The sequence below is a fragment of the Apus apus genome, chromosome 15, assembly GCF_020740795.1.
Source record: "Apus apus isolate bApuApu2 chromosome 15, bApuApu2.pri.cur, whole genome shotgun sequence".
In the NCBI taxonomy this organism is placed as follows: Eukaryota; Metazoa; Chordata; class Aves; order Apodiformes; family Apodidae; genus Apus; species Apus apus.
This window is the reverse complement of record NC_067296.1, coordinates 9,223,727-9,295,815: the sequence shown is the minus strand read 5'-3', so window position 1 is coordinate 9,295,815 and position 72,089 is coordinate 9,223,727. Positions and strand designations below refer to the sequence as shown.

The 72,089-nt window shown below is 41.1% G+C and overlaps 1 protein-coding gene across 4 annotated transcripts; it reads right to left on the bottom strand.

Annotated features, from left to right (window-relative positions):
* Window positions 1-14,359: 14,359 nt before the first annotated feature.
* On the bottom strand, window positions 14,360-55,871 carry DOK5 (docking protein 5). Of its 4 annotated transcripts, none has more exons than XM_051633157.1 (9): window positions 55,304-55,871; window positions 35,150-35,257; window positions 25,986-26,100; window positions 25,766-25,906; window positions 24,835-25,024; window positions 23,417-23,552; window positions 17,942-18,004; window positions 17,607-17,727; window positions 14,360-15,022 (listed from the first exon to the last, which is right to left on the bottom strand). In XM_051633157.1, exons 1-9 carry the CDS (start codon window positions 55,367-55,369, stop codon window positions 14,955-14,957), a joined length of 1,008 nt encoding a protein of 335 aa, XP_051489117.1. In that variant the 5' UTR covers window positions 55,370-55,871; the 3' UTR covers window positions 14,360-14,954. The 4 variants fall into 4 exon arrangements, with proteins under 4 accessions (XP_051489117.1, XP_051489118.1, XP_051489119.1 ...); XM_051633158.1 differs by having other exon boundaries at window positions 25,766-25,885; window positions 55,304-55,868; XM_051633159.1 differs by lacking the exon at window positions 17,942-18,004 and having other exon boundaries at window positions 55,304-55,870.
* Between the last annotated feature and the right edge of the window lie 16,218 nt (window positions 55,872-72,089).

The following is a 72,089-nucleotide window of genomic DNA, read 5'->3' as shown; positions in this document are numbered from 1 at the left end:
AATGGGGCTCTTGTTTGGCTCTGTTCTTGCTGCAGTCCTCTGGGTCGCATGTGGTTCTCTGCGTGTAATGAGAGAGTCAGCACCTCCTTTCTTGTTCTCAGATGATACAGTAAATTTAACCATCTGCTACATTTTGTTGCAGCTCGGAGGAAAGGGAACAGCAACAGGAAGAATATCTGGGCAATCAGTTGTGCATCTTTTATGACAAGTAGAAGTCTGCATGGGTTAGCAGAGCAGTTTGATTTATTTTTTTTTCTTCTGATCAATGTTGATGATATTGTTCTCCAAACTTTGCAGTTCTGGTTGGTGTTTTTTGGTTGGTTGTTTGGGTTTTGTTGTGGTTTTTTTGTTTGTTTGGGGTTTTTTGGGTGTTTTTTCTTTTTTCTGTGAGTTAGATCAAAACAACCTGAAAATGAGAAATCAAAATGGTCAAAGGCATTGAACATGTTTTGCACTCGTCCTGGAGGAATATCTGCTGCTATATGTGCATTTATACTAGCAACAGAGGCAAAAACTAGAGGAGAAAATACCAGAAAATCTTCCATCAACAGGAAAATAAAAATGCTTTCACTCCAACCATCTCTTCACTGGAGATTGCAATCCCCTGGGTTAGCTGCCAGGCAGATCTGGTTCTCCCTCCAAGGTGAGGGGTATGTCGGTGTTGATGTCACAAGACTTGCTTCTGCACAGTCAGTGAGACAAGAGCTCCAGGTCATGCAAGCTGTGGGTCACCCTGTGCAGGGTGGGATGGAACCAGGCTCTGCCCTCTCCATGGGTGTTCCTCAGCTCAGCAGAAGGGTCATTAGCCCAAGCTGCAGGGATTGCTGCAGCACTTGGACTGGCCAGGGGACCAGAGGGCAACCACACAGGGTAGAGGTCCCTGAGACACACAATTATACCCTGTACAAAGAGGTCCAGCCTTCCCCAGGCAGGAGAGATGGAGGTCTGATGGAGGGAAGCAAGAGAAAGAAATTGTATCTGGTTTTGATATCCATCTGCAGCTCAAACAAACACCAGGATACCCACATCTGTATTTCTCATGGTTTCTACACCTTCTCCTGGACTGCTTTTCCATGGCAATTGCCCTTGGAAGAGCTGACTGGAGGCTGAATGAGGAGCTGGGCTGTGCTGCAGCCCTGGAACCTGACCATGTCCATCACTGTGGAGGAAGAACTTGGGACCTTCCACTGCTTTGAAGCTCTTAGCCATCACATACCTAAGCTGAATATCTCTCTCCCCCAGTTTAGTCAATAAAAACAAAAGAAGTATTAAAACTTTCCATATGCATTTTAATATACATTTTCAGCATACATGAACCATAATGGGAATTTAGATTTGCAAGTGCTCATTCTGCAGCCAATACACATAAATAGTGGGGCAAACATAATTGGGAAAGTGTCAGCATCCCATCCTGACACATTGCACCACTTACTCCCTGTGTGAGGCACACTGCTGATGTACAACATCCATATATATTTGTTCTGCTTCTGCCAGTTATCTCCAATCAGCTCTCCTGCCAGCCTCAACATTGCCACCAGCAAGAACAATTATTTGTATTATCCTTCCATTTTACATTTTAAAACTCAGTCTCACAGTTGTAAACAGTTGTCTCACATTAGTCAGAAATCACGTGGTTTTATTTTTCTGTTCCACTATGGATTTTTTAAAAATTCTCATTTCCTGTTTACAGTCACAACCTTAACATCTATTTAAACACAGATACATCCTGCCACCAAGAATAATTGGAGTAGCTGATGATTTTAGGTACTCAGCAATTTACTGACTCAGAGAGCACAGTATCTCAGCATACCTTCTGCTTGGATCTCACAGTTTTGCTGCAGAGCAAAGAGAGTTAGCAGTATTTGATCTAGCAAGCACATGTTTTATTAAATTACTGGCATTCTGCAGGTTTCTATGGGGTAGCAATGGCTTACACTGCTTTTCATTTCCTTTGGCTAAATTGCCTCATCCATGTTTGACCGTGTGCAAAAACAAAGTGCATATTATGTTTACAGTAGCATTTTAATTAAAAGATATTAAATTTCCTGTGTGGTATTTACACAAACTTATATTCCATATTTTTTTAGTTAATAAATTAATTCAGCATTAATTTAAGTATTAATACTGCCTGGGACGTTTGCACTGCTATAATGACAGAAGGAAATGTCTTTCATACTCAAAAGACAATCTCAAGTGTTCAAATTTTTTTGTTGTTTTTCTGGAAGCCAGTGCTACCCCAGGGAAATAAGCACACCATTACATGTTTCAGCTGCCCTGATGCTGGAGGAGTGGGACACCCGTAAGGGCATTTATTGTTGCACACAATGGGCTTGTGGTGCAGGAGCCAAATAGGACAGCTGAACCTTTTCCTAATGGGGTTAATTACTGATTATCCCAAGTATTGCTACACTTGGATGTCCCTGCACCAGGTGCTTCATCTCTTTGCACAAGCAGGGGAAAGAGGAAGGTTGCAGAGGATTTTTTTCCTCCCAGTTACAGCTGCCAGAGACTGATGAGAAATTGCTTCTCCTTCCCCACTTCTACTGTCAACCCCCAAGCACCCTGATTTTAACCTTCTTTCAATTCTGTGATCCTGGGCAATTTCCAGAGGGGTTGTAACTATAAACACAGTGACCACATGCTCACTTTCTTAATGTCCTTTGATGAGCCCTGGAGGGGCAGCTGAGGGCAGCTTGGAGCCTGTAACCTGGGCTGAAAGCCTCTGCCAGCATCAGGCTGTTCTCAGCATCAGCAGTTTCCAGGCTTCACCTCTGCTTTACATCCCTGGAGGCATTTGGATTTGTGCCTCCTGGGGCCCTGGAGAACACCACGGAGCTTCAGCCCAGCTGTGAGAGAGATGGATGGATCAAGATGCTCAGGCCTTCAGTGCTTGCTCCTTCTCTTTCCACCGAGGAGCATCACTTCCAACAGCAAAGACCAGGCGTTGAGATGTTGTTGCCAGGTCACTCACTGCTTGGGGCAGCTGTGCAGGACAGACCAGCAAGTCCACCGGTTCACCCTCTGGCACAGCCAAGTCCCCTGCAGCCCTCGAGGCTTTCAGACCAGGTGGTACCTGGGTGGGATGTGGCAGCCCTTGGGAAGCACTGGCTCTGAAGCAGCCCTTTCTCCAGGGCTGGATTCTGTGCCGAGTAATAACAGCTTGTAAAACCTACTTGAAATCTGCTGTATGAGATTTGCTCAGTGCCAGTTTTATTTAGTTAAAATACTAAACAGAAATGTAAATAGTAGATGTCTTCAGAGTCCATTCAGGAAGAAAATAACAGTTTCTTCCTGTCTCCCCTGAATCAGATGGAGATGATTAGACACTCTCATCAGCAATGGCACAAATACTAATAAAGCCAGAGATGCTTTGTATATAAGCACTGCTTCAGCTGACAGCTCAGAATTTCCTTAGGGTGCTTCTTGATGGAAGGAATTCTATCTTCGATCTATACTGTGAGGGGAGGAAATGGATAAGTTATCAGGGTGTTGCTGTGGACTTTTATAGTTGATACTAGTAAAACAAGAAGAGGAACTCGATGCTCCAGTTCCAGTGGCTTTCAGAACAGTGTGAGGGCAGCACAGGCAAGCCCCTGCAAGTCAGCCCTGCAACCTGCATTACAGTGCCCGGTGCTGCCACAGGGCCAGGGACTTCTCAGTGCCCCTGAGCAAACCTGAAGCAGAGACATTTATTTGTGATGGACTTGTGCAAAGTCACGATTGAGCAAGCACATTGGAGAAGCCTCTGGCAGCAATCCTGACCACCAAGAGTTTGTGCTGCATTTTAAATTATTAGTCTGTGCAAACTGCATGTGTGTTGGGGAAGAGGGGATAAAAGGCACCCATTAAATCGCAGCCTTTCAAAATATGATGTCACAAGGAGTCACATCCTATTAGAGGAATCAGAAGATAAATGTTTGCTGTGGGCTGGTGAAAGAAGCCAGGAAGAATATAAAGCTTTTTACCCTGTGTGTAAATTGTAAAGGATGACTTCTTGTGTTGCCTTGCTTCAGCCAAAGAAAAAAGTCTTTGCTAACTAAAAGAAATACAGCAGAAGAAAAAATAGCACAAAGATGGTGACAGCAACTAAGGTTTTCCACCAGAGAGTGTCAGTTATTTCCAAATGCAATTGTATTTTGCTTGGGTTTCATGCTATACAGTCTGCAGACCAGGGCTTTACTTCAGTCCAAGCAAGTTCATCCAAGCCTAGGGCAAAAGGTTCCTATCTCAGGCTCTGGTTCCAACCATCAGAGGTAAGAATCTGTTGTTTAAGACAAGAGGAATTTGGGCTCTGAGATAAAATTAATGAAGTCTCCTTGTTTACACCACTGTGTGTGTAAACGTTCAGACTTCACTCAAAATCCTCCAGAAGACAGGAAGCAGCAGGAGTGCTGCCCAAGCACGACACCTGCATCCACCTCCTGGGAAATGCACTTTTTTTGATATTGTGAACTTTTGCACATTTCCATATAAAAGACGTATGTGGTGAAACTGATGTGCTATGACAGAGCTCTCTTTTTCCTTCTTACATATCAGATTAAAAGCTGCATTGCAGGAATCCCACATTTCTGTCATGTCATCTGCTTTCCACAGGTTTGTGTTGCTCAGAGAAGAGTGGCAGCTGTAATCCTGCCCGCCTGACAGCCGTTGACAAAGACAATGAAAGCACTCAGGGCTCAAAAGAAAATGGTTATTTAATTAAAGTGACAGGAAAACTCCCTGTCTTGTGATAGCCAGCAGCCAGATGGGCTCCAGCACTGTATCTCTCTTCATTCCTTAAATCACCTTCTGAAGAGGGGATAAGAAAAGTAGAACAAATAACTGTCAGGGACCAGCTTCCAAGGGACCTGGGGGTGAATTACCAGGCAGGAGCTCTGCAGCATCTACTTTTGCCTACATGGATCCCTTGGGTGTCCAGTAAAAGGTGAATTCAAATCTCAGCCTTCCCTTCTGTAGAAAACCTCTGTTTTTCATGGAATTTGTAGGAAGTTAATGATTTCTGAAACCATGACCACAGTGTAAACTGAAATGCAAATTACAGTCTGTGTGTTTGAACAGCAAGGCTCTCTGTTCTGAATTGTCTTTTATTTTGGTATAAAAGAGTTGTGAGATCTTTTCAACATATCTCTTCTAAGCTGAGAGTCAATCAGATGTGTCCTTAGAAGCTGGTTCCTAGAACCTTTGCTGCATAACCTAATATGAGGGTTTGCTGGACACATATATACCCTGTCAGGTACCAACAGGAGGCAAAGAAAATAAAATCCAGCTAGAACTTCTGATTTTTTAATATAATCTGATTTGTGGTAATTGACAGCACATGGTGGGAAAAGAAGTGATATTGCAATAATGCAGCTGGAAAAGTTTGCTAAGTATCATCAGGGTAAGAAAAACACTCTTCTTGCTTTCATTCACTGAGAGGTAACTGATTCATTCTCTATTTTAAGGAAATCAGCTTGAGTTGCCAGTCTAGTGCCTGTTTTTGACAGATGTGTGGCACTGCTTTTAGGCCAGCTGCCCAGCTCTGAAACCAACTTCTTCTCTGGGAAGTTCTCACTTTGCTAGAGAGGGGTAGAAACTCAATTCTGACAGGTTATTATAAAATAAAACAAAACAATTCTTACTGCTCTTGGATGTGGTGTTCTTCAGAACGCATGGAGAGTCATCTTTCTGCTAGTTTTGACAGGAAAAAATGGGTTGTTATGTTCCATCTGAAGGGAGAGCATGAGAGATAGGAAGTTCTCTTCCACCGCTGCCAGAGCCATGGTGGGTCGCTGAGATGCCTCTTGCTGGGTCCCAGCTCCCATTCCCATCCTTACCTGTCTCAGGGCAATGACTTTCCTCTGGAAGTGAGCTAGTCAAGAGTTGGGAATCAGAAGGCAAAGGAAAACCTTTTTCAGGGTCTGATCTGCTAGGATTCAGACTTTGCTTTGGAAACCAGGATGACCATGCTCCCTCTTGATGGCAGATGCTGAAAGTGAGAGTTCACCAAAACATCCTGAAGCTCAGAAACTGCCACTGCTGGCACACCTCGTTATTGAGATGGTCATTTAAATGTTAATACTATGGGGCTCACCTACTTTTATCTCATTTTTCTTTAATCAGATTTTGGCACTTAGACAATAAAGTACTTCCAGCTCCAGCTGATTATTCCCTTTTAGAGGGCATCAGGAGAGTCATAAAAGAAATGTTCCCTCAGACAAAGAACCAAAACGAGTTCAAATGTGTTGCTATGTCAAAAAGTATGTGTTGCTTCATTCAGCAGCAAGAGACCTCACACTTGCCTGTTCTGGAAAGTCAGAATAATTATGTTTGAGTAACTCTTCAACTTCTTTGACCCAGGCTTTTTACAAAGGAAAAATAAAGGCATGCAAATCTGTTAACAAACAGATACATCTGAAAGCAAAGAGGCTCTTTCATTCCTATCAAGTTATTTTTACTAAACCACTGTGAAAATACACCAAGGAGACTGTGTCAGAGACGTTATTTGGGATCTTTGATGAGAAGCTGCTCATTGGCTTGTTCACAAGCTGCAAAACTGATGAAAAATAAAATGTAAGAAAATAAATTGTAAACCAATGATGATCCGGGTCTTCTTGCGGTTAAAACAAACTCCATCTTGCTAAATCATTCTTTCCTAATGACATTCATTAGAAAGTGCTTTGGGTCAGATTATTCTCTATAGTGAGGGAGAAATCAAAGAGATGTCACAGTTGAGGAAGACGGCAAAGGAACGGTGCAAACTGCAGAAAACTGCGTGGACAACAGGGACAGGGTCACATACCACCTGTGCATTGCAGGTGCAGGCTTTCTCTCCCAGCAATTGTCTGATGGTTTGCATTGTATTTCTCTGCCCTCAGAAGCAGCAGCCTGGTTTCCTACCTCATACATATTTGTTCAGCAAAACACTGCTTGATCCAATCTAGAGCAAGCCAAAAGTTGATTTAACCTGCAGCTGCTTCTAGTAACTCCAAGCAGTCAATGAGCAGAGGTCACACAGAGGTTGTAGGTACTGACAGATGCATCCAAAGGATCCATGTGGCTTCTTTGCTGGAGAGCCACCACAGTAGTAGCTACCAAAAAAACCCCTCACCTCATTTATATTTTCCTATAATAATACAAGTTGTGTTCAGCTTCTCACGTTGCTTTAAATACAAGTTTCAGTCCTTGATTACATCCAGCTTTCTTAGATGTGTTTTGAATTATTTCTGGCCAGTCTATTTTTGTTTTCTTTCTCATTTGCAGAATGCCTGGATGAGGTATTTCCTCCTGGGAACAGAAGCAGCATCCCAGCTCAACTAAAGAAATCAATACAATTAGAAGATGCTATAAATCTAGTTTTCCCTGAAAAGCAGGAATTGTATTTTGATTCCTAAATCAACAAAACATTCCCACATTTTGTAAATCAGGTGAAACCTGATTTACCTTCTGGAGTACCAGGGTTTGTATTCCTGGTTCATGTGGTAGATAAATGAACGTGCGTCAAAAGCAGGAGAAGCATTTCCAGCCTTTCACGAATAATGATGCATCAGGCTTGATTCTTCTAATAAAACAAAAAAAGCTAGCATTAGTCTTCAGAATCCCCTAATCATAATCAAACAAATTGGGTAGAACAGAAACCTAATCAAAGTATATACAAAGATTTGTTACCAGCTTATTAGTAGATTCAAATACATTAAAAATAGCACTGTGAGCCTTCCTCTCCTAGATTTTCCTTCTTTACTTCTACTGGGCTTAGATTTCTTGACTCATTGTATGTGTTACAGAACAAATGTTCACATTGATATTACCAGTGACAGCTGGTAATAATGCCATTGTCATCCAATGTTGAATTCTTGCAATTCCAAGAGTGCTAATAAATCGTTGCCTGATCCAAGCCCAGCAATATCAATGGAAAGGATTCCTTCCACCTTCCATGGCTCAGTTGTTCACTTTCCCAGTCTGGGACTGAATTAAGAGGTGACTATTGCAAACAACACAAACATCACCTGGGCTTGCTCAAATGTCAGCTTTTATTTGGGGCTGTATAGCTCAAGGAGGGAGCCTGGAGGAACCCTGACACTGAAGCCAATCTTTTCTTACATGATCTGCTACATGTTATTATTTAAATACTGGCTCCTCAGGAAAACAACATGCTGCCACAGGAAGTTCCCCAGGGAAAAGACAACACAAAAAAGACAGAAACATTCTGCTGTAAATGCATCTACCTAAGGGATTCTTAATTCCAGCTTTCTTACAGTTAACAAGTTTTTCCAGCCAAACTCTCCCCATCTGACATGAAGTCCTTAGCAACAATCAAACAGCACAACCCTAACTGGTTAGGAGTTAATGAACCATCTGATTTGGCAAAAATAAAGTGAAACTTTTCTTAAAAACTCCAAAACTTGAGTAAAACTCAAATCCAAAATTGCTCTTGGTGTAAAGATTTTCAGCATCAAAATCTGCCCATGAATTTTCCAGCCTGCCCTCCCTGTGCTGAATTCCTGATCCAAGAAGGGCTTCACACCACAGCTCAGTGATCTTCATGAGCTAGCACAGCTTGGCACTGATGCCAAAATTCTGCCCTCTGCTTTGCCCCTCTCTGTGCCAGCAGCCCCAGAGCGAAGACAACTGGGAATTAATTCAAGTTAAATAGACCTAAAAAAAAAGCTCTATCCAACCAAAGCCTTTCCCAAACCCAAGTGCCATTTTAAGCAGATCAGTTTCTGCTGGCAGAGAGCTAACACTTGTTGTTCCAGAACAAAGATCTAAAGACAAAGATCTAAATCAAATCACAGCCCTTTTTTCCTCTTTTCCACCAACCAAATTGGCTTGGAAATTATAAATTCTTAATATCCAGCACCATATCAGCACCTTAGGAGACCTGAGCTTCAGGTACCTAGGCTGCCTAACGGGAAAAGCTTTCATCCAGTTCAATGCCAGATCAGGCACTGGTGGGCTTTCAACATCAAAAATCACAGTTCTACAGTAAACCCGATTTCTGGCCTTAAAAACATAACATCTATGTCAGTAGAAAGTCTGGCCTGGTCTTCATTTTGGCATGAAAACCTGAAGAAAAGGACAAGTTACTCAAGGGTACAAGGGGACACCAGAGCAGAGCTCCCAAGCAGCTCTAGCTGTGCTAGGTCCCTCCAGCTCCCTGTCCTTCACAGCTGACAGAGGAGCTGTAAGTCAAATTTTGCTACCTTTTCCCTTCCTACACTGCAAAACATTTATGTGTTTCATTTATGCTAAGTATAGGTACACTTTCATCACTTTCATTCTACTAAACACACCAAAAATAGAGATCGTACATCATTAATACTGCTGGGCTTTCAGCTGAGCCATGACAAGTTTATGGAGAATAAGTATTTATGAACTATTTACTTCAGTTTTATGGTTAATATCTTCCAAAAGAATGCACTGCATTCAGCACAAAGGATTTTCTATTTCATTTGGTCTATATACAGTTTCTCTCATTCTGTAAAGTTAAGCACTCTTTGTTCAGTCAAACAGATACAATAAATTATATTAGCAAGTGAATTCAACTTATTCATTTCACTTAGTTACTTAGTAACATCTTCTATCCAGTGATCTCAAAATACAGAAAATACCTGATTAGAAGGCAGAATCTCACACACACATAATTTGATACACTACATACAAAAAGTGTGTCCACCTCTGTGGTAGAGTACACAGGATTTTTTTCAAGTTCACTGCAGAATATAAAAGTATAGGACAGGAGGTTAGGAAAAGTCAACCTAGAAAACTGAGAGACAAAATTCAGGCAGTTGCTAAAGTTTAAGTGCAGCTGGGGTGCAATTCTCTTAAAAAAAAAAAATACCAAGAGCGTCTTAATGAGCACAGGTAATTAAAAGCCTCTTTTTAATGTGTCCTTTAAAACATAATTTGTCCGATAGGACCAGAGGTCTTCTTCACACTATTTTATGTGGTCCTTCCCCTATTGTTTCTGAAAATGGCACATCTCTTCCTATGGGCTTATGCTGGAGACTATTGCCTGCAGAGATGTTATTCCCATTTTTAAGGCACGAAAAATCAAGTTGGAATCCCAGATTGAGCTGGAAATGGAGCCTGAGCCAAAAATGAGCCCAACTAGACATCATTTGTTTCCTCACCTGAGGACATAAAGCTCTTCACTCAGGTGTGACCTGTAGCAGAGATGCAAAGGCAGGATAAATTACCTGCATCCCCATCTTCTCTGCTCAGCTGCAATGAGTTGGCTCAGAAGTTCCCTGGCTTTCTGGAAGCTTAAAGACAACGTGGTGCATTTGGGTGACTGTCATGTAATGTTTGGAAGCTGGGATAATTTAATTTAAAAAAAAAAAAAGCAGCAAACAACTGCAGCACCTTTCCTCAGGAGAGGCTCAGAGCCTGTCTGGCTCCATCACCAGGACAGAGACACTGCACGGCTCCAGCACCACTGCTGAGATGCAGAGGAAGCTGAAGGCAAAGGGGCAGGGCTCAGTCACAGGCTTTGCTTTCTCACATTAACGTCAGAGACAAGAGCAATCTGTGCAAATCCAGCTGTTCACCACCTACATCTACCATCCCTCCTTTCCTTGTGCACTACCCACCAAGCCAGCAGCAGGCTGCACCTGGTGGGCTCACACTGCTGCCCCTTCGAGCCACTTTATACAGTTAAAAATGCCCCCGGCAATGCACAGGAAAGCAATTCTTACTGCATATTTAGAGACCCCTTTCAGAATAACCCAAAGGTTTCACTTTGCCTCCGTTGAGATGAGAGAGCAAGGGAAGAGACCGGGCATATGGGTGTGACAGGAAGGAAGCAGTGCAAGGTGCCACAAGACAAAGGAAGAAAAGGTATGAGCTATTTTGGTGTTCTTCCCTAAACCCCAGTTAGCAGGGGCTGGCAGCCCAGCAGCAGCCACCAGGAAACCGAGCCTTGTCACTCCCTTTCCCAGGGCAAGGCTGGCACCCGCTGGCAGAGGCAGAGAAGGCTCCTCATGCCCGGAGACGGGCCCTGAGCAGAGCTGAACAGGCTAAGCTGTTTCTGTCATTCCTTTCTATATTTTCTCCCATTTGTACAGCTGCAAGACCAGGAATTGATTTCACCAGAGAGACTGCACCTTTTTTTTTTTCTTTTTTTTTTCATGGGTTAGAGTAAGATGAACAATTCACACCTTTCATTTCTAAGATTTCCAGAGTACATAAGAGACAGTGGGGAAAGTACTCATATGCAAACCAAACCATCCTGACTGTCTGTCTCAGCATCTAATTCCTTTTTTTTTATTATTTTTTGGCTTGTCAAGAAACAGAACAATGCAGAGGCTAAATACTAAAGAGAAAGCCATTACAATAAACTTTCTCCTGGCAAGTTGATTTGCTGGCATTTGCAAATCCACTGAGAAAGCAAACTGCAATCAATACAGCTGAGGCCCAAGTTCTAATTAGAGTCTTCTGTTTGAAAACAGCTTTTCTTTAAACACTACGTGGCTACTGATAGTGATAGAATATTCCCTAAAAATAAGAAAATGGTTCATTAGTGTTCATGGAAACATAAGATCAATCTGCTCTTGTGAAAGTTAATGAATACATAGAAATATCACATCGTGACCCCTGATCTCAATGCCTGAGGCAGCAGTATTATTATGCACTTGCCAGAATTGCTCAGCAACAGGACTCAGATGCAACTCTTATTGCATTAATTTTATCTCTGTGATTATTTAAATTAATTACATTCTGGCTGCAAGTCACAAACTTCAAGAGATGTTAATCTGCTTAAATATTAATGATGCTTTTCTGCTGTAAGGTGCAAGAAGGGAAAGTAGAACTAAATACTAACCATTTTAAGAATAAATAAGCATGAAAAATAAGGCTGTTTCACTCAGAGAAATGCTGAAGCAACCCACTTAAACCACCTCCCCTCCCTCCCTCAAGGAAGCAAAAACTGTTTTGTTAAATTTTGGTCCAGCAAAAAGTGTAAAATCTCCTTTCTTTAAAAATGAACAAAAGTTTTGAAGTATGATGAAAATACCTTGAGGTCTTGAGCAACTTCTGGTGAGTCCTCGTGTGACTCCATCTCCCTCTATATGATGGAAATGGAGATGTCAGGCATCCCATTTCTCTCAGCAGCACAACAGTTTACAGTGTTCATGTTGCCCTCTATGCTATTTTAGATACCAGCAGTTGCATTCTGTTACCTGTAATAAGAAAATCTAAGAAAAGGAAATGTAATTTGAAGTCCTGAAAAGCTTGGTTTTGAAAAGTGGGGGAAGCAGCTCTACACTTTCTGATTCTTTCTTCTTTCACCCCTAAAAGATATTTTCCAGTCTCCACAATTCTGACTTGCAGGTTGGCGACTGGTCTGTTGTGGGATGAAAGACAAGCAGAGGGTATGGCATTTCTGTCCAGTCTTTGAGGAGCAGCTGCCTGAGAAATCACACAGTGCTACTTAGAGCTGTATGAATGGGAAAGGTGACACAGAGCCAGACCTGAGCAATTGGATGACTTTGCAGAACACTTTTGCACCTTTGAAAAAGTTATCAAGGAGAATCTGTGGACATTTGAGAAAGAACAAGGTTGAAGGACATAAAAGGCTGTGCTGGAATTTGGTGGAGCAATTGAAGCCAGTCTGTAAAATTGTTATTATCCTTTTCACACACAGGAGAAGCTCAAAAAAAACCTTGTGAAGTCCTCCTAATCTGGAGGGCCTGTGTATAGGGCAGAGACTGGAAAAAATAGTTCTTAAGGATTTATCACATGCTGATCCTTGATTCCTGTGGCAACCCTGAGCCCCACAGCTCAACAAATGGATTCGCAGCACAGTTTCTGAAGTCCATCTCTTCTGACAGAATGTAGCTCAGGATTTCCACTCCATTTCTGCACCTGTTTTCACCAGTGTATCAGGTACCACTGGCACCCAAATGGCAGACAGGATGGCATTGTCAGATTGGTGTTGTACACACATGGTTGGCTGAACAGTCTGAACATCCCAGCTCCAAAAAGCCAGTCACTATACACATAGCAAACCCTGTCACTTCCTTCAGCTAATGACCTCACTGAGTCAGCAATGATGCAAAGGTTAAGTGACTTAATCTGCTGGTACTACCATTTAAAACAAAGAAAATTCTTAATATTGTGTCATAGACAGTGATTCCACATAAAGTTACTTCTAGGCCTTTTTTCTATCCTTTGCACACAGTTTCACTAGAAACAGTAATACCAGAGCTAGATTTAATGACCCTTCATTTAAAGGCCAAGGTTAGAGTGGGGTTTTTTGTCTTCTCTGTAATCGGATTGTTCAACCACAGATAGTCCTACTGTATCAATCATTGCATGAGTGAAAGGTGAATAAAAGCATTTACTGAACTGTCATATCCATGATAAAGCAACAGATGCTGTCAGCTCTAAAGGGAATATATTAGCAGAAGTAAACCTAAAAGATAAAGACCTATTAGTCATAACATGCCTTTCAATCATTTATTTATGTTAGCAGTTCAGCTTTGAAATTAAGTGAACATAACCCTTATTTACAATAAATTAAACTTATCTTTGCACTACAGTGTATCTTAACCAATGATGGCACAGATTTTTTTTTTTCTTTCAGAAACTCATTTACCTTACACTTCTTACGCTTCCCTAGTTTTTTCCTTCACAATTGATAATGTGTTTATTAAACTGATATACCTGTAACCTGCTGTAACTCTCACATCCCTTTCCAAAGGGCTCTTCCTGTTAGGTGTTCGTGTAGTCAATTAGCCTTGCCTAAAAGTACTTACTCCTACTGGATTTCTTCAATTTGTCCAGATCATTTTGTAGTCTAATATTTTATTCCCATGTCCTTCCTTCCCATTTGATAGATCTGCAGTTTTAATGAGCACACTCCCTACTGCTCCATCCATCATGTCTTCCCAGTTTGCTTTGAAACTTCATATTTAGAACTAAAAGCCAAGCTTAAGATAATTGCTGCTTTTACTTTAAACCAAAAGACCATCACCTTTGTCATATGAAAAAAATTACCCTGTGCTCTTTCTCTACAAACATGGACAAATGCAGCTCATTTTGTTACAAACCTACTCTGGCCATTGCACTCTGTTACTTTTCTTTCAGGATATCCGCTGAAAAAGTAGTTGCTAACACTATACTATGCTGTCTCACCACAGAAAATCACCTTTCTGCCACAAAGTGGTTTGTGGTATTGTGAGATTCCTGTTGAATCTACTACTCTACTTAACTAGGACACCTGATGAGGGGTTGTGTGCCTTTAGATGTGGTGGGGGAACTCAGAGCAAGCCACTGTCCTACTCCATCCTCCCCTTTAGTGCTCTCATGGCTCCACAGCAGCTCAGTTTGTGATGCTGATAGTGATGACAAAAATGCTGCACCACAAATTAGGTGGGATTTTTAGGTTTTTTTTTTTATTTTAAACATTTACAGAGATGGAAATAAATACAGGAAACAGGAGATAGAGAGGGTGCTTTCAAAATAAATCAGTCAAGTCTTCATCAGGCTTCAAACAGGAAAAAATGTATCCAATAGCTGCTTAAAACTGGCCACCATTTCAACAGTCAAGGATTAGGCTGAACAATAATGTAAATAACTAAAGATAAGCATTGCAACAAAGAAGGATGACACAGATGACATCAGTGAACACACAGCTGTAAGAGACAAAATGAAACCACGCTACAACAGCAAAGTCTGATATTTACAACATACCTATAATACAAAAAACATTTGGAAATATCTAGGGAGTGGTTTCTTCTCTGTCCAGCTGTAATATAGAAAAGAAACACTGGAGGGTTTGTTGGTTTTGTTCCCCTCCCCAATATCTACAGAGTAGTTTTCACTTTTGGCAAAGTTTAAAAAAAAACTTTGTATTGCAAGAATATTTCATCCAACCTGAACTCCTCTGTGTTTCCATTCTTGCTCATCATCAAAATCATCCACGGGAGAAATTTGTCAGAAGAGGAGGAGTTTCTAAAGTTTTTTACAGTCCTTTATCGATGGTCTGACCTGTAGGCTGGAAAAGTGTCCGTGCGATGAAGCTTCACAGGACTGGAAACATCTTCACCCAAAAGCAAAAAAAAAGAACAACACTCAGTAAGACACAGGTACCTTATTCAGCATTTTATAAAGGACTATGTGAACTACAGCCTTTTCATTATACCTATCCCTCCTTAATCTGCTGCTCCATCTCACAACCTCCACTCAGATTTTTCTTTCCCAGTTCCTTAAGAACAGAAAATTGTACAAAGCAATTTAATGTTTTAAAAGGTCTGACTTTGCATTTAAAATGAAAATGCACTTCAGCTCAGAATACTAGCATCAGTTCTTTTCTGTGCATGAGAAAAGGCTAAAACAATCATTTCAGAAACCATAAATTCCAACTATGGTGGAGGAAAGGTTTCAGGTGCCTCTACCACTGAGTGAAATGCCGCTTCATACACATGGAACTCTAGAACTCAGTATCACAATTATTTAAGATTTCTTTCTCCAATAATAATTTTAGCATTCAAGATTTTGGCAACCTAATCTAATTAGAGGTATTTGGGGTACCACTGAAGTAGCATTTCTAACTGATGATCAGGACAAGGACTCAGGTGTCCTTCCTAAGTACAATGCTGGCTGCATGGCTGGCTTATTTTGCAAAGATTTTACTCCACTCTCATGACAACCACCTCCTAGGATCCATTTTTTCATATTTTTTTTCCAGTTTAGCAAGCAGGCTATTTTTGTAAAGACACAACAAGTAGTTTGTACCCATACCATCCATGTATCTTGTGTCAACTCAATACTGAATTATTGTTTTAATAAAGGACACCAGGACAAGGCACAGTAAGCCCAAGCCACTGGTTGTGCGAGTGCTGCGAGCAGCCTTGTTCTCATGTGCCACAGGCTGCCACCAGCAGGACATCTTCCCGTGCCCTGATTTACTGAACAAATTCGAACAGGCATGTAAGTGCTGCTTTCATTATTCATCCCTCCCCTGAAACATTTGCCAGGTTTAGCCGGGACTTTCTATGGGCTGCCTGCTCCCTCTAGTGTTGAAAAAAAGGAAAAAGGAAAAACACTAGCTTTTATCATTTGCTGAAAAATTTGCTGAGAAGCAGAAGAGAATATAGCTACATGTGTCACGACTGCCAGAGCTTGTCATTTGCAACCACAGCTTGTGACAGTCCATGTTCTGGAGGTGTCAACCTCCACAACATCCAGCTTTATAAATCTATATATCTATATATCTATATATCTACATATATCTGTCATTCATTATTCTTCAAGAAACTCCTAGTACCTGAGAGAGGAAAAAAACATAAATCAAAAAAAGAGATTAAAAGTTTTCCAAACCAGGATGTTTTAAAATATGTCTAGTTATTTCTGAATGCTTGATGTTGGTAAATGGAATCTCCACATTAGTACTAGAAAGCCCTGCCAGCTCCTGAGGTTTCCTGCCACACTCAGGTTTACCTGTGGGTTTTTCTGCAGCAGGATGAGGCAGCAAGAGCAGGGCTGCCCTTTGGTGCAGCACCCACCAGCCCTGACCTTCAGAGATGACACAAAAACCACCCATAAGCTGATGGCCAAACTGAGCTTCACTTTCTAACCCACCTGTGGAGAAGGGAAACTGCTTCAGAACATACACTGACTCAGCCAATCCACGTAGCTTAGAGTAGAAGAGTGCGTTTTGAAACAGACAGGTTGGGTTTTTTTCTGCTTTTTTAACTCTAAAACTATGCCTGACTACAAGATGCTGACTTTGGACCAGCTCCTCAGGGGTGCAGCTCCTGCTCCAGAGGTGCCTCTGGGGAAACCAGCACAAGGGCACACCAGTGCCGCAGGTTTTGCTGTCTCAGAAGACTGAAGTTCAGTTGTGAAGCACACTCTGAAGCACCCAGGCAGAGATGGCTGCTGCTCCTCCTCCCCATCCCTGTGCTCAGTAACCACTAGATGTCCCTTGGTGACCACAGAGGGACAACTGGGATCAGGGGGCCCTCTCCAGGAAGTGATTCCACCATCTCTGCATCTTAGGGAGGTTTCCAGGCAGGAGGGGCCTTAGCTGTGCTGCCCCTTGGGCTGACGACAGGGAGGGGATTTGGAGAAGACATCTGCCCATCTTCAGGCCCCCCTGCTATGAGAGTGGCAGCTCTGCAGCTGTTCAAGCAACAGTTTTCTAGAACTACTTATCATGGCCATTTCCTTTTGCATTCACTAATTCAGCTTTGTTCAAGGAGGCAGTCGTTTTGGTTGAATGTTAGCAAGCACACAAAATTATTAATGACAACTGCATCCCTCTTGGCATGGGCAGGCAATCAAGGGAGAGGGGAGCTGAATGTTACAAGTCTGGCAAAAAAATCTGGTGCCAGTTTGGTAGCAGGAAGGATTGGGCAATCTTGGTAACTGGTCATCCTGTAACAGTAACTTCTTGTTTACCTAAAAACAGTCAGAAGGCTTGTCAAATCAAGGACCCCCCTCCAATGGGAAGAGTACTCTTGATGACAGCCCCTCCCAGATTGTCCATCTTAAAGTGCAATGTGTCCTTCTCGTCATGAACCAGACAACAGCAGCCACTGGCTTAAACCAAACTCCAGCTTTCGGTGAGATGGACAGATACTGAAAAGCTTCAACCCCATCTCTCCCACCCAGCCCCTCACCTTGCAGCCCATAGAGCTGGCCAGTGCTGTGCTGTCGTGTGATGTGCTGCCAGTAGGCACTGCGGGGCAGGGGCACCATGGCGCTGAGGGACACGGCTCGCTCGCTCATCTTCATCTGGAGCTGCAAAGCAGTAAACTCATGTGAAGGAGACAGTCATGGTCATGGCAAACCCTTCCAAGAACAGCAGACCACTGGCTGCAAGGACTGGTAACGATCTTGCCAGCACAGCCTCCCCGTTCCCTCCCTCTGCCCACCCTACACAAGCAGGGTCAGTCTCCACGGGCACACAGCACTCAGGTTAGGAGGCCACGCTGCTGTGGCACACCAGACTCACCTTGCTGCTCCCCTGGTCCTGGCCTAGTGCTGCTTCCCCTGAGGGGAGCTTTAACTCAAGCAGCTGGAACAGAAACGGGGGATCAGTGGAAGACAGGAAAGTACTCGGATGCTCCTGCATTAGCAGCAAAGCCACCAAGGGTCCTTCCAGCTATACAAGTAGTTTTCCAATGCTAAATATACAGCTTCAGCACATCGAGAACCTGACTGGAGATGTTTCACATGGGAGAGGACAAGCTGTTCTTGCTAGTTTTGAAGCATTTTCTCTTAATCTCCCATCACCACAAGAGACAACTGCATCCTTCAGCTAAATTTGAATGAACAGCACATCCAGGTGTGTTGAGAGGAGAGCACGTGGGCTGCAGTGCACTGCTGGAAGCCGCATCTCACACCTCCTCTCCATACAGGGCCTTCAGCCACGTTTTCTTAACACAACAATGTATGAGAACTGAGCATTTTTCCCCATTAATTTAATCAGATGTATGTGCAAGCTGATAAAAATAATTTGTTTTTATCCTAAGCTTCACATTGCAGCTAAAATTCTCCCCCCAAAGCTCAGGAAAACATCAGTTTAAACATACCAAGATTGCACTTGACTTTGCTAATTTATAAAGACAGATTTTTACCAAAGAGTAAGCATCTACATTTTAGTTTCACAAAACTTGGGGTGAAAGAACCTTTTTCAAGAAGATCAGCATATTTTGGAGCAAAAACAAAGAGATGAAGCCAGTACAGCAAAGAGGAGAGGGCTGGCTGCCTCTGAGGAGAGCCATTTCCAAGTTATTTAGAGGTGTGATCTACCTTCAGCCTTCTCTCTGTACAGCAGACACTGTGCCTGCAATGTGAAGGTGAAGCAAACCAAAACACAGATCAACTCCTGCTCTTAAAACACCCACCTCCACATCAGCTGGATGTGAATCACTGCACCATGCAAGGTTCCACCTACATCGTATTTATTACAGCTCCCTCACTAAAGCCCTTTGCAGTGTCACCACACACACCTCAGTACCATGGAAACCATCGATGATGGGTGTTCTACTGGGATTAAAAAATCAGCAGAGCATTGTTAAGGTGGCATTTCCTGGCTGTAGATACTTCTTTTTGGTGGTCCCATTCATTGGTGAGCCAAACAGGAAGCTATGGCAGTTTAAGCAACAGTTCAGCCATCGGGATTGCAAATGAAAATAAAAATAAAAAACAACACACAGGCTAACAACAAAAAAAACAAGAGATAAAGCTTGAAAAAAATTAGATACACAGAAAAGGGCTAGAAGGGGTGTCCCTCCTGAACTCAATCAGCAAGGGAAAAAATTAAAAACCCCACAGCTGGAGATAAGAATTAATATGTTATGCCCTCAATACACAGAGCTTTACCAAAACACCTCAGACTGTGAGCAAAATTTAATGATAATTTATTTCATTCTTACAATTAATCTACTGTAACAGAAAGAGTAGGGATAACTTGATAATGACCTGGCTCTGTGCTGCAGGAGCACCCAGCTCTGCAGGCAGGTTGAAAACAGCCAGAATTGCTGTGTTGGAACACGTGTGTGCAAAGGCTGCGGGTGTGCAAAGGCTGTGGGCACTGAGCCAGGTGGGACACCCACCCTACAAATCATTAACACAACAAATAATTTGTACCTAATCTGTAGCCTCTTGCCCTCTTCTGCCCAGAGGAGAAGGAGAATGCTGAAACCTGAAAGGAGATGAGGATCCCCAGACTCAGCTCCCTGTGTGCATGGCAGGGATCAGGTTATGTTAAGTCACGCTTAAACCACAGGAGCAGAAAAGATGAGAAAAGTGGGGAGGGACAACACAAAGCTGCTCCAGTGGCTATGGGAGATACTCAGAGGAACGGGATGGAGAAGAAGCACTTGCAGCCATCAGCAGGCAGTGCTGAGAGCAGCTGTGGAGCCATTGGCCATCTCTTGTCACTTCTTGTCACCCAGCTAAGAGATGTATAGAGCTATGCTAAGGCAGTTTGCTGGGCTCTGGGTCAAATGCAGGGTGCAGTTGGTCCCAGAAATCCTTGGGGTCCACAGAGGAAAGATCAAGTATTTTCTTTCTTGGATCCACCTTAACAATCAGCATAACTTGCAACAGAGCAAAACCACTGCCTGCTAAAAAAACAACAAACAAACAAACCCAACAATAAAAGACCCACTCAAACTACACAAACAAAAAACCCACCCCAAAACCACAGCATCCACACACCAACAAACTCCCTGGTAAGTTCTGAACATGGCACCAGCAGGAAAAGAGAGATTATTTAAGATTTGTTAGGTTTGGTTGTATTCCTCAGGCAGGATAACCCAATTTTCAAAGATTTTGCAGAACATTAGGTAAACCTTCACCTTGGGATCCCCTGTTGGAGAAGATTGCACTCCCTGTGGTTTTGAGGGGATTTTCTTCCCAGTGAAGCAAATTGATATAATAAATAAAAATCAATTAGAATGATACTTGCTTAAAAACATTTGCTGAATTCACTACAGCAAAACTGCAGAATGGCAAACTAATAAAAACTGCTTCAGAAATCAAAGGCACTGACATACTGCTGTTGGTTTCACTTCTACCCATCTTGCACTGACACTCAGTATTCTACTCTTATTTCACAAGTTAGTGAGCACCATTCCCACTTCTAATTATGAATCTCTGTGGAAATGGCCAGAGATAATAGCCTGGACAGAGGCACATCAGAGAGATCTAGTGCAAAGTGCACACTTGAGTTGCTGATAGGGGAAGAAGGGCCAGGGAAGGCTGCTGGTAAACTGGCTGATATTATCTCTCTACAAAGCACTGAGCTTTAACTGCCAAAGCTGCAAAGTTCACTGTTATCACTTTAGTGAGATGTCAGGTTCTAATGTCTTTTTTTAAAGCAGCCAGAACTGAGAGCAGGCACAGATGACAGCAGTCAAGTCCCAGCACTGCTCCCATCAGTTTTCATGGCAACCAAATACTCATGAAAATATAACTTGAATAGATATTTTCTTTCCATTGTCTGGCAATGAAAAAGTGAAAGGAAAGAAACAGTTGGGTGAGATGAGTTACCAAATGACCCAAATGGCTTCAGCCATCATTAAGAAAAGCCAGCTCATTCTTCCCTTTAAAAGAGAAAAGGGAGAGATCTCTGAATGCACTGAAAAGGAAAATAATGAAACCCACTTGTGAAACCATCATGGGCTCTGGTCAGCATATGCTCAGACCTCACCAGAAAGCAGCAGCACATTAGCAGAAAGTGTCAGGGTGAGGTTCCCAGCCGAGGAACCACTAAGGCAGCAATTTTCCACATGCATTTCAAGAGCCAGAGTCAGTAATAATCACAAACTGAACCAACATACTGTAATATAAAGACTGACTGCTAGGGAGGTGACAGACACATTATAGCCCACGTTCTCAACACTGCTTGGCAGCTTTATTTCAATCTATCAGCATGTGACATTCAATTCTCTTTTTCTTTTCTTGCACAGGCTCCAGGAGCCATCGGGTAGCTTAATATCATCTTAACCTTGGTCTTGGATAATCACATCCCTGATGTAGCAGTGGTCAGGATTACAGGAGCAAACAGAAGACACTTGGTGCAGACTTAATTTCTCACCACTATATCTCCTACTTTCTACTTTTATTTACTCCTTGTGTAAATAATAGTTCAAGCTTCACTAATATGAAAAAGTCACACAGGGTAAATAATTCTTGGAGACAGAAACAACATAGTCAGCTGAGCATGAAGAGAAAGCATCTGAAATTAACTCCTTGTTGAAGCATTCAGAAGCATAAGAAAAATTCAGGGGAAATCAATCAACCTGAACAAAGATGTACTTTACAAATATTTTGTAATCAGCAAAATAAGCCCCCTGATTTCTACACTCACCATGACCCTCTGCCTCAACTTCTAAATCTGAGATTCCTTGAACTCCAGAGAAGCCATAAAGTGTTACTGACTGTTTCAGAACCAAACAACATTTCTGACAGACTTGGGAACTTGTTATTCAGGGGCAAATGGACTCGTCTGAAACAATTATATTACGCTACTAAATTACAAGACTTAAATTTTCTTCACTTTCCCTTTTCAGTTATCCCATCTGCTCTAAAAATGACAGAATTACCCATTCACCTGCATGCATGCTCAGCTGAAGCAATCAGTTATCTAGTCCAGAAGACTGGTTGGGACACTTGGAAAGAGTTTCCTATTGCTCCTACTCTTATTTGCTCCTCCTCATTGGACTGTTATTAAGATAAATAACTTCCCTTCTAAATAACTTCCATTCTTTCTCAAGTCCAGGAAAGTGGAAGAACAAAATAAATACAAGTACTCCAGATAATTTCTTCCCCTCCCCATTCCCTCAACATACACTCTCGTATTTTCTTAAGTTTCCACAAGTAGTAAAGACATTTTCTGTTTCATCCCAGTGAGGCCATCCAGTTAATAATGGGATAATTCATCACTACAGCTTGTCCCTGAAACCAAGGTGTTAGTAGAATTAACAGAAATTATTATCATGGATGGGCATAACAGCAGTTCTTATGTTTACAGTAAGAGAAAGACATAAGTCTTGTAGCAGATTATGCAAATCAATTACTACTGCTTGGAACAGAAATGGTTTTTATAGCCAGGCTCTTTCACAGTTGTCCACTCTGGGCATTTTATACATTCCAGAAAGCCTAGGATCCTAATTTTGCTGTCAAAGTCAGCCTGCAAGTCTTGGAGTAGAGAGACCAACAGTAATGTGGGAGAAACAGAACATTCCTATTCCTGCCACAGGTTTTATGATGAAAAAAAACCTGAAGTTAATAAGACCCTGAAACACATTAGGTGTAAGTGCCATAAAAGTGACTTCCTTAGATGCAATGCTTTGGAAGATGCCACGCTGTTTTCAATCTGTATGCTAGTTTTGCATCTTACACTCATATTTCCTATCAGTCATGTGCATCATAAAACAAGTTTTAGACACAAAAAAGACTCATGAAAAACAGACATCCACCAAGAGATCAGACAAATATCTAATCCTCCCCCATAGTTTAATCTAAACCACATGACTCTTTCCAAATCATCCTTGGCGTGCAGACATCAATTAGCAAATGGAAAACTGAGCATGAGGCCAAACATTTTTCAAATAGATTGATGAGAAATGCTTCCAAACAAACTCGTGATGCTGATTAATCTAAGGAATCTAATGAGAACATGTGCTGACAGGAGCTTATCATCTCTGTTGTAATTCAAATTTATCAATAGCTTTGCAAGCACAAAAACAAGGACTGTAAGTTTCCCTGTTGTTTTGATTCTTGAAAAGGAACCTTTTCAACAAGACTTTCTAGAGCAAACAATTATTTGCCCTAAATATTAAAATCAAGCAGAATGTAATAAGAGCAATAATCAGACTGTTTACTATCTGTGAATGAAAAGTTAGAAATCACATGGAAGAAACATACTGCTCATTGTCACCCAGTGCAAAACAACAACCATAACAAGCAGCCGTACCATTGAATTTTTCACACTCTGCAACAAGCGCTCGTGTTGTTCTGCTATGGCCAAAGCAGCCGAGTGAACCTTCTGATAGATTGCTTCCCCATCTCTGGTCTGAAAGATGAATAGTCCTTCTCCTGTGTCACACATCCTGCCACAGCAAGAACAGACGGGTTGCAAGTGTGAGATTGAAGTTTACAGATCATCACGAACAAGCAAATCTTGACCAGGCTGCTCTAGAAGCGCCACGGCACAAGGAGCGAGAAAACAAAGGTTGCTGAAATATGGAACAAAGTTATATAAAAGTCATTACGTATGAGTACTACCTGCCCTGGTCCAACCCTACTGTTTTAGTTCATATTTGTATCACTCTCACCAAACAAGGACTCAGCTAAGTACCACTGATCTATTATAAGTGCTTAAGCCCTTGAGAGCTCATGCTCAAGACCTACATTTTTAATATTTAGACCCATCTAGAATCTGTGCCAAGTAGGATTAATTTATCTTCCCCTTTCAAACTTCTAATGCTACCTGTAATTAGTTGTGCAGTTTTGTCTTCCACTTGAAACAATAGATATAGACCTTCAGCATCCCAACTGCATTGTCCTATCATGTCTAATGCATGATCAGCTAAGTAAAAACGTATCTTTTCCTTCCCACAAAAGGACTAAATTCTGCAGTAATAAGGAGGATGAACATTTAAATTCCTCTTCCCATTCCAGATAAGTTAATTCTATGATCTGTTTCTCTTTTACTATTATAATTCTTTAATGTGCTTATCTAAAATAATGCATTCACCACCCTTAGAAAGAATTTAATAGTTTACTTCAATAAACAAATGCTTTAACTTCAGCCAGACAAAGACTTCAGCTCACTAAGACTGAGCTGCCAGAAACAATACAGAACAACATCCCTAAACAAGGATTTATATCCAATTTTCTTATAAATACATTTGTCAAATAGATGAAAAACAGGAATATAATAATGGAAAACAGGAGTCCCTTCTCCATTACTTTAGCATTTTCTTTTGGGAAACAACCTGGCACTTGCTGCTCTCAACTTTGAACTCCACTTCTCCTAGTACAGAACCTGTAACTCTGTGCCCAAATGTCCACATTGTACAAATTCTGGAATTACATTCACCTCTCCTTCCCAGATCTGTCCATCCAGTGCTCTGACTCATATAATAATGCTTTATTTCAGAACAACCCCATACAGTAATATATAATGCTGCCAGCCTCCATCCCCCAGTCCCCTGGGATGCCACAGCTCTCCCACCTCCCTCCTCAGGCACTTTTATTTGGCAACGGCTTCCACTCCAGAGGGCACAGCTTAACCTCTGAAGAAAAGCTCTCATATCCTTCAGCAACCTTCAAAAGTGATCCCAGAGCACCATGGAGGAAAGCAACACAACAGAGTGAACACACACCTACCTCCCTGCTTCAAAGGTGAACCAAGAGGGGTCCCGCCCATAGCGTCGGAGGGCACTTAATGGCCAAGAGATGAGTTTTACTCTGGGATTCTGGATGTCCCAAAGACAGATATTCTCAAAAGTTATCTGCAAGGTACATTCCCCATGCACATCTAAATTAGGGGATGGCATCAAATACACATTGAATCTCTCTGGGAGAAAAACAAAAGGTTAGTCTAAAATCCCTGCCCATTAAATGTGAAAGTCATTCAAGGAATTTCCTATTTTCCATCTCTAACACAAGATCTTATTTTCAATTAGAACAATTTATTCAAATAGAAAGACTCAATTCCTTCCAGTAACCCAATAAAGTCCATGTTTGGGGCAGCCAGAATGCTGCACTCTAACATTTGTGTGTGCATTCAGACACTGATGAGAACTACCTCATCATAATCGTGGTGTTTGTGAACAATTAATAAAATTGTGTGCATGAATAAATACATTGCAATTGCATTTGTGCTTTTAATTAGTTAATTTGCATAGGAAAGTGAAATACCCGTGGGCTCAGGTTTTGCATGCAATTACTATTATTTATTAGTTGCTTTACAATACTGCCAAAGAGCCCCAGTCACAGACTGAAGCTGTTACAGAGACATCATACAAGAAAACACATAAAAGATAGTTCCCATCTCCAAGTGCAACTAACTTGTCTGAGAAAGAAAAGTGCTATTCCGAAACAATTTTAGTTACCTTACGTATTATCTCCATTAGCAATTTAAAAAACCTCAAACCTAAGAAAACCCCAAACAAACAAAAACAACCCCCACAAAACAGGAAGGAAGGCTTGGAAAAATCACTTTGTTCCGATTTACTTCTGATATTCATATGCATAGTCTAAAAGATTTTAAAATAATGCAATTCAATATTTAAAAGGTCAACATTTATGTACCTACCACTCTGCTCCCTCTCTACTCCAGATGCTAACAAGTCAGGCTCTCCAAGGCTAATGTCATTAATTCGCGTTCCAAGACACTCCATCTGCAGCACCTTGCACCACTCATCTGCCTCAAGTTCTGTATAAATGCCCAGAAAATCTGTGTGTAGGTATAATACATTTATAATTTCACAATTAATGCTCTTGTGTTTTCTCATGAGCATTGCCATTTTACTCACCTGACTCACAAGCAAAGGTTTTTGATGTGTCATCATTAAAATAAATCCCAACAGCATGTTTCTTGGTGCTTTTTGGAGTCCGTAATACATTCTTCACATTATTGAGCTCTGTGACCTGAAAAAGCACAATTTGGAGTTTTAATTAGGAGCTTGAAAAGATATATATCCATTATTGACTGGAGAAGAGAGAAAATAATTTTGTCATGTTGCAAAGGCCAGAGTAAAGGAGAGAGGACATGAACATGCCTATGACTGCTTCTAAAGAAATGCAGCCTTGACGTGAATCACCTTAGACCATTGACCTGAAGACCTTGGACAGTAAAGCAGCCACATTCTCCATTCCTTCTTGCCTGCATGTGAGCTTCAGTGCTACACTAGCTGAACAGGATTTTAACTAAGAGGCAGGTAGAATCAAAGTTCACTCCAGCTTGAGAAATATTTACATGAAGGACATGAGAAAGACCAACCTGATGTAGCAGAAGCAAAGAGAAGTGATGATAAAAATCTAAAGAATTCACCCAGTTGCAGGACCAAGTCCAGTTCCAGTACAGCTTTCATCATGGAGGACAAAACTGTAAAAATGGTGAAAAGTTGCTCTCTCAATTAGTCTTTGATGGAAAGTTGAAGATTTGTTAGAATGGTCCACTTAAAAAAAAAAAATAAAAAAAATCACAGTTTTAATTATTAGAAACCTTTCTAGCTTCAAAGATTCACAGACTTCATGCTTGGTTGCCAAAAACTGATTGGAAAAATAGCTTTCACACCAAAAAAAAATAAACATGTACCTTTTACCTTGTATACAGCTTCAGTAAATATGTACTACACTTGTTTCATATTTCTAACATCCACTTTTCACCCTCACAAACATAAGTAACTCTCCTACATTTGACTGAGGAGAAATTCTTCATCATTTAAATTCCTTTTAATATAAAGGCTTAACACCCAGCCAGGGAATCAGGAAGTTATATTTAAATATTCATTATCAGGAAACATTTCACAGATTCTTTTATGTGGTGGAGGTTGAAGACAGAGAGGGAATTCAAGAGAAATGTTCCCAAAGCTGTATAACCTAACAGCTTCTCTACAGTGGTCTCACCAGTTCTGTGGAACAGTCTCATATAAATTGTGTCAACTCTAAAGAAAGAAATGCAGCACTTGTCTTCTAGATAAGGCTCAGGAAGTGTAAAGAGTCCTCAGGGCTACAGGGCCCAGCAACAGAAACCGTTTCTCTAAAGCACCCTGGGTTCCCCAGCACAGCCACTGCATCTCTCTGGCCCTTCATCCTAAGTTGCTTCCTTCTTGAGAGTCTATTTATTGCCTGTTCCCTTCCACTGGGGAAAACCAGACAGACAAAAACCCATTTTCAAGCAAGACCCCATAAAAAGTAATCTTACTGTGAATGGAAGGAACAAAGAGCAGTTGATGAGCAATGATCCTGCAAAATAAAAATAAATAATAGATCCAATGCCTGGAAACTCATTCTGTGGGTGGTAACAGAAGGAAATAACGGAAGGAACACCCCACAGGGAACACAGCAAACTTTCTGCATAGCTGTCAAATTTAGAACTCAGGTTTTTATAGCCTCCAGGTTCAAGATTTTGAGAAGTGTCAAAACTGAGACTTCCTAATTGTGCTTAATTTTGCATGAGGTTTTTTTTACTCTTCCAGGAAATCCTGTGATGGAAGCACATTCCCCAGTGCTAACAAGACACCAACAAACTCATTGTTAAATATGACAAATCTGTCACAGCCTATTCCCATTGTGCTCAGCACATGACAGGTCAAGCACAAACTGCCAGCTGCCAAGCTCAACTTGTATGCTTTTCTCATATGCCAAGAAAGGATTCAAATGCAAGAGGAAAAAAGAGCCAGACTTTTTAATTCAGGACAGCAACTACCTTGACATTTATACTGAGCACATCTACATTTTCTGCAAGTGAAGGGGCTAATGAAGTTTTGTACCTCTGCATAAAACGTTAGCAGCAGCAGAACACAGCCATACGTTCTGGTAATAATCATTTAGCAATCTAGGATCTGTCCTAATGGAAAGCTTATTTCTTACAATCAGACATGTCACACTCCTGCTGCTGGATATCCCAGTAATTGTCTCTAGGCTGACGAATCCTGAGGATGCTGTGACAGGGCTCAGTGAAATGGTGAAAGGTTTATATTAGTTGGGGAATAGCAAACTGCCTCTCCATCCTGGCTCGGGAGCTATATGCACTCATGGCAGTCAGAAGCTCAGAAACACCAACTGGTACACGTCCCTCAGCAGCCCCCCATGATGGGCAGCATGTGCTGCCTCCACCTCAGGCAGAGACACTCCCTCCATCCCAGCCAGAGAGGCAATGGGCCCCAACCAGGAGGGAGGCTGCTACTGCACAGGGCTGGGAAAGGAAAACCAACCAACCACCCACCCCAAGTAGTACCCCCACAAATGACCCTGTGCTCAGACTGAGCCATGACCCTCCAGGACAGCACCTTCTGCATTTCCCTTTAGAAACAACTAAAGAAAAAAGAAAAAAAAAAACATTAATTATAACAGCATCAGTGTTTTGGAGTGAAAATAGTGATATTTTTCTTCTTATCATAAATTCTTCTCAAAAGACAGTTAGTTACTGCAGTAAAGTACTTCTTTGTGCTTTCCAATGCAGAGTAATATATTTCAATAGAGATTTTACAAGAATCAACTCATGCTTGAAATCCCAAAGTTCAACCTTCTGAAGAGAAAAAAATGTTTTCATTTGAATATGTCTTCTCCTCCATTTGCTTTTTATTACTCTTCTCCTTCTAGGCATACTGCATTATGAAGAAGACAATGCAGATTATCTAAGACATTACTTATCTCCTATCTATTGCCTTTGCAGTATTCATAGTGGTCTGTTTTGCTTTGCTGGGTATCAACCAGCAGGTAATTCATCTCTGTAAGCAAAACTCTCCCTTAGTTAACACAAGAGCAGAAGATGAAGACAGAGAGCACACGAGCGTGCCACTGACCCAGGCCTAGGTGCAAGGGCAACTCAGGGTGAGGGGCTTTTCCCTGGGTCTTCAAGGTGGGTGTACAGGGAAGACAGGAAGGCAAAAGGGATACAGAGATGGGGTGAACATGAACAACTTGATTACATGAGGATTTTTTTTTAATGTGTTTATGAAGCTCAATCCTAAATCACTTCCTCATCACGCTGCCCCTACCTCAGAGTGCTGTATGCTGGAATAACAGAGGTGGGACAGAACAGGGACCTGATATAAGTCACACACTGCAGCAGTGAGTTCCCAGGGATCTCCTTATGCCCCATGTGCATGCAGAATGCCTGCACTGCAAAGCACAGCAGCCAGGTACCAAAAACACACTCTGAGGGCCCTGGCTCACAGCTTGGTCAAATGCAGTAGCAGGCAATTTCACCACTTGGGTGATGCTGGCTGCAACATTTGGCAGCTCCTGGATTATTTTGTGCTGCGTTGATTGACTGCTTGAGAGGTCTTGTATAATGGCACTTCACAGAGCAGTCTGAAAGTCTTCACACACATCTGAAGATTTCCTGGTGGCATTTGATTCAGTTGAGATGCATAAGCTGACACCAAAGCATCTCTGTGAAGTGTGACAAGCAAGTAGCCCCAATTCTGACCTCTGACCCAGGTCCAATGTCTACAGTAGCAGGCACACACCCTAGTTTCTTTCCAGCTGATTTCAGGCTAAGTTTTTTCTCAGTAACAGACTGAGCAGACACAGGCAGAACAACAGATGGACAAAATCAAGCACTCTGGGATGCTTTCTGAAATCAGTGGCACAAGTGATAGCACGAGGAAGAGACACTTGAATTCATTCTTTCAGCTCATCCATGCCTTCTGTCCTGGAGACAACCTTGTGGCACCTGATTTTTATATCTGGAGAAAATATACTCTTCCATTTAGGGGCTGAGCTGCTGAAGTTGCCTTCACCTTTCAGAGGTCCAGAGGTTCTCCACTATTGCAATAGCCCCTTCTGGCAAGATCTGGCCTTAGCCAAAAAGCTATTCCTGCTGCCAAGGCTTGACAGTGCACCTGTGCTCCTCAGGGAGAGGTTGTCTAAAGATCATTTAATATTTGACCTGCTGTGTTACCCAGCAAGGTGCTTCATCATTACCCCAGGTGCCTAAATAGCCTTCCCATCACTCACCCTTGTGCAACAGATGGTTCAAATTGTCTGGCACATATGCACCAAATTCACACTGAAGAAGTGTCAGGCTGCTAACATCCCCTCTGCCACCCTTTTGGAAAGGAGTCAGGAGCAGACACCATACACCTGCAAATATTTGAAGCTGAAGTCTTCTTCCTTTTTTTTGCATTCTTAAAATAATTCTCCTCCTGTCAGGCTCTTGCAAAACAGCATTCTTGTGGTTATTTTAATTAATGTATGTTTTATTTATCCAGGATTAGTAAGTAATGTACATTTGTAAATTTAGCTCTAAAAAGGCAGGTAAACCACAAATATCAGACCTAGACAGTATTAATAAAGAAATCACAAGCATAATACTTGTTAGGGGCTAAAGACCTCCCTTTGCATACTTCTCCCCTACCATTTACTTTCAAGCCTTCTTTATGTTAAGATGACAACCCATATAACTGGAATATATTTAATTAGATTGAAAACTAAAAAATTAAAAACTGAAATCCTTGCAGAGCTGTGTGGTAAGAGAGTTCTGAACCAGGAACAGGGATTAAGCCTTCATTTCCCATATGAGAGTACAAGCAGACAGAGCTTCACCCTGACTTGACACTCAGGCAAAAATTCTTCCACCTCTCCCATTCCCCTCAGAAACATGCCAAACACACACTTTCCTACTAACTGTTTTTAGCATCCAAGCTTGGGATCCCCTTAGTACATAATTCTCAAATCTGGGCAGCCTTTCAGAGTGCAACACAAGGGAGTATATTCATTGCCTACACAAGGGCCACATGCAATAGTTTTCATGTATTTTGTGTTTTAATCTTAATTATGGTCTTCATGGTTCTATCTTGGCTTCCTGAAAATGCCCACCATGATGATACAGGTAGAACACTCCCCAGGACACATCAAGGAGACATTTAATGGAAGATGCTGCTGCAATTCCAGCCCAGTCCTGCATATAAGATTTGCCTTTACTTACCTATCTTATTAAGTATCCATAACACACTAAAATTTTATATAGTTAATTTTTTTTTTTTTAAATATAAATAAAATTTACAGCCATGCCTAGATCACCCTTTCTTCAGTGGGAAAAATCATCAGCTGCTAGTTTTCACCTGCTCACAAACAGAATTGCACACACTGGCCATACCCACACTGCAGTCCAGCACTGGCTTATTGAAAGAAATGAAATCCAGGAACAACTTCCAGATGCAGAGATTCAGAGTTTTTACCATCACTCAGAGGCTGCTCCTTCACTCACAGGATGAGTGGACCTATGGTCAAATACGTCCACATGAAAAGACATGCACCTGTACCACACAGTATGGCATTAGAGTGAAGATACCAAAATATCCTGACAAGTTACTTTGATTCTCTTAACGCATCAAACTAGACACTTAATTCATAGTAAGCGATAATATTCATTAAAATAAATGCTTAACAGCCAGTTATTAGCAGAGTGGTCATACTTTAAACATTTGTTACTGATACAGTTTTGCATTACCAAGCCTGGAAAACAAGTACAAATTACACAATTCAATTTTCTAATGGATTATTCCATAACTTGACAGAAAGAGGGTTTAAATTACTTCTGCTGTTTTGAGGCAAGATTAATACAATTGGATTAAAACTTAGATCCCCTCCAGGAATCAGTATATTCCTGTCTGCAGTATGTAATTGGTTGGTTTGGATTGGAATATTAAAGATTCTTCTGGCACATTGTGAAGTCCAAAGTCACTTGGAGAAATGAGAATGTCTTCCTCCAGTATTATTTTGTTAAAGCATATGGTAACTTCTGGTTGATTATTTACATTAAACATTTGAAAACTAGACAGCTACCTGGAAGGCAATTCTCTGCATAGATTTTGTATCCTGGATCCTAATTATTTTCTCTCCCTTGTGGTACCAAATGAATTAAGTGGGCAATTTGCTTTGTGCATGCAAATTTCCAGTTCACTTCATAAGCAGATGACTGTTCTCAGATGACCTGTATTTTAGGACACTTTAACTTTTTCACTTTTAAAAATATGAAACAAAACTAGGCAGTATTTGAAAATCAATATTACACAGAAAAAGTGTGTTTCTTTTGTAGTCTTAAACTTCCAGTGGAAAGGATGCCTACATTCAGCCCCTGCTGCAGGGCTGCACAAAGGGGCACCTACAGCCTGTATTAAATGTGAACAAACTGGATCCCCCATGTAACAAAAACATGCCAAGACACCTCAGAAACACTGCTTGTGACCCCAGCTTCAGATGGATAAAGAGACCCTGACTGAATAAAAGTGCCAAGGAGATGATGTATGGTCTCAGACCACAGCAACTCAGCTGCAATGGCTGGTATCACCATGGTGCCAACACAGCAAATGCTCTGGACAGTCTGTTTCCACTAATAAATTAAAGTAACAGGAGAAGAAAAAAAAAAAAAAAAAGGCAACAAAGTTAAACAATTTAACACTTGTGAAGGAGGCAGGTGCTACCAAAAAATTAGCTCCACTCAATATTTTTCTTTTTCTACCCTTTACAGTTTTATGATGGATTAAATCTTTTCTGAGAGTGATGGGGTGAGTAGGGGCTCCTCAGTTTTCTAAATTTGGTGCTGCATTCAACAGTATTTGAGAATCACCATAGAACCCAGGTAGGATGTTAACAACCACATTTCTGAAACACTGGTCAAGTGAGGTTTTCCTCTTACAGAATCATCTATCAGACTCAACTGCATTTGTCCCTAAATTCGTCAGCACAGGCTTAAGACGTAGTGACACTTGACATGTTAACAGGGCTGGCTGGGTTTCTCATTTGTAGGATTAACTTGATTGTCAGAGACAGGAGAAAAAGTCTTCTGTCCAGGAGGTACAGTTAGAATAGTCACAGAAAAGCCACCATCACACCATCAAGCTGTCATTGCAACAGCTGCTCTTGCTGACCAAAAGTGTCAGGACAGGAGCAATGACTCTCATACACCTCTGGATGAAATATTGAGTACCAAAGTCCCTTTAATACTATATATCAAAACCAGGTGATAAGTAGTGTTAATTGAAGACTCTGCCATATTGTTTGTTGGAGCTTTTTGATTAATAATTAACTATGCTTTTTATATGACTCAGTTCAGCTACAGACTAGCACACAGCAGCAGTGATATGCTCTCCTTTTTCAGCACCTCATTTATTACTGTTAGAAGCTGCATCATTCACCACCTTAAAATTTCACACATTTACAAAGCTGATTTAAAAACTCATTTTTACTCACCTGTGGTTTTTGTAAATTAACATATTTTAGCTAGAAAATGCTATTTAATATTCATTGGCTTCCTTTCAGTAAGCCTCATTAAAAATAAACAGGGTCTGTCAATTTGTGTAGCTCTACAACTAAAGGACAGCCTCAATTGCCATCATAGATTTCGCTCCATTGTGATAAAAAAACACCCAAAGTAGGTGTGTAAGCTCTCTTACTGCTATGACAATGTTTCTTAAAGCTTCAGCCAAACTAGGGTGTGCTTTAATGTCTATAACTATCAATATTACAGATCCAACTACCTACAGTTACAGCTTTCATAAGCAGAAAGCAAGAGCTTCGCAGCTACTAAAATGAACAATCAATTCCCAGTGACTGATCATGGAGTTTGACTGCTGTTTATTCCTGTCAACTGAGCTACCAGGGAAATCCAGAATCTAAATGTACAGAAGAAGCAATAGTTTGAAATTAAGTAACTGTTAACTATAGGCTAAGCTTGACCTAAACCTGAAAATCCCTCCAAGCTAGTGAGACTTTCTTGCTTTAGTCTGCAGATCCAGCCACAGGAAACTGCTGTCAGGCTGTATATCTGACAAATAAGTGCTAACCTACAGAACTTCTTGAAAGAAGAGAAGAAATAAAGCTTAGATTCATTTAGATTCCTCTTGGATTTCATATCCATTACCTAATGTGAACATTGAGTCACTATGTGCTGCTAAGGTCTTGCATTAATACCATGGAAGAAATACAGATTTGCATCAGTAATTGACAGAGCCAGGCTAACAGAAATGCAGCATTTCACACAAAGCTGGAAATTGTCTCTAACACCCTGTGCAGTCCTCTCACACATCAAATGCAATTAAAAAAATAAATTTTTTTTTTTAAAAAAGCACTTCTTATTACCTTTGAAAGTTGCCTAATATAAATTTGAATGATCTATTTCTGGGCATGACTAACTACAAATAGCCACAGGTTTTATGACCCATCAATTACAAATTATGTGGCATATAGACAGACAAGTCTGAATTCAGATTCAGTATTCCCTCAAGATTTCCTCCTAAATGTATGTCAAAGTGAGTAAGTGCAGATCAGCCTCAAGCTGAGCCGTGCTCGCAGACTCCTAGGAATTTATGCACATAATTCCTAATCTTCTAATATATTAAGTTTTTGCCAACAATGATTATAAATTAAAGGGTTTCTTATATTCATCTCTGTGCCCAGGAGAATTACACATGTAAATTCTCAGTTGAATATGAAATGTGCACAGAACCCCAAAGAGCAGATTAGAGGGCAAAACTTCGTATTTGTAATACCAGTGCATTTAGCAAAGGTTTTCACACCATCATTGTAAGAAAAATTTGCATGTTGTCCTTCATTTCTGTAGCTGTCTATTGCCTTCCCAGAGATGCAAAATACTTTTAAAATGGGACCTTTATATATGCAGCTTTTTGAATTAATGTATTACCTTGGATGGTCGTTACTATAATTAAGAGTAGTAGTCATTGCAAAGTATTTCAGATCTTATTTTAAGGGTCTGAGGAGAGAAAAGGAACATAATCTCTAAAACCAGTTATTTTCTATTAGTTTAGCAAAGTGCTTGCTACAAAGCAGAGAATAGAACACTTTCTCTGCCTCTGCTTCACTGAATGAAGGAACATACAAGTGGGTTCAGGAGCATGATAGTAAAAAAAAAGTTCCATTTTTCATGCCAACTAATACATGTCAACTTCAGATTTTATTCTTGTTTCTGCCTTTAAAAAATTTGAGAAACAACCATAGGTCTTACCTTGTGATAGCATCTAAAGTAAGCAGCCCGTTCATCTGAGAATTTCTCCAGCCTCTTTGGCCCCTTGCTTGAAGCTTTTTTGAATACTAACCAGCATCTCTGGTAAATCTAGAAACACAAGAGAGTAAACTTGACATCTCCCATGACTTGAATATCACTAATATCCGCACAGAATTAAACTCATAAATCAGCTGTTGCTCTGGAGCAACAATTAATGACTCTCAGTAGCTTAGACAAAACATAAAATCCAGCTAAGGAATAGTTACATCCTATTTCCTTTGAATTATGATACAATCAGAAATTCTTATGTAGACAGTGTATGCTTGCACGAAAGGTGCTAGGAAAAAAAGAGCTGTAACTACACTTGCATATGCAGAGCTTTCCAGGAAACAGCTTTCTAAAAATAAAGTAACACTTTTCTACATGGATTTGTTACTGGCCCCAATCTTGCATGCTCAAGACAGATATGAAGAAAGCTTGAGCAGGCAGGTGGGAATGGACCTTCCATCACACAAGTATGAGAGATAAAAACAAATAAATGAGGATACATAAAGGAAAAGGAACTGAATTAGTGGGTAATGTAAACAAAACTGTAGAACCCAGGACCATTCTGACAACTGGTGTTTTGTTTCCAAGGTACAGCTGAATTTAAATTCAAGTCACTTGGGGCAGACTCTTTTCTGTGCAAACTGATTGAAAAAAAAAAAAAACAAACACTACATTTTTCCATGTACAGCATTAAGCTACTTTATTCCTCAAACTTCTGCCATCACTTCTTGCAATCTTCCCACCTCTTCTTGAACTCTGGTGCATTTTCTACCATCCTCTTACATCTTACATTCAAAACCATAGTTCTCATCTTAGATAACATACTGCCTATACAGAAGGAAAGAATTATAAGCCTTGCCAACTGTTCACATCCTGCATTTGATTAGTAATTCTAAATTAACACCTGGTAAGTTAGAAATAAAACAAAATTGCCACTAAAATTAGTGTGATTTCAAAAAAACCTGATCAGCCATTATCAAGTAGCCCACATCTCTGGCAAAGCTCCGTTGCAGCACAAATTCACTGGAGTGATAAGTGATGAGACCCATCAAAACATCTCACTTCCTCCAACTAAGCCAGCACCCAACAGGTAACCAGCAGACAAGCCAAACTCCATCCTTGGAACCCTCTATGTGTTTCTAACCAATGTATTCCACACAAAACAATTATGTCCAGCAAAAGTAGCTAGAAATGTATTTCTGTCCCCAAAAATGATTTTTCCATGACTAGCTGAGCTTCTTTCACCAGTTTTAGCTGCTTCTATAAAGCTGTTCAGGGAACCATGTTCCTCCCTCCCAGTTTTATTATTCTGTCTCACATGTGGCCAGTCATAGTCCCAGCCCACTTGGCTGCAGAAGCATCTAGCATATGGACAGGCTGCTCTGATACCAGGCACCAGCTGAACCTATCAAGATTTTCTTTCAGTTTTCCAGCTTATTGGCCTCAACCTGTTGTGTTTAATGCAAGGGTTTGAACTGTATTATGAACAAATTACTAGACATTGACCAAAATGACAGTTTAGATGTGCACCCACTTCTACTGGAAGAGACCTTCTAATTTGCCTTCTGAGAATCTCGTTCACTGGGCCCAAATAACCTCATCACACCTGACAAGAAAAACACTCAAAACCCCACCCAAGAGATCAGATATTCAGCCCTTTTGTTTTTCAAAAACCTATAGTTTGAACATGAGCGATTAAAATCCCTCAGAAGAGAACAGAATCCTTTAGAATTGTACCATTTGTACAGCACACACGAGGACAACTGCAACATGATGATGTCCTACTCTGACCATCTGCACTCAGAAGCACCTCTCTGGGTCAGCAAGCATCTCAGAGCTGTAGCAGCAGCAGTAAACTCATCAGCACACAGAATTAGGGGCAGAACAGGAGAATACAAATAAGCAAATAAAGTTTTGCTCTGCCTCCAAGCTTGGCAAAGACTCAGTATGGTTATGGCCCTTCCAAATGACACGGGGAGCGTAAGTACTATTAACAATCAACTCCAGCCAAGCATGGTAAATGGCTACAAGTTGGTGCTACTGGAATTTATTACTGCAGTTTAACAATGACTAATCCAAGACTAATTCTTGGATTTAGATCAGAATCAGGGCACAGCTGTGGAGAATAACAAAAAAACCCCACAACACCAACTTAGACTGTTACATGTTAGTGCCTCCAAGGATGCAAAACCCAAATCAGCCTGTAATATAAGTACTGGCCTTTGAGTTTTGGATCCAAACCCACATTACAACAGTTGTCTAACAAAAGAGCCCCAGGGCTAGAAAACATTATGCCAGTGCCTCAGGACATCATCATCATGTAACTACACCTATAAAGAACAAATGGCTTCATGATTTTCGCTTGAATAAACTGGAGAAAAGTCAGGTCATGAAGGTCTCTCTCTTGAAGTTCCTTCTCCTGTATGAGCTAGTCAGCTCTCTCCTTTTAGTGGATCTTTAGGCAGAGAGATTCTATGACAACAGTAGTTTAAAGCAGAATATTTTGTTTTTATTATGGGCAATGAACAAATTTTTGCCAGAATATACACTTCAGATTCCCATTAATGTTACTGATCTGATGCTTAACTCCTCTGCACTTGAAACCTGCTTAGCACCTTCAAAGATGAGACAGTGGAGCCATCCAGAATGGGCACCATTATTCTATGCTTCCATGACACATATCTCACAGGTGAACATCTAGCACCATTGTAACTGACAATAAACTACATGATAGCCTAAATCTCTAGCAAGAAAGCAACAAGAAAAAAAAAAGGGGGGGTAGGACTAGGTGAACTTTAAAGGTCCCTTCTAACCCAAACCATCCTATGATTCTGTGAATAACCAATTTGGCAGCATCTGTCTGGAAGCACTGAAAGCACTTCAACAGTCAATGCATGGAAGAGATGAGAGTTAATCAAAGACCCTGTTATGACGTACAACATAAAGCAAGTAATTAGGTCTTTGACTCCATCATGATCTAGTACCTGTTTGAGACTTGTAATTGTGTCTTCAAGTTGAGGATGGCATGTGAACTGCTTACGTTGCTACAGCTGTTTTGACAGCAGGAACAAGAACCAGACCCAAATGCTCTCAGGTGCCTATTCTGTCATGACTACTTAGCTCACTTATCCCTCAAATCAACATTTTCACTACTACTCCATGAATAGGAATCAGTTGAAAGTATTGCTGTAATTACTTCCACTCCACTTGGGCTGATAGTGATTAGATAATCCAAACAGCAGATCAGGATCTGATGTGCTGAGACAGAGCAGTAATAGCTTCTATTTGCATAACACCTCAAACTTACAAAGCACTCCCTGGGAGATTTTCTGAGAAAGCCTAACTCAAAATTTAACTCAGGTATCAAAAATTAGCATCCACTTCCTCTGGTCTCTCCTGAAAACTTCAGCTTCTAACAGCCCATTGAGCAGGTAACAATGTAAAACTCAAGGGAAATTATAGAACTGTATTTGAAGTGGATCATCTGAAACCCAGATAAGTGATCCAATATGCCTGTCCAAGGTCACATCAAAACAGATCTATTTTTGGCTCTAAAGATCAGCTGATATAGATCATTACTGAAGTCAAAGAAGGAGTGACTTCAAAGGAATGATGCAATCTGAGTATTTGGATTCCTGCCCCCTCTGTGCTATGCCTTCAAAACCAGGCAGGGTTGCTCAGCCCTCCCCATGCTCCTTCTCATGCTGGAAAGACACTGTGAAGCAAAGGAGCTATTAACCTCAGCTGGAAATGGTCAGCATCTGGCTGACTAAAGTGGAAAAATTTCTCTTGACTTGTCTGGGTTTCATGATCAGTTGTGGTTTGGGAATACTCTCATGCAGAGAGGAAAACTGAACCTGGTGGCTTGCTGTCCTATGTGATGACTCAAACCTCCAGACCATCCTGGCAATGGGTGTGAGGAGGGAGACCTGTTAGTCTTTACCACTGCCCAGCTGACCAGAAAAGCAAGATAAGTAAAATCTTGATCTTTAATTGCCTAAATAGTCATTCTTCATGCACGAAGCACAAACTATTCCACACAAGAAACCAGCATTTGAATTTAGAAACTACATTTTGTATTTCAGTCCCAAGCAAGTTTACCTCACCCCTTAATATTTGTACTGAACACCTGATCTAAAAAAGGATCTGGAAATAGCCAAATATTAAGAAATTGAAGGGAGAAGGCTATTTTTCGTATCTGGGAGCAGCAGAGTTAAAACTGGCTATTTTTCAAACAAGATATGTGGCTTCCACCACATGATGGCAAAGCAAGCCTGTCTCACTTTAGGACCAAACAATCCCAACCCTTATTTGTTTTTTATTTAAGGAGGATATAGAGAAGTCAGAGACAGTAGCACAAAGTCTCATCTGGCAAATTTCTCCTTTGCAAACAAGAAGTGAGCCTTCAGGGAAAGCTGCCCTACTTTATTCCTGTCTTGTGTTTTTCTGCTCTATTCCCTAAAACAAAGAATTCCAATAAGCTGCATGTACAGGGACACTGAACTTGCTGACAAAAAAACCCACAAACTTTGCTTTTTTAAAAGCAATAGATGAACATAGTATCATGCACCTTGGGACAGTCACCAGAAAGCCTAGGCTATTGCCAGGAACTTGCTCTTTGCGACTCTGGTAACTTACAGAAACAGACAATCCAGGAAAGTCAAAGCACAACAGCACAAGAAATTTCTCATAGTATAACTGGAACTTTTTTTTGGTAGGAAAATTGTCATTTTATCCAAGACTGATGGATAGCTCACCAACTGAAGTACCTCAGTGGCACAGAGAAACTTATTTAAGTGTTTCTGCTGAACTTTGGCTGGTAGTCTACAGTGGGCTGAAGTTCCAGATACCAGATACCTTCCAACAAGGAGATGTTCACACAGGGAATTATCCAGCTAGTGCTTAATTCCTGTAACTAAATAAAAATTATTAACGTGTCACTGCTGATTCAAAAGGTAATGAAGAACCCCGAAATAAAATTCCCAGCCAGAAGGGAATTTGTGAGGAGACTGGATCCAGAATTTTGCTTTGCATCTAGAAAAATCAAATATTGCCAAAGGCAGACTGCAGCTCATTCATTTAATTAATATTCAATCTTCAGACACATCTGAAGCAGTAGATTTCCATCAGGTAGCTGTTTCTTCATGAAGAACTGGAGGACTGCTTTCTAGTAAAGAGGTCATACTCAGCAAGTATGATGATGCCTTATGTGTCATGTTGAATGGGTCTGTGTGGCTCTAGCAAAGACTCCACAGTCTTCACCAAATAGAAGTGTTTAATTTGAATGTATCTCTTCCATAAGGCTGTAACTTGTCTCTACTTTTACAGCCCAGCTTTGTCCCTTTCCCACTTCATCCCCATACTGGCAGCTGTGTTCAGTTCTACTTGATCCTGAAAAAAAAAACACAATGTAAATAGAAAACAGTTACAAGTAGATGGATTACTAGAAAGAATCACATAGCTGTAAACATATTTAATTTGTCCTGGGACGTGTTTAGCATTACCTAAATGGTGCAAAGAAATGTAGACTGGTTCACTGGCTTTTTAAAATAAGCAGCAAAGTTGCCCCCATGTTGTCTGCAGTGATATTGCTGCGCTTGGCAACAAGACAATTTAACTTCCCCAGAATACCCATTTAATGTGTTATGAGTAAGCAATATTGCATTATTCATTGTGATCAGGCTGTAATGACTACATAAATCAAAGAAGTTTTACATCAAGCTATCTTCTTCTCTGGAGGAGTAAAGAAAATAATCTAGATTTCTCCTTCCCCTGAGAAACACGTTTGTGGAGAGACAAACCTTGTTCCTTCCTCCCATTCAGTACATACCTTCAGAAACAAGATTTTACAGTAAGAAATCAGCTGCTAATAGGGGATGAAGCTGTAATCTTGTCTCTGTGCCTGTTCAGAATGCACAATATTGCTCAGTAGAGCTAAGTTATTTCATCAAGTAACAAAATCCTGCTTTGGCACTGGCCAGCTCTTGCTATGAGTGCACAAAAAAAAAGCTTGGCAGACCTTTATGACCTATGCCTTCTTTTACTGTTCCACTTACTAATGCAAATCACAACAGATGCCTACTGCTCTAAGATTTGAGGCATTTTAATCAGTCTTTCCTCTTCAAAAACTCTTTCTTTCTCCCCCATTCCTCCCAACTGGAATTGCATCAACCAGAAGTGGGATTTTTGCTAATGGTTCAGGCTCAGAAATCAAACCTACTCCTTCAGCCTTAGTTTAAAACACCAACAGCTGGATTTGAGCCTACAGATGCATTCCCATTTGACATACTAGTTAGAAGGCAACTTTGTTCTAAATCTTTTCTTTCTTTTTTTTTCTGGTCTTTCATGATTACATGGGATTCATTCAACAGACAAGACTTACTGTCTGCTAAAACATCCTCAGTAACTGAAGGTCTGTGTGCTGTGATCTAGGGCACGTTGACCAAGCCACGACAGGGTATGAGGAACATAATCCAAGCAGAGACAGTAAAATGGCCCAAGATTACTTAACAACTTTGTAATGGAGCTTTTATTTTATCTTCTGTCTATACTGTGCTTTGTGACAATGGATGTTGACAGGGAAACATGAGCAGCAATTTACAGGTTTTGCTTGTAACTGGTGTACATTAGTCATTGGTTCAGACAAAGGGGGGAAAATGCTCAACAAAAATGCTGCCACTGGTCACCTTTGGCAGATTTCAGGATGGAATGGGCTCATTGAAGGGATTTGCTGATGCATTCCAGGCTGGTAGATTTCTTTTTTCTTTTTAATTTTAAAAGAGACACCTGGGAGCTTATGAGAGTGCTTTACAGTGAATCACTGCAACTGTCCATAAAGTAGCTTAGAAGCAATGTACCCCTTCACATTGTTGAGGCACTCAGCAGCTGGAAGTTTTGAGTTCAGAGGCATTTAATTACAGATGATGAAGCACATTACCAGTGAAATCTCTCTGAAACACAATCTTTGAGGGCTTTGGAAGGATATTATGCTCCAGTCCAGACAGGGCAGAGAAGCCACCAGACTAGGGGGGTACCTAAAACATCATTCTGGGACTCAAGGGGCAGGGAAAGGGCTCCAGGAATGCAGGACACCCAGGAGGTTGACATCTGGCACAGAACAGCCACAGCTGCTAATGCAAAATGTCATTAAAAAGATAGGGCTGGGATTAAGGACTTCCTTATCCAACATATGTGTAAATGTTTTGCAAAGGAATGGTTTCTTTCCCTTCTCTACTCTGTGCACAGTGCCTTGAATTTGTACCACAGGAGATCTGTTGATAAACTAATTGTGTAAGTAAATTACACTGTGTAATAAACTACACAGGAGATGTAAGAGACAAGCAGTCATGCTGTTTGTTGTGATGGAAGGCAATATAGAACTTGACTTCATTTTTTAGTTTCTCTCATGACTTTCTTGTGTTTCAGGACCTAAATGACATTAAAAGCAAGACTTCAGCTTCCAGTCTAAAGAGAGCATTACTTGAAAGAGGCTCCCCCTTTCAGTCCCCTCTTTATGGACTTACAGCCTTCAAAATGCAGGGTTGCTGGTTTGTTGGATTTTTTTTTTAAATCATACACAGGAAAGGTGATAATTCTGGCCTATGTTAGGCCATCAGAGGAGAGTGCCTCCAAGTACCAAGAAGCATTTACGGCAGAAACCCTCTTGTTAGTGACGGCTTAAAAAAGTCAGGCCAGATCCTAGTATCTGCTAAGCTTTATATATGGGCACAGTTAATTCTAGGCATGGAACTGGGTGGGAGAAAATCAGCCTAGGACTCTAACTACTAAAGGAACTAAAAATAGTAAAGGCTTCAATGCAGACTCAAAAGTAACTCTGTGTAGCTTGCTCCTGCTGGCTGAGCTCTACAGAGTGCAGCTGGATGTGCTGTCCTGCTGGGTCAGCCCATTAGTGTGGTCCAGTGAATTAACACAATTTAGTACTGTATTAGAACTAGGTAACTACTGAATAACTTGAGATGACTGTAATGAATTATGGTCTGGAATCATTCCATTCTGTCACTGAGTACCTGACTTAGTTACTTTAATTACATGGGCTATAGGGGGGAAATGGCATTGATACCGCTCATTAACAAACAGTTAATGGAGCTCACTAATTAGTGCAAAGATGCAAAGAGGCTGGGGAGCACACACTTGCTACCCCTGGTAACAGCTGTGGTAACAGCCACTCACAGCTTTAACAGAGCACAAGCTCACTGCTAAAGCTATGGTCAGGGGATGCCCTCTTGCATCCAGCTGTCAGAAGGCACAGATGGGACTTGCTCCAAGCTTGGAGAGGAACTGTACTTACAAACACCCAACAACAGGCTTTGCTTCAGCCCCCCAGAGCATATAACTATATGTAAGAGCTGTGTTTCAGAGTTGGACTTGCAATTTTAAGATAATGTCTGATCAGACCAAAAAAGGCAGAAAGTGCACGAGTTAGGCCTCTGTCTCAGTGCAGGATGTTCTTCAGCAGTAAATTGCCAGCATCCAGACATGGGAGAAGAGCTTTAGTCTCTCAGCCTTCAGTCTAGGACTTGAATAGTCATGCTGTACCTGTTGCCACTTGCCCACCTGTTAAATTCAGTTAATGATGCTTGTTATGTGCTGCTTGAAGAGCCAAGGATGACAAATGTCCTGGAAGCCCACAGCTAACAGATGGGTATGACTGCCCATCTCTGGCCTCTTATCGTTCTTTGCCATTTGCCAATTAATGTAACTGCAAGATTCAGAAAGCATCACAGGTTTCCTGTAACCAACACATCACCTCCCATCCCTACAGATAACCTCCAGACACCTTAAATCAGTCTCAAGGTTAGTTCATCTTACTGTCCCAACACAAGGTAAACTCACCTTATTCCTTCCCCATTTTTCTTTCGATCCTGACATCAAAGCTGTGCAGCCATGGGTCATTCCCCCAACCCCTCTGCAGCTTGGATCAGTTTAAAATGAATCAGCATGAAAGAGCAAATAATGATACCAAGTGAGTCACTGCAAGCTGGACTTCACCAAAACATAGCACTTTGTTAAAAATGACAGAATTAGAGCCCATTAAATCATAGTAACAAGCACTTCAGCATTGCCTTACAGGATTGCAGCAAATAATTGAACTCATTTGCTTAGACTGCTAGATGGGCTGATATTCCATTCAAAGCTGCTGCAGGGAGAAGTTCAGGGCAGCCAAAATTCCTTTCCCTTTTCAAACACTTTGATGCACTGCCTTCAGCTTGCTAACCTTCAGTATGTCCTGAATTACCACGTGCGCAAAAGGATCCAAGCAGGGAGCCCACGGGGCCTGTGATCACTAGATGGACTTCATCCTGGGTCCAAAACCATGACCCTGCACCTCACAGCTCTGCTGCTCTGCTAGAACTTTAAAGCTACCAACCAGGTGAAACATGTCACCAGTCTGTCCAAGATGTTAAAACCAAAATTCAGTCAGTTTTCTAGTACAGATTCAGCTGAGGCTGGGAGGAGTGGGGGGGGGTTTTTTGCTTATTGGTGAGGGGTTTTTTAATTTTGGTTTGGGGTGGGGAGGACATCTAATAATGACATAATGAAGCATGGATTAAAACAAGGATTCCAGAGCCTATATTTCCCTGGTGCACTTCAGCTTTGCACAAGCTCTTACAGTCCTCTTGCATTTGCTTAGGCTAATCTATACATTAGTTCAAATGGACAAACCCAGCTTTTATTAATTTCTCATGTCCCAGCTGTGTAATACTAATTAAAAAGTGAGCTGAGAAGTTCATTCACATTTAGGTAGACTCCATCCTCAAGAAAGTATAACTGCTGCATAAAAAGTATCTATGAAAGCATAGCAGAATATGGTATTAATTTGCACTATGTCATTTAACAGAGAACAGACACTTGTATTTTACCATAAACACTGTGCCTAGAGTTCACCCCTCCACAGCACAGTTCATCCAGTACAATCAGCTGACATCCTTCCTCACTGGTGGGGAGACATAAATGAGAGCACTAAGAGAAATTTTTCTTTTGCTGACCACGGGGCATTGATAGCTCCCCAGATACACATTAATTGGTAAGTAAAGGGACAACTTAATCTCCTACACTAAAGCTACTGGAGAGAAATATCACTGATTCCACGGTATTGATCTTTGGAATTGAAGCAAGTTCCATTATTTTCAGTAATGGGGAAAAAAACCAACTCACTATTTATTTCAATAGCTTGAACTTTCACTGGTGTTTCTGACATCACCTGATGAAGTCAGACAAGAAGATAATGGGAACAGGCCATCAACTTCCAGGGTATATTTAAAACTACACAAACATCAAATTAAGATGTCAGTTTCAGGTGTAGACCTTACATCTGTTACTTTCTTTCACATGTTTCCACAAACAATGCAAAATATCACTGATCTAACTTTAAGCTAAAGTCTGTATACACCAGAAGGAGAACTACCTTCACACCATATAGTCAATTGATGATGAAAAGGTATCAAAAACATGAAAGACTAAATTTCACCTGTTTATAATTGGGTTTTCTTTTCCTTTCACTGTCTTTACAATCTCCCTTGGCATACCCTTCCCCATGCAGAGCAGTCACCTCCAGAAAACTTTGTCTAGCAAAGGAAGAGCAAATAATGAAAGTGTAGACCTGGGACCCACAACTGGCAGAAGAGGAGGGAAGTGTTTGAGATAAAAGCAGAAGAAAAAGCTCAGGTTTGCATTACACTTGTTACAATGAAAACTCCATCCTTAGAACAAGATAGCAGACGGGTAAGAGCCACTGGTTTAATAATTAACTCAGTTTATGAAAAAAGGCAAAACTGGAGTCCCATTGTTTTGCTTAACATCTTCCATCTTCCAAAGAATGTGGAAGGTAATTTACCAGAAAATATATGCTGGAAAACACAAGGAAAACTGTTAATGTTCCTAAAACTTGCCACCATCAAACCAGAAATTTCGTACTCCAAATCATGATTTGCATTATCTTCCATCTTTACCTCTTGGAGAAAAACTGGAACAGTTCTAGGCTTGGGTTTTGGTGGGGATTTTTTTAGAACCAAATGAGGCTATATTTTGGTTCTCTGCACAAAATCCTAAAGAACAGTTTTGCCTGGTTTTTAGATACACAAAATCCCAGTTGCCAGCTCAGTTTAGAATCATAACTTGGGCTATATATGAATGCTGCCCCAAAATTCATCTCAGCTAGGAAAAGCAGTGTGATGAAAAGCAGGGTGCCATGGGAAAAGACAGCAGACCCTTTCTTCTCCATGTTTACATAAAGCAAAAATTAAAATATCTTTGGGGAAGAAACAAAACATAATTCCAGCACATGACTTGCAACACCTCCTTCTAACTCATCCTGAACACAGTGCTGAGAACCCTGGTCCTCTGTCACAAAGCTCACACAGGGCAAGCAGCTCTCCAGTGAAAAACACTGCTTGCTTTTCTCCAACTCAGCATCTTTGCTTCAATTCCAGAGGTAACCCCATCAGGACACCTAGTAACTTGGACAATCCCATTTTCTTTGTGTCACAAGAAATCCAAAGGGGACTTGCTCCTGGGCTAATAGAGCCAGTGCCAGCAGTCAGATGGAGCTGCACTAGGTCTTGAATGACATTGACTGCAACTCCTTCCCTTTTCAGCTCAAGGATAAAGGCTCAAACTTTCTAAGCAGTATGATGGATCCTATTTCTGCTGCCACTGACAAGTTCCAAGAAGTAAGAAATCTTAATATCTGTGAATATGTTCCAACACCTTATTTAACAGTTTTCTAAAAATATGAATATTCAATGGACTTAATATCCTACAGGTTGAAGTTGGTACATAAGAAATCTGTTCAGTTTTTCTCTGTCTCAATACTTTCAGACTGAAAGGAGCCACATAGCTGAACACAAGAGTTTTATTAATAAAGCTGCTTCAAATGTAGAGACACGCAGAGAACTTTTCCCTCTCCTTCCCCACCCCCAGCCTTACATCATTCTTGCTTCCAGTTTTCACAGCTCATACTCTAAAATCCCCATATTAACTTTCTGGCATGGTTATTCAAGCACCAATCTCTTTTAGCATATGGTTCTAGTCCTGCAGATTGTCTCTCCCCCATTTTACCTCTCCTCCCACAGGGTTTCACAGAAACAGTGCTGTGCAAAACTTGTAAAAGTACATATCATTTTACATGTTCAACACCAATCTTTTCAATGAAGTTTCTGCAGAAGTCAGTTTAATTAAAATCAAGAACAGAAAACCCTGAAAGCTTCACCCCTTCTCAGCTTTTGGAATCAAAATATTCCACTCAAGTTAAAAAAAAAAAAAAAAAAAAAAAAAAAAAAAAGCTGAAGTGGACAAATCCAAACCTTTATACAAATGTTTTTCCAAACTTCTAAGGATGAATCAGAAGATTATCCATCTAATCCTAAAGTAAGTGTATGTAATAATGCTATTACTTCCCAAAGAACAGTCTATAGCACAAAATTGTAGCATTTTCCTACTTAAATCTAGTATATATCCACTGTCCAACATGCGAGTTCTCAAGCAACACACAAATACAAAACAGATTAACATTCTTCTGATTTTAGGTGAATATTTCACTTATTTTCTAAATATTAAACAAATACGTATCTTTAATATTGCAGGTAAAGCATGAATCAGAGAAACAATCCAGGAACCTAAGAATGGTTTTTCATGAAGCTTTTAAATCATTGCAGAAATGCCAAAGTACTGCACACATAAGTCCACTTAAGGAAGCCTTTCCTAGAGATAAGCAACTAGTTGGAAGGCTGTGAAGAAGTCAGCTCTGTTCTCTGCCACAAAGGCTAAACTATTACAAATTCCTTTTATGGATTTGGTGAGGAGAACCCAAGTTGTGCATTGGAGGACACCACTTACACCACATTCCTTCAGACTGATGTGTTTAAGAGTTTTTGGGCTAGCCAGAACCATCAAACAAAGAAAACAGACATGCACAGATTTAGTTTCTGTCCTTAACAGGGTTAATACTGAAGTGGGAATAAGTTTACTGTTGTAGTTCCAGCAGTCACGTCTTTCAGAAGAGATCCTACTCATTTTTACTTCCCCAATTTCGCTATGGCTAAGACTTTACTGAATTTGGTTAAGCTGGTTCAAACTGTATGTTGATGTGATCCTTGTACTAGTGAGACCAATGGCATCAATGTAGGTGCTTCTTGAAGTGCAACCTCTGATTTTAATCCTTCCTTCCACTGCAAGAAGGTAGGTCCTACTTAACAGTCACATTTCCAATCATAGTCAGCACTTGCATAAGGCCACCCGAGTGGATTTGGAGAGGTGGAAAAAAAAAAAAAAAAATGATGCTGCCCCATCAGTCAGGGCAAGAGCACCAAGGAAGGAAGGCTGAACCCAACAAACCACATTCCCTCCAACACAGCCAGGAAAGAGCCCTGCAAAACTAATGGTTGGAAAGAAGAGGTCTGGGCTGAAGCTGGTTCAACTTCAGCTCTTTGAACAACCTTGTTGGTAGAGCTATGGACAGGAGTTCCTCCATCTTGTTCCACCAACAACGAAGGTGGTTGTCATGACTGAAACCCTGGAGGACACTGGCTGATCTCTGTGTCCTTAGGAAACCCCCATGGACAAACAAGTGGTACAGAATGGCACTTCTGGGCTTCAGCTGCTAAAACCCTGCTAACCCTCATGCTGGGTGCACAGATCTTTTTCGTGGATCCAAATTTCCATGGAGGACCCACTCTAATAGACAGATGAGGCTGATCATTCCTTGCATAACAAGGAGGTGCCTCCAACAGATGGGGTTACACACAACCTCAAGAGCAGGCTGTGCAGACTGCAGATTTAATTAGAAGTGTTGTTAAACAGATATGACTGCAAGAACAGTTCTGTGCCACGCCTCTGTGTGCAAAGTGGAAGATACCTCATGAGACAGGATTCTGCAAAAATCTGCTAGCAGTGTTTCCTTTGCCAGACAGAGGTACAAGGAACAGATTGCTAGGTAAAAAAACTCCGCTTCTCTCACCCTCTCCACTAGCTTTACTGTCTCACAAACAGATATAGAAGCCTCTGCAGAGACCTGCATTTTTAGGAACAGACCCTTAGATGTTAGCACAGCTCCATTAAAGTCAATGAATCCTCTCAAATGAGTGGTTTTAATAGTCTGTAATAATTTGATAACAATACAAACTTGTGGAGCAGAGTCCTAGACCTCCAACACGCAGGAAGTACCTTCAGAAAATCACGGGAATGATAGAATAAATCAGGCTGCCTGTTAATAATGTCCAATTTTGAGAGCTGCACACACACAGTGTTCAGATTGCTATTCTGGGTTGTAAACATCTCATGTATCTAGTTAGCAATAGTACACACTCTAGAAAAATAAATACTTTGTAAGGCTTTTCTAACAAGCTACAAATTACCAGGTTCATTTGTTTTAAGTACTTGTGTCATGCAGAAGCAGTAATCTATGCATATTAATTCAGCAGCATACGCTGTCCTACACTATTCTAATTTTAATAACCCTGCTTTTCATAAAGGAAAAAACTCCATTCTTTTCCGAAATACAGGTCACCTTAATTCTCATATGCAAATTATTTCAGCATTTCCTGTTCTGTTTGTGGATATATATGCTCTTTAATGTTTTCTTGAATCCTTTATGAAAACATGCATTTAAGCTTGGGAAGGCTACTTCTTATTCTGAGAGAGCCAAAGTTGTTTTACAGCTTCAATTCTTGTATCTTCATGCTGAAATTAAGAGACAGACAACCTGAATTAACATGTTGTGGATAGCCAGGGAACAGCTACAGTTTCAATGTTAAAGAGAAGTTTGCAGAAGCAAAAACTGTGATGTGAAAGCATCACAACTGTTATACATTCTTTGCTTTAGAATGAAAGAAGTAAGTGTGCAAACAGCTGCATATTCAATTTTCTAATCTGGATTTAGACTGGATCTTGGCATAGACCTCTCGCATCAAAAGTATTCCAGAATAAAGACATTTTAAGAGCTTTATTACTAAGATAGATACAGAGTGCTTCAGCATTGGGAAGTTTGTGACAAGAGGGAAGCACACATGAGAACACAAACTACTGTAGATGGCTCCACATCTATTTTTAAGCCTTCAAAATGTAAAAGATGCTGTCCATCCTTGCTGTTGGATTTTTCCTGGAAGATTGCTCAGTAACACAGTCTCCTTGCATTGCATACATAGAACTTTGATCCACCTTGTACTGCAGCAGGTCAAGAAGCATCACGGAATGAAGTACACAGAATGAAGCTCACATTTTGATACACTTGTTATATTAAGGAGTTTAAAAGTGCTGCTATCTGAGAAGTGGGGATACCATGGAAATGCATGCACACAAGCCAGATGTGTTCATAGAAGACAAAGCTTGGGAGAAAGTACAGGCATATTTGTATGACCTTAAGGTATGCTCAGGGAGGTATCTATCCCTCCTGAAAAGCAGCAACATGTAAATCACCACAGCCAAAGCCTCTATGGGGAAGAAGACACCCAGTTTTCAAGGAAGCCAGAGAGGTTTTTGCAAGCCAATGTTTTCTAATCAATCAAATATTGTGCATAACCAAACCAAGAGACTCCACAAGGCTTTGCATAGCTATGAATACATACAACTCCTTAACAGAGATGTAATCTGCTCACCACCAGCACCTCAGCTGGTTCTCTGAGGCACTTTTGTTTGATCAGCACTATCTTGCTTTTAGCTGCAGACAGCTCAGGGCAGTTGCTGTTCATCGAAGAGATTGTTTCCCTCTGACACTAACAGTGCTTCATCATTTAATGCAACAAGACACTCCAAGTGTTACTGGCACACCATATACTAGGGGCTGACAGCTAACTCCATGGCATCTTGTTCCAGCAGTCTCCCATACATCAAGAGGCAGGGACAGGCCAGATGCCTGCAAACTCCACATGGGTCTTCTGAAGGGAAGAGCAAGGTCTTCAAAGCGCAGCAGAGGAGGGCAGCCAGCACTCTCCTGGTGCCGTGACACCAACACTATCAACACTGCTGCCTGGACCTTGAGGAAAAGGCTTCAGGAACATCACCCACCTTTCACTTGGAGTTCCAGCACTTAATACTGCCTGCACCTTGACAATGGCAGTAGTGGATAACCCTAGAGCAGCCTCTGCGATGTGTAACCCTTGCTTGAATTGAAATGTGCCTTCCAGCAAACCTGAGTTTATGTGTGGAAGCTGGAAGGTTAAGCTGACCTTTAACAACAGGGAGTTCAATGGAAGGGTTAGACTGCAAGAACGCACCACTGGGAGCCTCCCACCTCACAAGGGAAGGCGGTCTGGCTGCACCTCAGAGAAAACTCACACTGGTGAGCCCGAAGACGAAAAGGTGCATTTAACAAAGACCCTCTATTTCAAAGATCCGTTCCTGTTTTGATTTGTAATTGTTATTTGAACACTCAGGTGAGCCAGTCTAACCTAGAATGAAAGCTGAAGCACATTCACAAGCAGTGTATATTCACCCAGCCTTAAAATGAGAATTCCTTTTTGTTAAGGAGAGAAAACATCTCCATAATATATTCCCCTCAGAAAGGTCACATCTGTATAAGAGAGCACGACATTATTTGAAAATCATAAGCACACACACACACAAAAAAAAGCTTTTTTATGTACAGAGACTATAAAATGACTCCCCTGTTCCACATTTAAGATGAAAGGTTACTGCAACTAAAGCGATCAGTGCAACAAAGTATCTTCTTTCTCAAAACACAGGTCCAGTGGTCACTAGTGGTCACGGATGGAAGCACTGCTCTCAAAGCAAAGCCGATTTTCTTTTGTTTGTTTTAAGGAACTCTGGAAAGTTGTGCTTTTACACTGCCAGCAGTTTTCAGGCACACAACCTCCTGTGTGCCAGAGCAGAACAAGACCATTGGCTGTGGGAATTATTTTTCTCCCTATAAGGACGGAAAGTCTTGGGAAGAGTGTGCTTTCTTCTGAATATATTTGGCTCTGCAGAAGACACATGTGATACAAATGTTGCTATGGAAACTATTCTATTAAATAATATTAAATTTACATATTTAAAGTGCACAAGAACAGAACAGGTACAAAACTAATTAGCCTAAATTCAATCTTGCAATTACAAAGTAGGGCCTAGCAGAATTGTCATTTTTCTTCTAAAGGAGGTCTGTGTTTGAGGAAGCCACTTTTATGCACCCCTTTCTTTCCAAATCTAACACCTGCACTCCAGTTATTTAAAAAAATGATTTCTTGAGATAATTTGTGGATACAAGTTCTGCTCCTAGTTCCCTTGGGGATGGAATTACCACAACGTTACAGAGAAAAACCCAAAAGCTGAGTTCAGTCTGAAAAGACAATGTAGTGATTACAGCTGTGCCACCATAACATTGGAATGTATTTTAATAGCTCCCACTTACATCTCACCACACACGCAGTACTGAGATACTCCTCAATCAAACAGGAGTCCTACATGCAGCTGGAGTAGGCTTGTCCTTCCTGATGTGGGAAAGTTCTTTGAAAGTTAGTATTTTAAGGTCTAAAGTAATTTTTCCCTTCCCACCTCCAGCTTCTGTATGCCCAACTTCTCTCCCAAAATAAGCTACCAGAAAACAAGCTGTTTGCATAGTTTCTTCCCCTCTGAAGAAGCCAAACTCCCATCAGTCACTGAGTAAGACTGAATTCAAGCTGTTCCCAAAGCCAGGCAGCAGCCTCAGGTGCTCAGCCAGCTTCAGGACCAGCCCTGCACATCCACACCTGCAGCAAGTAGGAAAACACCCAAGGAGAAATGCCACATTTTCCTGGAGCTCCGTATGGAGAAGTGGATGCTGACTGCTGGCACAAGCTACACAAGCTTGTCCTGCATTTAAGGAACATGGGTTAATCATAATTACTCACTTCTGCTGGGATGTTGAAAATCAGGCACTAGGCTTTTAAGCAGCTTACAGAAAATGCAAGTTATAGGAAGAAATCTGCAGCCATGTTTCTAGCATCAGTTCTTAAGGAGCGGGGCTGATACTTTACACTGAAAACTACAAGGAGAGAAGAGGATTAGTACTTATTTCCAAACAAATGGAGCAGCAAGATTTGAATAGGTCATCTCTCCCTCACAGCACAGAGCTCTGTCACCAGATCTAAAACAGTGACTGCCAGATCACAGCAACTACTGGCTTCCCTTCCTCTCCTTCTCCCCAGCACTGGAAAGCAGCCAAGGGCGGCTCAGGGCAACAAACTCCAGGTGCTACATTTTAACAAATCTACAGCCAGGGGAACTCTGGGACTGTGCTTTGACATCTTCACAAAAGTACTTTCCATCACCCCTTTCACACTTTCTAGCCTTCATAATGATACAAACTTTTGGAAGTAGAAAGAATGAGATTAAATAAACTGTCTTTCCAAAGAAAACATTTAACATTTGTTTCATTTCCACAGACTCAGTGTCACTCTCCATTTCTCTGTTTTTGCATTCAGCTGTCAAATGCACTTCTACTGAGAGGCCACTGAACATCTACCTCACCATCACCACCCTCAAGGTGTTTTGGACAGCCTCAGTAAAAGAAAGGCACGGGCATTAACAGAGTTTACACCTGTCTCAGAGTTAGATGCACCTTATTCACATGTCCATTGGATTTCACAGCACGGAAAGGTTTATCAATGTATCAAAGTTTAACCTTACTCTTAATTTATGCTGGAGCAAACTGAATACTAATATACAGTCAGTAATGAAAGGCTAGTTATGATACACTAATTCTGCCAGATTTACTGCAAGTTTTCTCATAATGATGTTGTCTCCATCAGTCATAGAATCATGTGGTTCTTCACGAATGAACTATGCCTGCAAGTCCAGGTACAAGACAAATTGCCTGCTGGATTACTTTACAATGCTTTCCAGTTTCCGAACAAGTCAGAGAGATGAAAGTTACCACAATTGCAGAGAAGTCTTTGAACACAGACAGAGCAAGAGAATGAAACTATGTTTGTGATGAGCCAGCAAAAGCTTTCAGATGACCACATGTTCACCCCCGAACCAATCTTGACACAAAACTCATCTACGATCAATTCAGAGTTGTCAACCCATCAGTTCTCAATAAACACAACAAATTAGTTCTTTTCTTGTCCTGAGAGGCAGACACACCAATTAAAACATTTTATATACACCAAGCCTCCCTCCACTTCACATCCCCCTGAAGCCATGTTGGCTGGCTAAGGGAGATGGGAGGTGTGGAGCAGGTACGTGCCAGCACCGGGAGCTTCAGACAGCAGCAGCCCTTGGACCGCAGGAACATCAAGAGAGTATTTGCCAAACCAGGGGCTGGAAGGAACTGCCCTGCTAGTACTGTCTACCTGATACCTACAAACAAAACTAGGAGCACACCATGGCAGTAAAAGAGCAGCCTTAAAATACGCTTAAAATTAAATAAGGACATAAAGGGGGCTTTTTGACTATTCATTTTTTTTGCAACTCAAATGAACTTAAAAGCCCTAAAGATATCACAAGGTCTTCACCTGTCCCACACAAGACCTAAAAGCCCTGATTTGCAGCAGCCCCCTCCCAGGAACCCCAGGACTCGAGCAGCTACAGACGCTCTCAGCCCACAGCCCTGCCCAAAGTTCCTCCGCACCCGCAGACCCTCAGTCCCGAGGGCACAGGCACCCCCAGCCCCCGGCTTCCTCCCAGCCTCCCCCTTCCGCACCCTGGGCAGAGCCCTCCGCGCTCCCTTCCGCGCTCCCTTCCGCGGCAGCCGTGCGGCTCCGGCCCAAAGTTGGCGGCGGCTGCTGCCCGGCTCCGGGAGCTGAGCCTGACGGGCAGTGCCGGGAGGTGGAGGCAGCTCAGCCTTCCGGGCAGGCAGCATCCCCGTCTCCCGACAGGAAAGAGAGGAAAAAAAACCCATATCTATATACACACGTGTGTGTATATACACACACACACATATATATATATAACGCATCTAATATATGTTTGTGCTCATTTAGGTGCATTCTTCGCCTCCTCACCCCATTTTTTTGCTTGTTGTCTCCCCTACGGAGACACCCACCGAGCTCAGTTTGCAGGAAGAGGACAAAGGCGTGGAAGAAAAAAAAAATAAAAGGAGAAAAAGAAATCAAATAGCCCAAAGGCAGACGGCCCTCGGGCGAGCCCGGGAGGGGACCGGCACTCACTCACCCCCAGCCGCCTGCTCCGGATGCGCACGTAGCCCTGCTTGACGATGTCGTTGAAATTGGAGGCCATCCTGCCTGGGACACTCGGCGGCACCGCCGCTCAGCCCGCCCGCATGGCGCGCCCCGCTCCGCACCGTCCCGCGGAGCGCCCCGGGCCGGGCAGCGAGGGAAGGGCTGCGGGGGACGGGCTGCCGAGGAAAGGGAAGGGCTGCGGGGACGGGCTGCCGGAGAAAGGGAAGGGCTGCGGGGGACGGGCTGCCGGGGAAAGGGAAGGGCTGCGGGGACGGGCTGCCGGCAGCGCCCGCCCCCCGACACCCCCCGCCTCCTCCGCAGCCCGCCCGGCCGCTCCTCGGCACCCCGGCCCTGCCGTCCGCGAGAGGGCTCGAGGTTCTGCCTCCCAAAAGTCAGTTTTGAGGAGCAAAACGCTGGGGGTTCCTCCCGCGGCGCCGGTCCCCGCCTCCACGGGCTCTGCGGGAGCTGCGCTGGCGGCTGCCGGTGCTCCGCGCCGCCCCGCGCCAGGTGCGCGGCTGCCTGCAGGTGGCTCAGCCGCCAGCGACCGGCCCTGCTCCCTCGTGTCGGGGCGACGTGGCTCAGAGCTGCGGTTTTCCCCGGGAAAGTGGGTTTCCCAGAAAGTCTTTCAGATGCCTGAAAGTCTGCCAAGTGGCGCAACTCCAGGAGCTCCTTCTCAAGACTGGTAACCTGAGCTCTCGTCCTGGGGTGCACTTCGTGTCGTGGAAATGTCACACCAGCTGCATATGCTGCATTTTCTAGGCAACGTGTGGTCGCAGTAAGGAAAGACTTTGCCTGGCGCTGGGCCCTGGGGTTGCCTTCTGAGTCCCGTGAGTTCTTCTTTTTCAAGAATGTTCAAATATTGCCAAGTACATCAGGAGAGAGGGGCTCCAGTGACCCAGCTTGCTCTCCAGGGGTTACCTGTTAGTGGTGTGCTATAAATACTATGTCCTGGAAAGAAGGACTGCTCATCTCTTCATAACATCTTTTAATAGCTTTACAAATATAGGCAGTCTGAGGAGGTCAGCCAGATAGATGACTTTGACTTGGAATTATCGTGCCATGGAATGACAAACGGGCAGCGAGGAGGAAGGTGGAGCACAGAATCAATGAGGGGCACAGAGGGGAGAGCCCCACACGCCGGGCAACATGGAAGTGGTGTCCGTTTTTATTTGGTTGTTCAAAGACTACAAAAAACTCACCTATGATAAAACTGACCCCCTTCTGGTTTAAATATGTAGCTCCTTCATCTTAGGAGCGGTCAGAAATGGTGGCGGTTGCTCTGCTGTGGTAACAGTGTGGTGCTTTCAGCCCTTGCTTGAAGAAGTGATTACACTTTGCAAGGCTTTATGAAGTATTAATTGATGGAGTGGATTACAGAGACAGTGTAGGACTCTCTAGCAGAAGGGCTAATTCACTTAGAATGAAGGAGACAAGTCTGCAGTCCTTGTCTCACAGTCTGCTTTATTATTTTACGCTTCCCTCTCCTTTTCACAGAGCTGTTTTACAAAGTACACAAAATAGAAAACTTCAGTGAGAAACAACAAAAACTTCCACACCTGTGCACCAAAATATGCCAGAAATGAGGCGAACATACTGAGACAAGTCTGTCCATTAGGATAATATGACCCTAAGTCAACAGAGAAGGTACATGTTACAAAGCACAGGTTCCTCACTGCAAATTTGCCAACTAATGTATTTTTGGCAAGTATATTGTACAAAACCAATAAAACTGTTAATACCAGTTCCACAGTACCTTAGATTTCATTGCTGGTTGAAAGCTAGAAAAGTTAAGGCATCCAGACTGCTTCATCTTGAATAGAAGTCTGCATTCAGCACAGAAGTGTATTTCACAATCTCAAGCACCATAAAAATACTGATGCTGGAAGCATTATCCTAAACCCAGGAAAAACAAATGAACAAACAAACAAAAACAGAGCGTGCTTTTTTTTTGTTTTGTTTCAAAGACATTTGTAGCAGGAAACAAATTACAGAGACACTTTAGATGTCTTTTCAACAAGTTTGGACATTTCTTCTAATCCCTTCCAGTACCTGTAAACACACACTGCTGATTTCATTAGCCACTAGCATATTCTTGCAGGTAAACACATTCCTAAGAGCTTTGCTAACTAAAGGTGGATTTAAGCCTGTGTTTATTCTTTGATGAATTAGGATATTAGTATCCACTTACGTTTTTACTTTGAACAACATAAATCCCTTACACATGCTGTGGTTCAAAGAGAAAATACATTTTAATTCCTGCGTATGCAATATGTTCCAAGAATGTGCCAGAAAATCTCATTGCTCAGGTTTTCAACCCAATACTATCACTAGGAAAAAAAGCCCTTGTTTACCAGGTTTTCAATACTGATGCAAATGTGTGTTTCATTGTTTCGACAGGAGCCCTTCTTTCATTTCCCTAGGGGTCTACTGACCATTTGTACTCCCTTTAAGAAAATGCTGCACATAATTATCTATATTCAAAACTGTATAAAATCTTTTTAATAAGCTTTCATTGAAATTCAGATTCTTTTCCTTTTAATGAGAATGTTATTGCTATTATTTCTTGTGAAGAGTCAAGGGTCACTTTGAAGTACTAGCCTGCTGTTAATATTTTAAGTGGATTGTTGTTATATTCTAATCTCATAATCACTGTTACTGTATTGCTCTACAATGAGCTCATTTCCTTGTAGAGCTCTGGAAACAGCATCACTGTTATATGTTTTAACTGAAAATGAAGGTATCAGTTAGTTTCTTTCAAAATGCCAAACTGACATTTTAAAGGGAAGTTACATTCACCTTATTATATTTGCAGCATGTCATCCCCCATGTCCATTATATTATTTCATCACAGTCTACAGGCAAAATTTGACAAATATCTCATCTCTGAGACTCACCAAGTTACAGAACAAGAGAACTGCAGAGGCCATTTTAAGGAAGGAATATTTTCTGTGGAAGTTATTTCCTTGAACAGATGGAGCTGGTACCAGTCAAGCATTTCCTGACAAAAAAATTTCTCATTTGATCACCCTGAAATGATTTTCTGGAGATGTATAACATACATCAACATTTTTTATGGAAATCTCCTGTAACATTTTGTCTCCATAAGGTCAAGATGCTAACATTTTTCCACAATTGTTTCGGTTTTTCAGAGTAGTTTAGAAATGATAACGTCACAATGAAGTGTTCTGACCTTATCAAGCACTTTGAGGTCACTGGAATGCGGTATTTCAGACACAGTATCCCCATGAAAAGCTTTTTGGCATTCCTGTGTCTGAGTTTGCCTTGGTGGGGGTTACATTTTTTGACATTTCATTCTGGTTTTTGTAATGGAAATTCCAAATTCAGACGAGTTCTAACTGCAAGGAAATGCAACAGATAATGAGCAAAAATAAAAGTGTGTCTTCTTTTAAAATAGTGCAGGTTTTTCCTATGCTATTGCAAACCTTGATATCCCTTATGCTCCTTTTTGCAAAGCCAAAGTGGTAGTGCTGCCTTGGATCATTAGATCAGTCATATGTAATATTGAAAAAGAAAAAAAGAAAATTATTCTGAATATACTTCTTCTACAGTGCAGAGGTTTTATTAGTTTTGCCTTATAATTGTGGCTTGTTCTATCACTGATACTAATTCAAAACCATCTGCTAGACCCACAATATACAATTCCTCAGAAATTCTTTTCGCCATTTTGAGTTAATGAATTCTGCAGAAATTAAGATTTCTCAGATACTTTTCTCTGCTGTTAAATCTTCTTCTGTGTCTTTGCTTCTAAGATGGCAGCAAGGCTGCCCTGTGCAGTGGCCAGCACTGCCAGGCTTCAGGCAGAGGAGTAGCGTGTTGAGTCACATAGTTTAGGAAACCTTCATGAAATTCAGGCTAGCCTTTTGAGGTAGCTTACCTGGTGAAGCGAGGGCAGGACCCTTGGTTACAACATTCTCATTTGCTGCAGGGATTTTTGAATACATTAGCTATAAAATTGCATTAGTGAAATGCACACATAACTTATTGGCAGAATTACTATGCAGATGTCAGTCAGTGCCAAAACATGAAAATTCATTAGACTGAACAGTTAACTTGAAAAAAACCCTGCCATAACAGCATGTAGGCATATAGCTGCTTGCACAGTAAACAGGAAAGTGCATGCTGGTATAAGCCACTGATAATCAATACTTAATGAAAATAAATAATCTATTAACCAGGCTAGCATGTCATTTTGCACAGCAATATTGCAGTACCAGGCACCAAAAATTACCTTGTCTCTGCACAATTCATTCAAATAACTTTGCTTCGTGTAGACCAAGGTGGTGAGAGGCAGAGAAGATAGTGGAGGGGAAGCAGCAAATGAAATGCATTCTTTTACTGGAAATTCTGGTTCTGATTGTAATTTTTTGCCCCTAACAAAATTACTGTCAACACAGTGAATGTTAAGATGGCAATAAATATATGCTGACTGAATCTGCAAGCAAAGTGAATCCAGGGTAACATTAGCTATTGAAAAATGCAACATTCATTTTGCTGGCTTTGTATTTCTGTGACAGTTGCAGGCATTTAAGCAACTTTTTCATCCTCGCTCTCCTGAAGCCATATATCAGGGGACAATCCTACATCTGCAGAACATGGCTGGAGGGATTAAGCAGGACTGAGTCGTGGGTCACAGGGTCACCATCCATCCTGCCTTTTCCTATAGGTAATTATCAGAGTCTGTAGTGTATCAAAGCACAGCTCTGGGACTTGCAGCTCACTCTGATCTTTGGCTGAGGCAAAGCTGGAGTGATATAGCCTGTACAATTGCAGTTTCTCTGGCTGCCTGTTTGATATTTTCCATCTGAGCCAGCACAAGAACATTAATCCCAGAGTAGGTCCCAAAGTATGCTCGTGTAGCCTTTATCGAGCCACGAGCAGGCAAAGCAGCAGTGGCAAAGACTCAGCCAGCAGTGGGACTGGGACTATGCCATGTGCACATGACAGACTCATTCACATCTGTCTGTGTTTGGACTTAACTCTGGTGCTTGTGTAGGTGGATTTCACTGCATGACACACATGGTTGTCACTGGGGCTGGCACAGCTAAACCCCACAGCACACTGAACAATTCGTTCAAGAGGTCCTTTGAAACAGGACCTGCCACCACTTAATGGTAAAACCATGTCTTCTGGGATGAGGCAGCCTTTTCCATGACAGTGAAGACAATCCTGCTAAAGGGTAACTTCAGACTCAAATTGCCAACATCAAGCTGTGAGATTTTGCAGAGGAAGGTGTACAAACCACACCATAAATTGATGTTTTGCCTGTTGTATGTTCACAAAGGAACTTGACTGGCAAAGTATCAGTGGTACACTGGGAAGTACTTAAGCCAGGGCCTATATTTAATGGTATCTGAAATTTTCTGTAAGAACCAAAGCCTTGCCTCTGATAACATTAGACTTCAATGTATAAATGTATAGATATTCCAATACCAATTGATTTTCTTTTGGTTTAACTTTAATACTCATTACTGAGCCAATGTCAAGCTAATTTGATGTCTGTCTTAAACACAGATCTACAAGGAAAATTCTTATCTTGACCCAGTGCATATTTAAGCATTTATTGCTGCATGTCTACTGAAAATTTATGCCTGAAAGTTTTTTGTTCTTTTTGTTGCTGTTAAATGAGTTAGGAAAAAAAAAATATATATTCTAATTATAGGATTTGCAGATGGCATTTGGAAAAGATATCAAATACTGTCAGTTTACAATGCAGAGTTTGATATTATGTGCTGCCTTATATAATCATTACATTTGGGGGCTGGGTTTTAATGTTTCATTGTGCAGTTGCAAGGTTACATTTGCATGAACATTTACTAAATCTGGGTACCTGAAAAAAATGAATGAGTATGAAAACAAACACCGTCCCCATTGCAGCATGACTTGTAGGTAGGAAAAGCCAAAGCTCTCACAACACCCTGCATCCTGGAGCTATCGAATGAGGAAGATGTGAAGAGTGGATTTTGTTCTCCCCAACATATCAATCCCTTTGCATGGAGGTGGTGCAGTACTTGTGCTTTGTAATGCACTAAGAGGCTAAAGCATGTTATTTCTCTTCAGAAGCAAGACAATTTACTAGGAAAGAATGATGACTGAATCACCACACCTTCACCCTGAAGTATCAGAGAAGACAGCTACCTTAAGAGATGTACTTTGTGACTCTCCTTAACTAGAGCTGAGACAAAAGACTTCATCAGTCACCCTCCTGTACACACCATTGGAAACATTCGGTTCACATGTGAAAACCTGCATGTCACTTTCTTGAAAAGGCAACCAAAATTTACAGTAGTTCTTCACTAACTTTGAAGGCTGGTATTCAAAACAGCCATTATAAAATGAAGACTAACGCAAATAAGGCAGACACCAGGACAGCAAGTCATTCTTTTTATGGCATGCAAATGCATCTGCAATTTGTATTTCAGTACTGATCTAAAAATATTATGAACACTTTCAGAGTGGTAAAGCAAAAATGACAGGCTCTCTGCTCATGAAGAGCGATTAGCATGACACCATATCACCATGTAGCAAAAGGCTCTGTGTAGAATTTAGATTGTGTAAATTTCTGCTAACTGCCCAGCACCTCTATGTGCCTTAAACTGAGACACTTGTGACCTTTCTTTGTGAGACCAAATTTGTTAATTGAATTTGCACTGATGATGAAGTTAAAGCCTTACCAAAGATTTAAGGGGACTTGTCTAGGTTCAGCTGCAATGCTTCCTAGTCTTTGTGTCAGCAAGCTTGGTATACAAATAGGAAAGGATTCTCAAAGGCTAAATGGTTTCTCAGATTTCTCAGCATCTTGGTCAGAAATAGTACAAGAACTCATTTCACATGCTTACACCTCCCAAGGGCTGTAAATGTTGCTGTTGTTCACTATTTCGAGGGGCAGATTCCAGCACAGGTGTAGATTGTCTAAAACAGGAAAAGTTTGCCAAAGGCTTCATTTCAGTTTTATGTCAGGTCACTCAAAACCAATACCAAAAAGTCAGGGGTTTGACTGTAGAATGTGTCAGTAAAAATATTTGTTCACTGTGACCCAAAGTTTTCTAACAAAGCTGCCCTAAATTGAACATCAGGCTGTACTGGGTGGAATTTACAGACCTTTCTCATGCCACAGCTTCCCAGAGGAACTGATAAGAATGCCTTAATGCCCAATTATCCTTGATTTTCATGTAATTTACACAGAAAATATTGTGAATTGCATCTCCCATGTAAATTATTTCAAATGAGTATTCATTAACACAGGTGACTTTGCTTGCCAAGGCTCAGCTGGCTCTGGGGACTCATCAGTTGTCCTAAGTGGTGAGTGTACACACTGATTAACAGGATCAGAGAGGGGGAGAAAAGCGCAGCATAAATATACAAAAACACTCACTCATAAACAAAAACAACAAAGACAACTTGAGCAACGTGCACCGCCCAACATTAGCAAGTCTTGTCAGCAGTGCCTTTGTTTCCTTTCCTGATATTTAAATGTTATATTAACTCAAATTTAACTTTGTCATTATTTGTGGCCAGACACATCTATCTCACTTTACGTTAACGTTTTTTCAAGAAGGAATTTACAACCCATTAAAAATGTTAAATGAATATTAATAATATGTGAATTTGGATGGTAAAAAGCACTAGGCTAAAAGGTTAAAAGTTATTGTAAAATGTAGTGCTGAAGAATTCCAAACACACTGCACAGCCTGTGCTCTCTATAGCTGGTCACAAGCCATTTGGTGAAACTTCCATCTTTGTATTAAAAATTTGTATTATCTTTATATATGGGGCCCTCATGGGTTACTTAAACTCAGATCACTCTGCAGCACACTAACCTGCAGTTTCAGGACCCTTCCAGCTCCCACTTGCCAGGACAGACAGCTTTGATGGCAGCATGGGGAGGACCAGCAGCCCAGACACCATTCAGCCCAGCTCTTTGCAAATAAGAAGATGAAGCCTGCAGGTGAGCACATCCTCTCTGCACTTTGCACTGCTTTCTCTTTTTGATCGTTCTTTGCCACACGTACAAATCCAAATCATTATTAATTTTCCTTTAAAGAGATTATACTAACTTTTCCTTCAAAAAATTAACTAATGTGAATTGCTGTACAGCCTGGGCAGCTTGGGTGCAAGCAGCTCTCTGCTGCTTTGTGCCAACAAACCAGCCATTACCTACTCAGCTTTGCATTGATCTTCATCCATACATTTTAGTTAACAACGGGAAATTGGACAGAAGGATTCCACGTACAATTTATGAACAAACTAAACTTGCCATCTATCTTAAAGTATTGAAATTCAAATTGTGGTCATTCGAGGTGAGTCCTTATGAATTTATACGCTCAAGCTGAAAAAGCCTTCTCTTTCAAAACCAACTATAGCCAGAAGAATGAGGGGGAGAGGGGCAATAATTTTTAATTTGTAACTAATCTCACGATAACATTACCTGCCACTTTTGACTGCCAGAGCTTGAAGCAGGAATGAAAAACTGGCAGTATACTCTGCTCTTGGCACTACTGCAGAACTTCTGGGCATCACTTTCATGTTTCAGAAATCACCAATGTGTATTGGACTTTTCAGAAGAGCTTAAGGAAGCCAAACTCTTAATGAATTTTCAGTGGCTTTTGGATGCCTACCCATGTCAGGTTCCTCTGAGAGCCTCTTTATTACATTTTGAAGGAGGCTTTTGCAATGTACAGGAGGGACATTCAGAATCTGCCCATTCCACTATAGAACTGGGAGGTCTTAAACAGGCCATAAGGTGCAATCAACAGGGCCAAGAGCAAACCTGCTCCAGAGATGTGTGTCTCTGTGGATCCTAGCAATGGTTAAAGCACAAGTCTGACCAGGAAGTTAAATTGTTCTTAAAGTAGGTACCACACTCCCCTCACCCTTTCCCTGCCTCCTCCCAGGAATCTGGCCTTCGCTTGGGTTAGATGTGGGGAAAGAGTAATTTCTCTCCTGCAAGTATCTTCTTGGTAATTTTTGACCATGAGCACTACAGCCCTGACTCATCAAGAGCCTTAAATGTGAACCTAATTTAAAGTGGTTCCATAGTGAAGGTACAAATTAATGGTCTTACTCATGTAATAATGTTTGCTATGTGCTCAGGCCATGGCTGTTTCAGGGCCTTGTTCCTTGAATGATGGATGAGTAACTCTGAGGCCTCTGCTTCACTCTCTATCAGGAACACTAGTTTTGAGGGTTTTCCTGGATAAACTGGTGTCTGCTCATTGTAACTTCATTATAAGCTTTTGGTTGGAGTCTCAGTAAATCTAAAATGGCAGAATTTCATTCCCTTCAGCAGAATGATGCCAGTTTGCACCAGCAGACACGTCAGTCTTTATCTTTGGTCTTGGGAGTTTTCCTCATGGTCTCCAATCCCAACACATGCTGCAAACTTCAGACATCAAGTAATTGTCCACAATTACTCTTTTACTGGAGAAGTTCACAGAAGATCTAAATCTTTAATACAGAAGGTGGGGGCACCAATAATGACATGCGGGCTGCCAGGGCAATATATATAAATTAATTTGGCCATCAACCTATTTTCTGCCAGCTTCCTGGAAGAGCAATCGGTTCAATCTGGATAGGTGTCACCAAATAATATTCTTCTGGCTGCTCGTTCCCTCTTTTCTGAACATCCTGCAACCACACGTAGGGCCAATACTGCATTTGTCATTTGATGAAGATATGGGCAGTTTATCTTCTGTAACACATAGATCTGTTTGTGGCTGGTGAGAGCTCCTGGGGGCAGTTTGTATCCCCCTCCACATGGCCTGGAGTGGCTGTGCTGGCACGAGCAGATCAAACAACCACTTGGTTAATTGAAAACCCTGTCTGGTAAGATTGATAGATGGGTAAGTCTGATGAGTTGCATTGGAAGAAGACCCTAATTCCCAGCTGTGGTTCAGTTCAGGATAGCAAAAGTAATGCTTATATTTAGTCATGGGAATAAATAATGCATGAGTGTTACCATGGCATTTTAGCAGCATTTGGGTCTGAAACAGGCATTGCTGTCATCCCTTCTCAGTCTGTTCAAGCCTTATAGTTTGTGACAGTTCATTTCTTTAATATTAAACTTTAACCAAATGTTATTTCCTTTTATGAAAATCAGTGGTTTCTATTAGACTTGCTTGGGGTAGTTTTGCTAAAATGCATTTATGTGTAATATTCAGTGTTATCTGAAAACTACTCATCACATTTCCATCTTTGTTCTAACTGGAGAAGGAATGTTTGCCAATAAACAAATGTATAATTGTGAATCTAATTGCACATGTTTTTACAAATGTGCTTGCCAATTGGTAATTTTCATAAGCAAAACACATACTTACAATTGCTAATTTTAAAGGTCCAGTTGTGAGATTTTTAACTTTAAAAGCGTAAGCACTTGGTGATTTGGTTCAGTGCTTCTTCCTCATCAGCTTTTTTTTTTCTGTATGTGTCCATTTTAAATTAAGGAACTTGACTACATGGCATTGTTAACAGTTCCTTGAAAACACTCATAGAATAAAACATACACCTGGTGGAATCTGTAAATCAATTTTAGATATGTTCAAATAGTGTTAACAACTCTCAAGGCTGGATTGCAAATGTGAAAATGTTAAGGTTTTTAGAGCCCCAGATCCTTGTTTAATATAACTACTTATTTTTTATTATTTTTAAAAATCATATTTCTAGGCACTTTAATTTAAGAGTAATAACATGGCCCTGAATAACAGCTTGGTTGGAATCATCTTTGAGTCACCATAGTGAGAAGCTCTATGGCTGGAGCTTTGATTTAGGTTTTCAAAGGTTTTTGAATGTTTCTTAGTGGATATCTCAGCCCAGAGAAACTCAATAATCCCAGAAAACATTTGGCAACTGATTCACTGGAACATAATATGAACATTTTTTTGCTTGTACATTGATTTATAGAAGAAAGGGAGGACATTTATTATACATATTTATGTTGATTTCACTTACTAACTCTTTGAGGACTTTCAGTTAATGTTACCAACTAAGCAGAATGAAAGACTGATCTAGCATATACCTAGTAAAACTGAACTTTAGCCAAAGCACCATGAGCAACAATAAGATACTCTTATATATAACTGTGGACTTTTTGGTCTAAAATTCCTAAACTTATCCAAAAGGAAGATTATTCTCTCATTCAACAAGTTGCAGTGGAGAAGATAAGCAATCACCCAAGAAAATTAGAAAGGCTCTGAAATATCCTTGTAAAATAAACTATTAAAACTTTGATGTTACCTTATCTGCCAGTAAAATATTTCCCAAATGTTATGAAATATAAACAACTGTACTTCAGAATTGGAAGGCACAGTACTAAACTCTGCATGCACTTTTTTAGCCTTTAATAACTGAGCCAGAGTAAAATGCAGTCTGGTCTCCAAGGAAGCACAAATCATACAGTTGCATGCAAACTGCGTCTAGGTAAAAAAAATAATCAATATCAAACAAAGCAGAATTTGCCTCTGAGAAAGCTGATCAGAAGTGCACTGTTTTGAAAAAGGAAGGAGCACACAGAGCCATTCCTGAGGCCCATGTGAGTCAAATGCCCAGCTCCTGTTGCAGAGCAGCAGTAGCTCCCTGGGGGCAGCCCCTGCCCAGACTTGCCTCACTTCTCAGCCCAGGTACCAGCACAAGCTTCATGACTGTGCAAGGAACAGCAGTGAGACACAGTCCAGGACAGAAAGAAGGAAATGGTCCTTTGAGAGGATTTGTCCTCTTGACACTGGAGCACTGCAACGATCTCGTGTACAGGTAACAGGAGTCCATAAAGCCAAGAAAACCTCCTGCCTTTCATTCCCAATGGTAGCTATGGATGAACAGCCACACTACACTTAAAAAGCTCTGCAACTAATGAAACCTTACTCCATGTAAGAATGTCACGGTCTAACTTGGGTGTGCAGATACACATGGAGAGGAAATAATTCCTTGTAACTTAGTGTAAAGAATTGAGTTGGGAAATATTTTTACTGATAAATACAGGCAAGTGAGGAAAAAAATAAAGTCATAATTCAAGAATGTCATTTAACACATACAACAAATACAAATTAAATCAACCTATGTGAACTTCACATTATTTCTAAGAATATTTGGACAAAAAGGTTGCTCAAAACTAAAGAACTAGAACCCACAATTCAGTATGATGAAGCTAGAAGGCGGCTGCTGATACTGTGAATAAGATCAAAAGAGGTTTCACATTTATTAGAAAGATCTGCTTAATTGAAACTGAATAACTGCAAATGACCATGTCAGCAGTGCATTTCATTTAGAGATTTCATATGGCTGATGGTAATTATGGAATATGGGACAAATTAACTCAAAGTAAGTGAGAATGTATATGACAGGCAGATAAGAGCAAATATTGTACTACTGCCTACAACTCCTAAGTCTTCCAATAACAAGAATTTTAGAATTAGTCAGAGATTACTCTTTTTATCATTATTATTTAGACAAAAACAGTATTTTGGAAGATGTAGCCACTGCAGTTCAATAGAACTATAGAGTTTGATGTCCTCTGGCATTACAGGTCTGATCAATCTTCATGGCCTTTGATAAAATTAAGAATTTTTTTTAAAAGTAAAAAAATAATTTGTGCTTCCACATTCATTCTCTTTAACTCTCATTAATTGTCACCCAGCAATGAATGTTCACTCTTTTAGTCATAAATAGGAAGAAAAAATTCAAAATCTACTGCTTGAAAGTAAAAACGTTCCCATCTCTATTCCATTGACAACCCATAAAAAACATCACACATTGTACATCTCTTCCTTTCTCCATTGCTGAATGGAAAAATATTCTTAGATGCTTACTGAAGCTTCACCCAACAAAGCAATTAAAAGAAAAACTTAATGAGGTGGTGTGCTAATGAGACTGACTCAGCCTGTGGCAGCAGCAAATTGGCAGCTCTCACGTGTTGCGTTTTGGTTTCCCAGGGACATCCTGTAGCAGCACACAGCAGCGCCCTCCCCCAGCTTTGCCAGATCCACCACAGCCACCCAGCTTGTGCTGGGGAGTGTGGTCTACACAGGGACACACGATGTACCCCCCATGGCCTGTGTCCAGGCTTCTCCCTCCTGGTTCTGGCCACTGTAGGGACCATATTTATTATTCCAGAGACAACAGAATTTGCAGGAACTGAACTGTCTGTGACTATTTCTTGATAAAGCGCCCTGTCCTTCCTTTAAACAGTCACCCTAATAGCCTTATCTTTTTAACCTTTAAGCTTGGAATCTTGGTTCCAGTTCTGACCTCACCATGTTATAACCAGCACAAATCCCAGAAAAAAAGTGTTACCTGTCTGTGGCCTGAAAAAGCCTCTTCTGGTTTCAGAGCAGCTCCTTGTTTGAAAGCAGGAGAGAGGCAACATATGGGATCTGTCCTGCCAAAACCACAGCGCAAACTACCCTCTTGGTGATTCAGAATTTGCACAGGGGGAAAAGAATATGCTCTTCCTTCCTCCAGCACACTGGGAGGTCCTGGTGGTAATATCTCATAAGGGAGACATGCCTATTTTATGCTCCAGAGCGTGTTTGATTACAAGAAAAATTTTGCATGAATCATTACCAGATAAAGAATACAAGACAGTTAAAAGCACCATTTGTACTGAGAAATGCATGCCTGTGTACACATGTATGTAGATATCTGCACAGTAATTATCCTGTCCTTTGCACCCTCCTCTGAAGCCCTGTGATAGCTCTGCCATCTAGGTAGATTGCTGGGTTTCTGGCTTGTAGGGTTTTCAGGTTGTTTTTTTTTTCCCATTTACAGGTACTGAAATGCAGGCAAACTCTCCAGTCTTTTTATAGCATGATTTCACTGTGTTGGCATTATCACAGTTCTGCAAATGATGCTGGCTAGCAGATAAGGAACATTAGGAGCATGACACCAAGCCCAGACAACAGCTGGTGGAGGCTCTCACCTCTTCCTACCAGCTAACAGGAGGAAAAAGCAGAGCAGCTTTGCAATAGGAAAACGCTCCAACACACACTGAGAGTTTAATGGGATTTGTATCAAACCTGTAATTCATTGAAGAGAAAACAGAAAGACAAAGAGCTTCACTTGTCTCCCTGCTGGTGTGGCTGGAAGTCAGTAAAAGCCCCGTTCCCCACGGGGGAATTAAGATTCCAGTGACCAACATCCCTGGTATTCGAGAACACATTATAAATGAGAGATCAGGAGGAAGAGATGTTAGCAGTCACCAAGAAGGCCATATTTTATTTAGCTAAATGAATATTTGCATTTTCCCCATGGGGAAATAAAAGCTGAATGTGTCAGACTATTTTTCCTATGTAAATGTAAGTAAACACACATACGCATCAAGTGGATAAACATGGCTTCTCAGACAGACCCCTCTCTTGCAATCATTCTTTCAAATAAGGCCACTACTGAATAAAAATATTTCTTTTATTTTACTTCATATTTTCACCCATGACTGCAAAGACATTTCTATCACTGTGTTCACTGTGCAGGAACTTATATCTGCTCAGAAGTCAAAAGTGATCCAGAACCTGGAAAATGCCTCACTGTAGCATCTGCTCTTCTGCACCATTTTTATTCTGAAAACATGTACATCACTCAGGATGGATGGTGAGCAATAGGACAGTTTAACCCTGAAAGCTACATTTTCTACAGAGGTTTAAAAATGGTGCAATTCAGACAGACTGTCACAAAATGATTAATACCACAAGGTACCTATCATTTCTTTTAGTCATACTAGAATAGCTCATTAATTTGAAATCTGCACAGTCACAAGTGTCACTTGCTCCCACATTTATCCACAGGGACCAAGAAACCATCTTCATAGGGAAATCAATACTGAGTATTGTTGTGAATACCTTCAGACTAATCAAAAGCATGGGTAATGTGAAGGGGGAGGAGGATTTAATTAAAGTTAAATTATTGGTGTGGCATGATGGTACGATGTCGAATGGATGTCACAGTGCAGACAGCTCATGTTTTAAAAAATGCTCATTACATTTTGCCCTGGAGTAATGATTGATGTGATTAGGATGTTTTCTTCACCTAACCTCTCTCCCTGTCTGCAGTTTTTTCTACTCCCAACCATCTATATTGTGTTGGAGCACCCTCCATGAAAAATTTATAGCAATAGTCAAATTCTCTAGGAAGTTAATATTCAGCACTTTTTTTCAAAAAGTACTTCAAATTAAGGAATAGAGACAAAATTATTTCCCTGCTTAGTCTTAAAAGTGTTGGAAGTACTAGTTAAATCTATTCATGCCACATCTCACAGAGACCATGGCCAATGCTGTAGTAATGCTTCACTTCTGTAATGCTGCACCTGATTTACATTCCTAGATTACTTAAGGACCATTAATGTATATTTTTAGTACACTTAATTAATTTCTTCTCAAGACAAATCTATTTCTAATCTAATAGCATTAGCTATTATCATATTTGAAAGGCTTTTCAACACTATGCATTTATAGCTGCAAAAGACAGTTATTAAAATATTAAATAAGAAGGTATGTTAAAAAAAAAAAAAAAAAGAATAGTGCCAGAGCTCTCTGTCACGGAAATGTTTTGCAATTACCATTTTTTAAAAATGCATGTCTTCCCCCAGGCTAAACCATCTGCAGTGATTCAACTTACCTTCATGGATATTTACTGGATGGGGGACAACACTCCAATGTGAAAAACAAATCTTCAATAACAAAACTATTCTTTTACAACCCCCACTGTTATTGTAAGAGAGCAATTAATGTACCAAACAGAAAGACATCACTAGAGTGCTTGAAAAGATCTCTTATGAACACTTCTGTGAATACGTCCATATTTCATTAGGTTGCTCTGTAGAGAGCTCAAAGTGATTGCACAACAAATAATCTTTGCAGGACTGCTTTGTTCTTCTAATAATCTGAAGTATTGGTGTAACAGCCAATCGTGAATTTCAGATCTTCTGTCCTCCTTTGCTGGAATTTTAAATGTGTCCCTAAATGGAGAGAAGGGTGCTTGTGAGCCTGGAGTACAACTGGATTTAGTAGTTTAAATGCAAAAGAAAGTTAATTAGTCATAAAAAAATGGTATGATAAACATCACACCCCAATTTATATTCAAAAATTACTTCTTCTCGTCTAAAACAGAAAGCAAAGCAATTAGCCAGCAAAGGCATTGACTGCTTGGGTTATTTAGTATATAATGAGCAAATGCATCCACCCGTCACTTCACTTTGCAAAGCTGGCTTTCATTTACTTTTAATGCAACCATAACATTAGGTTTTGTTTACTATTATGGTGATTAGCAACAGAGAAACTGAATCCAACTTGGCTCTCGGTTGTTTTACAAGACCAGAAAAGTTACTGTAGGAGCAGCAGTTGGCCCACTGCGATTTCTGAATTTAGACCACAGATAAATTTGCAAATACTTGAATTTGTGTTTCGTTCTGTGCTGATCAGAACCACTGGAGGTGAGGTTAAAAGAGATTTGAGCCCAGTCAACCTGCAGTAAATTGTCCTGAATAATAAATAAACAAACAACAAAACACAAAACCCCAACCCACTGAGGAATAACAAAGTTTTGATCAGGAAACCCTATGGGCCAAACCATTAACCAGACTCAGTGGATGAAACCCTGGCAAGGGACACTGGGAGGTTCAGCTCCAAATTTCTGAAGAAGTCATGGGGGACAGAGGTGGCTGAGGACTTGCTCAAAGAGCTGAAGGACAAACAGTCTTTGGGGGTGCTTGACACAGAGGTATACCCTAGATCTTCCTTTCTTTCTGTCAAGAAACTCTTTCTACCCAATATAAATCT

Coding starts and splice junctions, on each gene's coding strand:
- DOK5 (XM_051633157.1), bottom strand. CDS start 55,369: ATGGCCTCCAATTTCAACGACATCGTCAAGCAGGGCTACGTGCGCATC. Junction 35,258..55,303: donor TCCGGAGCAGGCGGCTGGGG/GTGAGTGAGTGC, acceptor TTGTGTTTCTAG/ATTTACCAGAGATGCTGGTT. Junction 25,907..25,985: donor AACCTTTGCTTGTGAGTCAG/GTGAGTAAAATG, acceptor ACCTACACACAG/ATTTTCTGGGCATTTATACA.